Raw genomic sequence first — 72,089 nt, 5'->3', positions numbered from 1 at the left:
AATTGTGAGGATAACCATCAATTGGGGAATGACTGAATAAGTTGTGGTATATGAATGTAAGGAAATACTATTGTTTCTTATAATAATAATATTGTTTCTTATAAGAAACGATGAGCAGGTGGATTTCAGAAAAACCTGGAAAGACTTACATGAACTGATGCTGTATGAAGTGAGCAGATCAAGGAGAACATTGTAATTAGTAACAGCAACATTGAGAGATGGTACATTGTTTCTTCTTTTAGAATATGTCAATTTAACAATTATTTATTAACAATATTATTAACAATTATAAAGCTAGAAATAATCCCTGTTCCCTCAAGGCACTCCCAGTCAAATGGAGGAAACAATATGTAAATAACTGTGTACAAACAAGATATATATGAGATGAATTGGAGATAATCAACAGAGGGAAAGCATTAACACTGAGGAAAATGAAAAAAGGCTTCTTGTAGAAGATTGGGGATTTTATTGGGGACTTATGGGAGCCAAGGAGACCAGAAGGAGGGCAGAACATTTCAAGTACGGAGAACAGCCAGTGAAAATGTCTAAAGTCCAGAGATGAAGCATCTCGAGGAAGGAATAGATGAGCAGCCAGTGTCATTGGATCATAGAATATATGAAGACAAACATGGTGTAACAAAAAACTGGAAAGGTAGGAGGGGGTCAGGTAATGAAACTCTCTAAATGCCAAATAATTTTATACTTGATCCTGGAGATAAAAATCAACCACTAGAATCTATTGACTAGAGGGATAGTGTGGTCAGACCCAAGCCTTAGGAAGATGGAGGGAGGACAGAAGTGGCTGGTAATAAATTCCCTTTCAGCCTGACTCTTTAAGTGAGAGTAACCAAAACATAGGATCATAGATACTTAGAGTTTACAGAGATCTTGGACATTGTGGAGCCCAACCTATCCTTGAATGGGAATTCTCTTTCCATCCCTAATAAGGAATAATCTAGATTCTGCTTAGGTACTTCCAGTGAGGGGCAGAACCCACTGCTTCCTAAGGCAATCCTTTCCATTTTGGAACCACTACTAGTCAAGAAATTTTTCTTTAAGTCTAAATCTGTCTATTTGCAACTCCTCTCCTTTCCCAATTGTTTTCTACTCTCTGGGGACAAGCAGAAAAAACTGAATACATGACAATATTTGAAATATTTGAAGACAGAGATCATGCTTAAGTCTTAATCTTCTTCAGACTAGTCATTCCCAGTTCTTTCAACAGTTTCTCCCATGGTCTCCAGTTTTCTACCATTTTGTCCATCATTCCTTGGATGTTCTGTTGTTTATCAAAAGTCTTTCCCCAAATTCCAAGCCAAGAACTGAACTCCAATTTCCAGGTCTGACCAGGGCAGAGTCTGGTGGGTCTATCATTTCTGTCCTGGACACTGTTTCTGTAAATAAAATAGCTTGAGATTGAGTTACTTGTTTTTTGTGTTCTATTTTGCTTGTTGGGTCACACTGTGAAATCATACTGAGTTTTTAATCCATTAACTCCCTTTTTCCTCCCCCTCCTTCACAGATTCTCACCCCCCGCCCCCCATAAGGACTGCTGGAGGATCCCATGTTAGAACTGATAGATAACTAGATCTGAAGGACTTTGAACCTGTGTGAAGGTAGACCAGTTACCTTATTTCTCTGGGTCTTATTCCCTTATATATGGAAAGGGAATAGTTCTTTTCTATGGCCCCTTCTAGTTCTAAAGTCTATTTTTATCCCTTGAAGTCTTTTTTCAATGCTAAAATTCTAAGAAATCATTTAATTAGCTCTGTGCTGGCAAATATTTAACAACTAGCACTCTGGGGGGAAAACATGTCCGAGGATATACTTTTAACTTTAATCTTCTTTATTAATATTTTGTCACTTCTTTAAATATAGTCAATTTGCATAACAATATATCAAGCCCTAATTTGTAACATTTGCTGATTTTCAAGATGTAGACTTAACAGATATCTTTTATTAGCCTGTACAATATGACTCTAGTACACCCCTGAATACACTAATAGAATCTAGAAAATCAAAGGACTTTAAAGATTTTTTAATCCAACTCCTGATTTGATTGAAGTGGCCAGGTCCAGAGAAAAAAATGGCTCTTGGATTACATAGTGATTACTCATAGAGCCAATAGTAGAATATGCTTTATTACATAGTGTAATAGTTAAAAAATTGAAGTATAATGAGGTACACAGTTCTGAGTATGATCAATAGTTTACCAATAAATAGGAGCTCAGCTTCCCCAGCAAAGATAAGATAGCTTATGGAATTAATGATTATATAGTTTTGGGTAGTACAAAAAATAGGAAACTTAGCTTCATGGATAGAAGAACATCTGATTAGATGGAAATAGGGGAAGAAGGCCAGCAACAACCCTCTCCTTCCCTCCTTGAAGAGAATTGTTCATTGCTGGAGTCCAACTGCATCTGCACAGATAGAGATAGCAAACCAGACATCTTTGGATAACAAACTAGATATTCATGAAGGATAGTTTAGTGGTGTCAAGATACTAGATCAGACTCCCTGGGATTCACCTGCATCCTTCAAGTGTTACAGATTTCCTTGACACAAGAATAAAACAGTGATTGATAGGAGGGCTACATTTCTTAATTTAATACAAGCTAACTAAATTTCAGAATCAAATTCAGAGATGCAAAATCATGATTTAGGCAATTACAGGACAAAATAAATCAGTTATAAATAGGTTCAATTAAGAAAGATCTAATTAATTAGACAGATTGAATTAAAATTAATTGAAATTAATTAAAAGACAGATCTAGTTATTTCTATTTCCCCCTTTGTTTTATACTTGTTTATAGGCTAATTCAATAAAACTTTTTAACATTGTAATTTTTAACGGTACATACTGACGTCAAGTTTTGTGGTGCAACTTCAGAATAGGCTTAAATACAGCAATTAATGCAAAGTCTAAGAAGGATTATAAAACAGTAAGCAATATATTTCCATTTGCCAACAGTGGTTAATAAGCTGTTTCTCTGCAGCCAAGTGAACTGAAAGGTGGGATTCCACCAGAGGTCACCTGTGGGAGGTGCATTTCTACTATAAATTGTTGGATCTTATGTAGGCTTGTCACAATTTCTACTGACTAGTTATTGTAAGAACAACAAAACTGATTACTCATAGCACAAGTCTAAAAAATATCTAAAACCATGGACTAATTTCCAAGAGGAAATTTACATGTCACTAACATAATCAAGAAACCTCAGCATCACAGATATTGTGAAATAAAAAAACAACAACAAAGTAATATGATCATAAATATTAACTAACATCAAACTCCCTGTAGCCTGGGAACCCACTTCCAATGTCTTTTTAATCAGCTCGCTTCATCTTGGATCTTAAATGTTTCTGGAAACATCTTTTTAGGGACATTCTGGAATAGATCTCATTCTAAGATGGCTCTGAAGGGGGATCTTCTTAAATAGATTTACTTTTCTGGTTCCAAGTTACTTGCAAAGATCCCTACGTAATTCTGTTAAAATCTGTACCCAATCTCAACACAATTTAGCAGAAATTCTTAAATTCTGCTTTTTTCAATAAAATTAGTTCATGTGGTGAAAAGCAGTTCAAACCTATGGTACTAATTCCATTAACAAAAGGGCTATAAAAAAAGAAGATCAAATTAGAAACCCATAATTCGCTTGAAATTTCAGAAAATGTTTTACATATCCCTTGCTGTTTCTATCTTTATCTAAACCTTGTACTTGACATAGACACTGCCAACAACAGGCTGAAGGAAGACTTAAAAAGAATCTATAAGGATCTGAATTGTGAAACGAGTCCTTCAAATCGAAAGTTTAACATTTACCAAAGTTAAATTTAAGTTAAATTTAAGAGTGATTTTCTAAATTGGCATTGATTATATTATCATTTAACTTTTTAAGACTGGTGTTTATGTATTTCATTTCAGATTTAAACCTCACAAAGGGAAAATTTGAGTTTTGCTACTTATAACTGCTTTGTGACATAAATAAGCAAATTGTTGCGTTGATATATTTAAGAAATTCAAATAAAAAACTAAATATTAACATTCTAAAGTACCCGCTTGTATATATAACATTTAGTTTATATATATAATATAGTTTTATATGTTATCTATCAAACCTTTTTGTAAGCAGCTGACTTTTATTCCTAAATTCTTTGGCTACACAAATGGACTTGCAAAGGATGTTTATTAAATTTCAATTGGAACCAAAATTAAAAGTCTTGCTATGGTATATGTACACATACTAAGTACTTAAGCTCAAATTGTATACAGAGAGCAATGTATATCTCAAAGGAGCAGTCTACAATTGCTTACACTTCAGGACATGCACTACATAGGTTTTAGTCACAAATTAAATAATAAACCTAAGTAAAATTGTATTTCCCTTTGAGGTAACACAGGGTAGTTCATATGTTACTCTCCTTTAAAATAATAGAAGGAATAGACATTCTTTTCCTTGTGATCAAACAGAAGATATCATAGTACTTCCCTAAAGAGATATAAATAGTTAGCACTGTTTCCAATTGGAAACCAGGATCTCTTTAAAAAGAAAAGGATATTTCCCTAGATATCTTAGTCCCTAATTATGATTTCTAGGTTTACTATTATCAAATACTGTTTAACAGTCACACTTAAACACAAACAGGACTTTAAGATAAGCAATTAAAATTGTACTTTTCCTAACTGTATGAGGTACTTTTTGAAAGCTGGAACTGAGATGTGTGTATGGTGGGGCAGGGAGTAGGGAGGGAGGAATCCAATCCTAGTACTGTTCTTAGAGAAATTTCTGGGTGGAAAATCTCATCTGAGACTTCTTAAAGGGAAATTCCCTCCAAGAAGCTATGCTGGAAATCAACTTCCTTCCTCTAGGTTCCTTAGGGTTGCCAAGTTATAACAGTTAAAAATTTAAGGTAGACTGAAGCACAAAATTCTGAGGATGATCGATTTATTAGTAAAAACGAGAATTTACCAGTCAATAGGAGCTCAGCTTTCCCAGCAAAGTTATGTCCCAATTATGGAATTAACATCACTTTTTTAATTTGGGAGGGTAGGGAAAATAGGAAGATTAGCATCATGAGTGGAAGAAAATATGATTAGATGGAAATAGGGAAAAAGAACTAGCAACAACCCCCTCTTTCCTTTCTTGACTAAGAAATCTTCATTATTTGAGTCCAACTACATTTGCAAGGACAGGGATAGCAAACCACATATTTTTGGATAACAAACCATACATCCACGAATGTTAAGGACCATGCCTAGTGAAGGGGCAGGCAAATTCTCTGAGAGCCTCCACAGCTGTGAATCATAACATTTGAAGGAGTTACAAAGCAGCCTTCGCAAATGTTCCTTGTGGATTGGAAATGAAATAAATTGGAGGCGAGAGGGAAGAAGAGAGAGGTCAGAGAACAGCAACTGCCTTTCAATCTCCTTGCATTATCATCATCATCATCATCATTATCATCATCATCATCATCCTCTCACATGAAGAGATTCATTCTACAGGTCTGAGTAAGACCTACAGCAGCCACGGGCAGGTCCCATATCACAACACATGAAGGAAACATAATTGTGTAAATATTAAATCAGACTTCCTGGTGTCCACTTGTATCCTAGAAGTATAACAGATTTCCTTGACATAAGAATAGAACAGTGTTTGACAGGAGAACTTGGTTTCTAAATTTAACTCATTACAAGTCAGATGAATTTCAGAATTAAGTTCAGAGATAAAGAATCATGACTTAGGTAGTTACAGGATAAAATCAATTAATTTTAAATAGGATCAATTAAAAAAAGAAAGAATCAATTTCATTATTTCAATAGGAACTTTCTTCAACATCTAAATTCTGGCACTTTTCCTTCTAGGATTCCATGAATTCTTCACCAACACTAAGCAACAATATTAGGAAGAGTCTTCTAACCTGGAAATATAAACCTTGGAGAATTGGAGAATCATAGGGTCCCAAGAGGTTCATCTCTTTATGGGAATCTGTCTCTTGCTTGAACGCTTCTAGTGATAGGGAACTCATACCTCATAAGTAGTTTCAATTTTAGATTCTTCTTCATTCTATCAATTCAAATTCTGCCTTCTGGTAATTCTCATAGAAGAAATATATAGAGCAGTAGAAGACTACTGAATTTGAAGTCTGAAAGTATGTAGGTTCTCATCCCACCTCTGACACTCACTTGCTAGGTGACTATAGAGATGTGAATTTCTCTGAATCTCAATTTCCTTATCTGTAAAATGGAAAAAAAAATAATTTCTCTACTACAGTAATGTCAGTTCTCTGCATACCTGGAAACCTAGATGGTGTTCTTCAGTGTCTTCCTACACGGTTGTTCTGAAGATCAAATGATACAATATCTATAACATCCTTTTATAAGCCTTGAAAAGATATATAGACATCAGCTATCATTCTACTTGTAGATATTGTCTTTGAAACTACTAAGAAGAGTAGGTGTCTCTCTTCTTCAGTATTCAGCCCCTTCAAATATTTAAAAGCAGTGATCTTGTCCCTCATCCCCATTTAAAGGCTCTTTTTCTTCCATACTCCCCTCCCAAGTGCCCCTCCCCATTCCACTCCCATTTATGAGAAAGTTCCAAAACAGCCAGCTGCTCCTGTTTCCCCTTCTCTTCTGCTATAAGCAGAACTGGATTGGTAGTCCTGCCCTCAGAATCAGGTGGCCACAACTTGGAATCCTAGTGAATGGTGATGTTATTTCTCCGTTTCCATACTCTTTGCTATTTTCTGAAGTGAATTTTCAGCCCTCTTTATCCACAATTTTGTGCCTCCTGCCTATCTACTAGGCTCTAGGAATATTTACTTTAAAGATATAGCAAGAACACAACATCCTCCTTACCATTCTCCCCTATACTACTGTGATCCCTGGGAAGAATGAACTCAAATGGTGCAATTTCTCTATGGAATTCACTTCACCAAGTTCACTTCCAAATTCAGAATGCTAATGGATGATCGAGTTTCCATCTGCACTCTGTTAGTCTAAGTCCAGAAGGTCATTTTGCAGAGCCTCAATTCTGGTCTCGCTGACTGCAAAACTTAGCATAGATTCTTTTCCCAGACCTTCTAGTAGTTGTTATTCTAAACTTTCAGAGCTCATAGGGTCAGAACTATCTCAGACTTCTCTGGACAAAAGCTAGACAGAATGCATATGGCAGAAACTTTTCACTTCAAGAGGACTCTGGATGATAGGGTGTAGGGATGTTCCCCTACTGGAGAACCAAAGCAATTCATTCTCCTCCAATATTAGTTAAAATGATGCATTTTCATAATTCACACAGAACAGCAGGTCTCATTATTGTTAGTTCTATTGTGTAGTCTCGTATATCTTCGAATAGACTGCTTTATTTTTGTCTTTATCAGACTCCCAGAATTCAGTACAATGTCTAGTACATTATAAGAACATAAAAAACACAGATTGATTAATTTGATATAATAATAATTTTTTCTGGTGATTTAGAGTCACAAAGTTCTTTCCCATGTTGGATCCTCACAATTGTCCTGGGCTGATCCCACAGTAGTGCAAATATTAGCTCTATTTTACAAATAAAGAAACTGAGATCTAAAGAAATTAAATAACTTGGACAAAGTCACATGGTGAGTAGGTTGCAGAGTTGAGACTCAAATCCAGGTCTTCTTATTCTAAAGCCAGTGATCTTGATATTACAGTGATATTACAAGATTTCATGTAGTTTGAAGTTGGATTTAAACTCCCTGAAGGCAAGAACTGTTTCATTGTCTTTTTAAGGCCTGGCTCCTAACACAATTTCTTCTATTTACTAAACAATCAATAAATTCTCCTTGAATTGAAACCATTACAGAGATAATAGTTGTTAAAATTTTTAGCTGCTTTATATAAGCCATCCATTTCTACCAATTATATGAATGGTGAGAATTACAATAATCTTTTCTAACAATAAACTACAGTTCCTTGGAATGACTGTCAAAATAATTTGCAGCCAAAAGTTTCAAAGACATGATATCCTAATACTGTAGGTTGGAGTTAATCCCTTGGTTCCTCCTTCCTCCTCTCTTCCTTCTCCATCTTTTAATTTCATTAACTGGACTGGAGGGAAAATCAGTTGGTCAAAGACTAATTTCTCTTCTATCCCTCCCCCTTTCCCACTCCCACACACCAAAAATGGCAAGCAAGAAGATGATCTCTTCTCCTGGCAATGGAGGAAACGATTATACTCCCAAATCCCTCAAAAATACATGTTGGAAGGAAATATTCACCATGTAGGTTTTTTAACCTTTGCATCCTTACTGGCTATCTTAAGTCTCATAATGTCTTTGCATCTTATTTCTTCATTTGACAAATAGACATCTACATCACAAAATCATTGAACTGGAAACAACTTTTTAATAATTATTATTTTCTTAAAATTTATTACTTGTTAAATTCTGAGTTCCAAACTTTCTCCCTTCCTCCTGAACCACTCCTCACTGAGAAGCCAAATAATATGAGATCAATTATGTATGTGAACTCATGTAAAACACAATGTCATATTAGTCATATTTCAAAAAAAGCAAGAAAAATAAAGCAAGAAAATTACATTTCAATTTGTACTCAGAGTTCATCATTCTCTCGCTGGAGGTGTATGACTTTTTTTTTTTTTTCTATCATGAGTTCTTTGTTATTGTCTTGCATCATTGTATTGATGAAACTAACCAAGTCTTTCACAGCTAATCATCATTTTAACATTGCTATTACTCTGCACAGTGATGGAGAAGACCTTTAAATATTATCCTGCCTAACCAGAACCAAGAACTACCTCTACTAATAAAGCCTTCCAATGACAGGAACTCGATAGTTTCACCCAGAATATTTCAGTATTTAATTAAGTTCTAAGTTGTATCCAAATGAAACCTCCCTTTCAGTCTTTTTCGTCTTGTTCAGTCCTTATGGACCTGGAAGACAGTGGAGTATTGCCTAGCACATAGTAGAGATTTAATAAATATTTATTGCAGTTCTCTCAGGAAGACTTCATAATACTTCATACTCTTTCAAGTTTGTAATAATGCTCTACTCTTCTTTTTTTCTCAATATTATATTATTTTTCCAAATGCATGTAAAGATAGTTTTAAATATTTTAAACATTAAACATTTGTAGGATTTTTTTGTTCCAGTTTTTTTTTTCCTTGAGGCAGTTGGGGTTAAGTGACTTGCCCAGGGTCACACAACTAGTAAGTGTTAAGTGTCTGAGGTCAGATTTGAATTCAGATCCTCCTGACTTTAGGGCTGGTGCTCTATCCACTGTGCCATCTAGCTGCTCCTCAGTTTTTTTCTTCTTCCCTCTATTACTTTCCTTCTTCCCAAGGCAGCAAGAAAACTGATATAGGTTATACGTGTATAGTCTTTTAAATATATTTTCATATTTATCATGTTATGAAAAAAAAATCAGACCAAAAGGGGAAAAAAGCAAACAAAGAAACAAAAAGGTAAAAATACTATGCTTCAATCTACATTCAGTCTCCATAATTCTGTCTCTGTCTGTGGATGGCATTTTCCATCCTAAGTCTATTGGAACTATCTTGTATTGCTGAGAAGAACTAAGTCTACTATAATTGATCATCACTTAATCTTGCTGTTACTGTGTACAATATTCTGGTTCTATTCACTTCATTCAGCATCAGCTTATTATTAGTGAGAACAATGTTCTCTTGATTCTACTCCCTTCACTTAGCATCAGTTCATATAAGTGTTTCCAAGTCTTGCTAATTGTTTCTTATAGAATAATAATATTCTATAACATGTATATATCATAACTTATTTAGCAATTCTCCAACTGATGGGCATCCACTCAGTTTCCAGTTCCTTACCACTACAAAAAGGGCCGCCACAAACATTTTTGCATATGTGGGTCCTTTTTCCTTTTTTATGATCTCTTTGAGGTACAGACCCAGTAGAAATAGTGCTGGATCAAAGGGTATGCCCAGTTTGTTAGCCCTTTCAGAGAGTTCCATATTACTCTCCAGAATGGTTGGATTATATTCCACTAACAATACATTTTATGTCCTACTTTCCCCACATCCTTTCCAATATTTATCATTATATTTTTCCATCATCTTAGCCAATCTGGTAGGTCTGAAGTGGTACCTCAGAGCTGTCTTAATTTGCATTGCTCTAATCAATAGTGGTTTAGAACATTTTTTCATATGAGTATAAATGGCTTTAATTTTTTCATCTGAAAATTGTCTGTTCGTATCATATGACTTGTATTCTTGTAAATTTGACTCAGTTCTCTATATATTTTAGAAATGAAGCCTTTATCAGAAACACTAATTGTAAAAATTATTTCCCAGGTTTCTGTTTCCCTTCTAATCTTGGCTGTATTGGTTTTGTTTGTGCAAAAGCTTTTTAATTTAATATAATAAAAAAATACCCACTTTGTCTTTTATAATGTTCTCTCTTTCTTTTTTGGCCATAAATTCCTCCCCTCTCTAAAGATCTGATAGACTATCCCTTGCTCTCTTAATTTCTTTTATGTTTAAATTGTGAACCCATTTCAATCTTATCTTGATATAGGGTATGAGATGTTGGTCTATGATGTCATTCTATTTTCTAATTTTCCGAGCAATTTTTATCATCTCATTCCTCTTTTCTGCTTAATGATTTATTTCTTTAATCTTATTTCAAAGGATCTCTTTTCTCTATCTTTAATTACATTGAGAAGTGATACAGAAGAAATTAATAATAATTAATAAATAATTAAATATGTATGACCAGAAAAGCAAATGAGTAAGAAGAAGGAGGAGTAACAAATGGACAAAATCAGTGTTGTGTTAACAGTGAGGATACTGAAGTAATGAGATACTTGTAGATCATTTAACAGTTAATCAAGAATGATTTATTTAGTCACAGCAGCAGAAGGATTTTCAGCTAAGATAGGCGTTGAGGAAACCTTGAGTTTATTCAGTTGAGAGAAGCTTCTTTGACTATGTTACTCATCATGATGTACCAACCAAGCATCAGAGTGCATCTGCAGTTCTTTGGTAATGAGAAGTGACAGCAATAATTTCAGCCTTTATTCCCGGAGACAACTAATTCTTGAGGAAGGTCCCAATAATTTTTAAGGAAAAACTAAGCCAATATATGTGTGGGGATGGACTAGCTGTTGCTACTAACTGAACAACAATCTTGAGAAATGGGACATTTCTAGCCTTTGTAACTATCTTGTAAGTTCAAGGAGTCAGATCTTTTTTGAGTTGGGTGCTAATTGCCTAGGTGGTGACAACAATTATTAGGAGTAGATGGCCATCACCAAAAGGATACTAAAGTTGAAGGGACCAAGAAATTTCAAATAATTTCTCCTATGGCCAGGAAATTCAGACTGATGAATTTCACAGAGAACACAGAGTGGAGGCATCCAAGTAGTACAGTGGATAGAGCACTGAACCTCGTTAGACTAAGGAAAACATGAGTTCAAATCTAGCCTCAGACACAGTAGCTTTGTGATCTAGACAATCATTTAACCACTGCTGCCTTAGTCTCTTCATTGGTAAAATGAAGATAATAACACCTCATTGGTTGTGAGGATAAAAAGGAAACAATATTTGTAAAATACTTTGCAAATACTGTTGCCAAGTATCATATATCAAATCACTTCAGTATCTATACTAAGACAACCCCAAATGGAATCATGAAGAATTGTAGGTATGTGGCATGAAGGTGAATGAAAAATCAAAGATGCTCCTGAATCTGGTATCAAAAGAAATGAATTTGATATTATTTGTATTCTCAATGTGTAGGGGAGAAGTGAGAAGGAAGTAGAAAATTTGGAATTCAGTTTTTTAAATGTTAAAAACAAAATTTAAAAAATAATAAAAGAAATTAATTTGAATCCTAATGCTGCTGTTTACACAATCAAGTCCTTTAGTGTCTCTACCTGCTGTAAGAAATGGCAAACAAAATGAATACATAGAAATATGGACTTATTACAGCTGATGCAAAATTAAGTAATCAAAGCCACGAAGACAGTATACATGCTTCTGATCACAAAACAAAGATAAATGTAAAATTTTAAACAATAGGCTTGTCTCCAAAGAAGAAATATGAGAACACCACTCTCCTTCTTTGCAGAGGTGGCAACTTCCCAGAACATTGTGTGGAGTAGCACATGTGGTACCAGATTTTTTTTTTTTTTAATGTATTGATTGGTTTTGCTGAATCTTCTTTTTTTTCCTCCTCCTTTTCTTCATTTTCTTCCTCCTTCTTCTTTGCCTTTCCAAGAAAGATAGAATTGGCAAGGGGAAACCTAGATGAAATAAAAGCAAAAGATACTTAAAAATCTATAAAACCAATTAAAAATTCTGTTTCATCTCTTGGTACCATGTCTTTGCATAAGTTCTTTGTCTGGAATGCTCTCTCCACTTCTCTTCTTGCAATCCTTATCTCTCTTTAAGGTTCAGCTCAAGTTCTACCTACAAAAGATACTCTTAGTAGCATTTTGCTGAAATTCTTTTGGATTTCTTTGTATTTATTTTTAGTTTAGATGTTGTATTATTCCAGTAGAATGTACACTCCCTGAGGCCTGAGACTTTCACTTTTGACTTCTTTCTCTAGTGAGCAAAGAACAGATAAGCTACTAGAAAACCTGAACAAACACCTTACTTTTAGAGAACCAACAGCTGATAATGATAATAGGTGGTCTAAAAGGTATTTTTGGAATTATTTTCATAGAGGTAGTAACATGGAAGCTATGGAAGTATATTAAATGAACAAGGAAGAAAACTTGGGCAATCACAGAACTTTGGAGGGGGGAGGCAATCTGTGTTTAATAGGCCTTATCACAAAAGTTTTTCTTTCTTCTTTTTTCCTTCTTCTTTCCTTCCTTCCTTTCTTCTTTCCTTCCATTCTTTCTTAATTCTTTTCTTCCTCTCTTTTTTCTGAATTCCTTCTTTCTTTCCTTTTTTCTTTTTCTTTCTTTTGGAATTATTGGAGAGCAAGCTATTGAAGAAAATGAGGATTCTTCTCATATGTTTTTAGATATTTGAAGTATTGTCACATGGAAAGGTTAGACTTACTCCAGGTAGCCCAAGAGTGAACACATGAAACAATTAGGTGGGGCAGTAGATTGAATACTGGGTTTGAAATCAAGAAGACTTCAGTTCAAGTCTGACCTCACTTACCAGTTGTCTGAATTGGGCAAGTCATTTATCTTAAGTCTGTCATTATTTCCTCCTCTGTAAAATGGGGATAACAATTGTACCTACTTCCCTGGTTGTGAAGATAAAGTGAGAACATTTGAAAAGCACTTTGCAATCCTCAAGGAGCTATATAAATGCTAGGTACTATATTTGAGAAGGATTAGGAGTGGTGGAAGAAAGACAGATTTAGTCTCTATGGAAAAAGCTTTCTAATAATTAAAGCTGCCTTGTGGAATGTGCTACCTTGGGAATGTGGTAGATTTCCCATTGCTAGACGTCTTGAGACAGAAGCTGATTGAGCTCCTTTGTTTTTGGCAATGAAGTGATTTATGGTAAGAAATAAATTATGCTAGATGACTTCTCAGGTCTCTTATAACTATGAGATTCTGTGTTTTTGCAAAATAATCACTGATAATGATTTGAGAACAAGGAACAAAGGCAGGCTTGAAAAGGAAGAAAGGTTAAGAGTATAGGGTTGAGATAAGGGATAAGAAAGAAGGAAAGAAAGAAAAAGAAAAAAAGAAAGAAAGAAGGAATTCAGAAAAAAGAGAGGAAGGAAGGACTTAAGAAAGAATGGAAGGAAGGAAAGAAGAAGGAAAAAAAGAAAGAAAAACTTTTGTGATAAGGCCTATTAAACACAGATTACCTCCCCCCCTCCCCCTCCAAAGTTCTGCGATTGCCCCAGTTTTCTTCCTTGGTCATTTAATATACTTCCGTAGCTTCTGTGTTACTAACTCTATGAAAATAATTCCAAAATTTACATCTTCACTTCCAACTTTTCTCCAAAGCTCCAGTCTTGTATTTCCAGTTACCTTCTGTATATTTACAAATGGATGTTATATTCAATTATCATAACACCTCTGGTTTACAAAAGCCTTCCCTTTCTTCTCATTTCAATGCAGATGATATCTTCATGAGGCCCTTCTGAATACTTGTTACCCCCAGATAGGTTTGATCGTTTTCTCTCCTTCAATTTCTCATACCCATTGTCCACACTCTTCTTTGTAATTATTAAGCTCTTGATTGTATCATAGTTATTTGTAGACATTTTTCTTCTCTCTCCAAAAGATGAGTAGACTCTGTATCCCCATAGTCAAGTAAAATACTTGGTGCATGGTAAGGATCATCAGATCATAGGCCTAGAACTAGTAGAGCCTCGTCTAAAACTCTAATTTTATGAATGAGTAGACTGAAGCATAAAATGTTGAAATAACTATCCAAGATTACACAATTAATAAATAGTAGTTTAATGCATGTATTGTTTTTTTCATGATTAAAGTAGTTTTTTTTGATTATCCTACAAAATCCTAAACTAAATAATCCCCATCAAAACCAATTCCATATACACTGAAAACAAGCAGTTCCATGAAGTTCCCTTTTTTCACTTAGTAGTATTTTTTTTCCAATTACATGTAAAGATAGTTTTCCACATACATTTTTGTAAGATTTTGAGTTCTAAATTTTCCTTTCTCCCTTCTTTCTTCCCTCCTTCGAAAGACAGCCAGAAATCCAATATAGGTTATACATGTATAATCATATTAAACATATTTCCATGTTAGTTGAGTTGTGAAAGAAAATTAAGAACAAAAGGGAAAAACTATGAGAAAGATAAAAGAAAATCAGATTTTAAAAAAGGTGAAAATACTGTGTTTTGATCTGCATTCCGATTCCATAGTTATTTTTCCTGATGAATGACATTTTCCAATCCAAGTCTATTAAAGTTGTCTTGCTTCACCACATTGTTAAGATCATAACTGATCACCCTACAATGTTTCTGTTACTGTGTACAATATTCTTCTGATTCTGCTCACTTCACTCAGAATCAGTTTATAAACATTCCATAAAGTTCATTTTTTAATGAATGTTTATTAAATTGAACTGAATTGAAAAAGGGACCCCATTCTCTTTATTTATGGGAAAATGAATAATTTTCTCTTCCTCAGACAAATTTCCTTTTACATCCTGATCATCTTCTCAAATCTGCCTTCTGTACTGCTGCTGTGGTAGAAAGGAAGTCCTTTCTACTTTTGGAAAGTTCTAACTTGTTATATTTTTTCCTTTGCTGTGCTGAAATCTGCCTCTCTACCCATGGGTCCTTGTTCTTTTTCCAGAGTATAATGCTTCTTTGCAGGGATCAGCAAACTCATAGCTTGTGGTTCAAATTCAATCATCTGCCTATTTTGTGTGCAGCCTGAACCAAGAATGATTTTTGTATTGTACAATACAAGAAAACTTTATTGACTAATGTAAAGACCATTCTTATTTTATGGGCCTATACCAAAGTAGCTAGCTTAGCCCCTGTATAGTCTTTCAGATATTCAGGGATAGTATTCATAGGAGTAATGTTTAGGAGAGGTCATATCCCTGATTAAAAATTTCTCTTAATTCCTTCAGTTGATACTCAAAAGGCAAGATGGATCCTCCCCATCAGCCTTTGGATATGCTCCAGCTTCTTTGTATTCTTCAAACATGGTATCTTGAATTAGATAAACTATTTAAGTTATGTGATTAAGGGAGAATTCAAGAGCACTATATCACTTCCATTCTTCTGGACAGTATGCTCCTGTTAATATAACCCAAGTATATCTTAATCTTTTAAATTTTCTTCTTGGTTGCTATGTGATACTTTAGACTCATGCTGAGCTTGAAATCCATATCCAAGTCATTTTTCTCCTCTTCAGCTGGGATTTTAATGACAAGAAATCATATCTAATAGCAGCTTTGGGGAAAGATCCCTATCATCTTCTCATCTGAACTTTTATCAACCTATGGAATGATTCTTTGTTTGATCTAATATTTATTATAAATTTAATAATACATATCAGCATTAATGATAACTTGTTTTGAAACTATTCACAATTAAATAAATGAATATCAATGCACAAAATGTTGCAACATTTTAGCACCTCCTAAGTTTCCATTAAGATTTTTTGTTTATTCATTCCCATTTGCTTCTTCTCTCATGGGATGTAATTAGTGTGTACAATGTTAATCTGGTTCTGCTTCCTCCCCCTTTTTTACATTATTACTTAAAGATCATTTCAGATGTTTAAAAATATTTTTCATACTTGTCAATCTTATTTTTATGTACTTATCCCATTACTAATGTGCCACACTTATTTAACCTTCTCTGGTTATTGGAAATTTAGGTTTTCTCAACAGGGGTTGCAGAAGTAGCAGCACACATTTTGGCTCCAGATGTTCTGGGTTTGCCACTCCATATCTGTGTGACTTTGAACAAGGCAGGTTGTTTTTCCAGGGCTCAGGTTTTTCATCTGTAAAAATAAAGTATTTGAATTAGATGATCTTAAAGGTCTCTTCTAGCTCTAATAATACTTCTCTGAGAAATCTTTGAGCAGATAGCTCTTAAAATTTTTTTTTTTAAATAACATTTCCAGGTTATAAAGGGTAATAGATGATCATGAATTGTGAAAAAGAGTGTCAATTATTATAACAGGCAATACTGTGTGTTTGTTACTAATCTTACTTAACCACTACCTGAGTTCTTTTATGTGTGGCCAAATTTTTTTCTAGGCGTCGAGTGAATGGGTGCCATGTTAATTATTCATGGTTGATTGAAATCCAAATAATAATCTCTCTTGGAATGTTTATAGTGTGCTCCACAGGGGTCCAACTTTATCTTACCCTCTATCGCTCTACCCTCTCCCTTGGATTAAATTCAACTCACAAACATTTAAAGAGAGTTTACCATACAATAATAATAATAATAATGAATAATAATAAGGAACTGGCATTTATATAACATCTTAAGGTTGCATAGTGCTTCACATATCCTATTCCAATTTGATTCTCACATCAACTTTGAAATAAGTGCTATTATTATCCCTATTATACAAATGAGGAAACGAGGAAGACTGTGTTTAAGTGATTTATGAAGGATCATATAGTTAGTAAGCATCTGAACCAAGATTCTAATTCGGGTTCTCCTCACTACTATGTGAAAGACATTTTCCTGGACACAAGGTGAGGGGGGGAACAAAGATGAGTAAGATACATCCCAGGCAGAGCAATGGTTAGTGACTTCGGATAACTGTTTTAAGGCTTTTCCTCACCCCCACCCCCTCCTCCTGCTTCCCAGCTCCATTAAATTGGCTCCCAAGTTGGGTAAGCACATGGGATTCATCAGGTTATGTAAGCTACCCTGTAACCTTGGAAGGGTGACTCAGCACCTTGGCACACTATACTTTCCCAGTCATAAACAACCCTAGCACCAGGTCAGACTCAGTGGGAAGAAGAGCAGCAAATTGGGATGATAAAACGTGGGTTGCAAATTAGGTGCAGCTGAAGAGTATTAATATCAAGTCCCCATACATTGGGGATTGCGGCTCTCCACCCAGGGACGGGAGATAGCTGCTCTGAGGTCTCAGGCGGAATTCTCTCTTTCATTGTCAGTCTTGTTAGAGCTTTGACTGCACCCCCACAGAAAATTCATATTCAACTCCCCCTTTGACTTTGGTTCTCTACCTTCATTATCCTACAGAATAAAAGTCCTCATGTCCCCGCTCTGGCCCCTGTAATGTAATGTATACTGAGGAGCGAGGGTTTCTCACGAACTGACACCTGCTCAGCTTTCATGGTAGCAAGGTCATCATGTCATTGAACAGGATTCCATACAGCTGCCAAATTGCCGATAAGTAGCTCCCAAATCACCTAAGGAGAAATCAAGTGGAAGGGATACTTTTTCCCACTTTTTAAAAATATTATTATAGTTTTTATTTACAAGATATATGCATGGGTAATTTTTCAGCATTGACAGTTGCAAAACCTTTTGTTCCAATTTTTCCTCTCGTTCCCCACACCACCTCCCCCAGATGTCAGGTTGACCAATACATGTTAAATATGTTAAAGTATATGTTAAATACAATATATGTATACATGTCCATACAGTTATTTTGCTGTACAAAAAGAGTCGGACTTTGAAATAGTGTACAATTAGCCTGTGAAGGAAATCAGAAATGCAGGTGGACAAAAATAGAGGGATTGGGAATTCTATGTAGCGGTTCATAGTCATCTCCCAGAGTTCTTTCACTGGGTGTAGCTGGTTCAATTCATTACTGCTCTATTGGAACTGATTTAGTTCATCTCATTGTTGAAGAGGGCCATGTCCATCAGAATTGATCATCCTATAGTATTGTTGTTGAAGTATTAAATGATCTCCTGGTCCTGCTCATTTCACTCAGCATCAGTTCGTGTAAGTCTCTCCAGGCCTTTCTGAAATCATCCTGCTGGTCAGGGATACTTGTTTTAAGGGTTAGAGGGTCCAAACCTGAACTAATTCTTTTTTTTTTTTTGCTGAGATAATCGAGATTAAGTGACTTGGCCCAGGGTCCCACAGCTAGGAAATATTAAGTGTCTGAGGCCAGATTTGAACTCAGGAACTCCTGACTTCAGGGCCAGCACTCTATCCACTGCACCATCTAGCTGTCCCAGAACTAATTCTTAACTGTACGATCTGGCTCTTCCTCAAAAGTGAAGGATTGTGACTCATTGTTCCTCTCACACCTCTAGAAGTTATCTCCAGAATACTGTCTTTCTACTAGACCAGGGATAGCATTCTGGTTATCTTGAGATAATAGAGTACTGAGTTTTTGGAAGACATATATGAACTGATGCAGAGTGAAGTGAGCAGAACTGGGACCATTTATAATGTAGCAAAACTGAAAGGATTACTTAGAAAGGCTTAAGAATTCTGAGCAATGCAATGACCGACCATAACTCCAGAATACTAAAGATGTAGTACATGGCTTACTCCTAACAGAGAGGTGATGGATTAAGGGTACAGACTGAAATGTTATTTTTAGAACATAGCCAACGCCAGAATTCATTTTGCTTTACCATGCAAATTTGTTACCATAGTTTTCTTTTCAATTGGGAAGGATGGGGATGGAAAGAAAAGAAAATACATTTTTATTAATTGAAAAAATTAATTTTTTTAAAAAAAGTACTGGGCTCAGGGTCAGGAACTCTGAACTCTAGACGTGTTTCTGCTACAGATTCACTTAGTGGCCTTAGGCAAGATAATTGATCTTCCTGAATCTTAGTTTCTTTATCTCCATGACACATTTCACCAAAATTGTCATGAAGATCACAAAAGATAACATGATAAAATGCTTCAAAAACTAGAAGTGTTTTGTGAATGTAATGTTTCAAAATCACCTATGATGTTTATATTCCCTGTGCCTTTGTCCTATTTTCCTCTAGGAGAGCAGAATGCTGGCCCTTTAGAACAAAATGGCAGTTAATTTGGGACTGTCAGCTTAATTAGCTTTTAAACTAGCCAATTCCATTTCTGGGTACTTCTAATTTTAGGAAGTTCCCTTCACATTACAACTTCTACCCATTTGTGTTAGTTGCTGGCTCAAAAGACCAAGCAATGTCAAAAGTCCTAGTCTTTTCTCACACGACAATCCTTCAAATACCCACAATTAGCTAGCATATCATTGCCATCCTCAAATCTTTTTTTTCTTTTAAATAGGTAAAACACCTCAGTTTTTTTCCCCCATAGATCTTTATATGGCATGATTTTGAGGGCCTTCACCATCTTCTAGTCATTTATAAGTTTGCCAATATCCTTCCGAACCAACAGAAGACTTGTCTACTAAAATGTCCCCAGACATTACCTTTCCTTGAATTCTCATGTCTAGGAAGCTGATGTGTTCCCCTTTGAGAGTGATACCCCAGATTCTACTGGAGAGCATTATATGTTTTTCTGTTTTATCTCCTCAAGTGCTCACTGGGGACTGGCACTGGACAAAATGTACTGCTTTCTTGTCTTCCCAAATCAGCAAGTAGGGAAGAAAACCTTTTGTGCTTCCTCTGAACAATACCCCAGCCCACAGTGTTGGTCAGTCTTCGGCGTTAGCATTTTTCGTTTGTTGTTTTGCTCTCAGGCTAAATCAGATTGGAGGCTGAGCAGGAAGCCAAGTACATTGTATTTGCAAATTGAAGCCATATGTGGCATAGAGCCAGACCCAAGGCCATGGGGACTAGTCCCACTATGGGACTGGAAAATTTTAAGTGTACATATTCTGTCTTTAGGGTGGTTTGTGGAATGGTCATGCAGGGCATTTCCCCCTAACTACTCACAACAACAATAGTTCACTGAATAAACAACCCTTGGACTCTGATTGTGTACTTGGGGTTGAGGATGGGGGGACATACTCTCTGGACACATTCCCTTAGGATCCTTTTTATCACTGTAGGAAATTGTGTGGACTCTTGGACACCAAACTACTTAGCAAATTCCTTTCTCACTAGGCTAACAACCCCTCAGTGGACTTGAAAAAAAGATTAGGCAAACTTCTTCCAAAGAGCCAGGGAAGTTATAGGAATAACAGACCATCAGGTAGATTTTGAGGATGGATGGGTATTTATTTCCCATATTGTGTTATTGCTGCACTTCAAAGCATCCATCAAATCCCTAGAGATAGGTGGGAGGATCTGGTATGGAAGCTGAATGAGCATGGAAGGGTACAACTCCCTACCCCTTCCCCCTACTGAATGTCAGGTCCTAACTGGTTTCTTGGTGTTAAGTAATTCATATGTGAAAATACCATTTCATCAGAGAGCAGATAGAGGATTAAGAATATGCAGCTGAAGATAAAGGTCCTAGGATTTGGAGAGAGACCTCAGAGATGATCAAGAACAATGTGCTTCCTTAATAGAAAAGGAAACTGAATCCCAGGGAAATGAGAAGATTTGTCCAGAATCATTCAGATAGTAAATGGAAGATAGCAAAGTTAGAATTCACACTCAAGCCTTTTGGCTCCAAATCTTTCCACTAACAGAAGCCACTTCCCTTTACCTAGCACAGGGTGGCTTTCATGACTTTCAGTGTCCTAAGCATAGAACAAGAGGCTTTATGGGATTTTCTCAGATTAATGGCTATCTTGTCAAGTACATATGGTGCTGAGGCAAGGGTTACCCCACTTACAAAGAAACTTGTGAGCAGCCAATTAGAGAGTTCCCCATAGCTCTAGGTATGAGAGAGGTTAAGACATTGAAGGCCACCCTAATCTTGGCACTAGAAACCAGACAGTTCTAGCTTGAGCTTTGTGCCTACACAATAAATTCCACTGCATCAGTCATTTGGCTTGATGTAAGTAAACTTAATGAGATGAAATCATGGACTTTGAAGTTAATGCAATGTGACACAGAGATTTGTGGGAAGGTGACAGGTTTCCATTCAACCACAAATATTAATAATAATAACAGTTAGCATTTATATGTAACTTTCTGGCTTGTAAAATTCTCCATAAACATGTCGTTATGTCTTTTCACTAACCCTGGGAGATAGATGCTATTATTAAATTTTACAGTTGGGGAAACTAAGGAAGATTGAAGTTAAATGACTTTCTAGGATCACAAAACTACTGTGTATTAGGCTAGAATTAAACTTAGTAATATGAATTTTCCTGACTCCAGCCCAGCACTTTATGCATATTTTACCTAGTTGCCCAATTTCCTTTATTAAGAATCAAGCATTTCGGTTGGCTAAGAACCATTGACCTCTATTTACATTTTACATTTATACCTCACAATGGAATGAAGACCACTCTGTCTTCTTAAAGGTTATGCTGGTAGAATAAAGGTTGGGCATTTGGGATGGGAATGAGGATGAGAATGTCCCCTGTTTTTAATGACATTTTATTTTCTCTTACTCCTTTTTATTTTTTTATTTTATTTTATTTTTTTTGCTGAGGCAATTGGGGTTAAGTGATTCACCCAGGGTCACAAAGCTAGGAAGTATTAAGTGTCTGAGGCTGGATTTGAACTCAGGTCTTTCTGACTTCAGGGCCGGCACTCTATCCACTATATCATCTGGCTGCCCTCCCCTTTGTACTTTTTAAACAAAACAAAACAAAATAATTTTTTTTTTTTGTGAAAAATTATACATTCAAGCAAAACAAATTCCCACATTGCCATGTCACCACATATATGTTGGTTGAATTCCACATCCTGAGTCTATATTTCTCTGTCAAGAGATGGGTCACATAGCTCATCTTTGTTCCCCTGGAATCATTTTTTTTCTTAGTTTTAGAGTAAGAAGGTCCCACAAGTCTGAGTAGCATAAGACAAAGGAAAAACCGGGAGGAGAAAATGAAGAAAGGAAGGAAAGAGGGAAAAAGTAGGAAGGAAGGGAAGAAGGAAAAGGAAGAAAGGAAGGAGGAGAGTAAGGAAGGAAGGATGGAAAGAAGACAGGAAAAGGAAGGGAGAGAGGGAAGAAAGAAGAAAGGAAAGGAGAAGGGAGGAAGAGGGAGAAGGAAGATGAAAAGAAGGAAGAAAGCATAATCCACTATGATTTCCACTCTGATCCAAAGTTTGGGTTGCCTTGACAATTGGTTAAATGAACTTTCACCTTCATCATCTTATTCCCATATCATCAGAGGCAACAGCCTCTGCACCATATGTAGGACAAGACTCTGTGACCTCCATCCTTCTAGATTCTCCCTGATTCTACCTGATAGCAAATTAATCTTCCTTAAACACTTGTATCATTGTTAACAAAATACTTACCAATTATGACAATATAAAACCCAAGCTCCTTTATCTGGCACCTGACAACTAGAGAGGCAGTGTAAGTATAGTCTGGTGAATAGAATAGTGAACAGGAAGTTAACAATACTTGTTTTTGAATCCCTCTTCAAACTCTTCTCAATGGTATGACTTTGGGCAAATGATTTAGTCTCTTAGCCTTAGGTCCTTCCTCTAGAACAAGAAGATAGGACCAGAACCTACCTCTCAGAGGTACTGTGAAAATCAAAGGATAATACTATTCAAAGTACTTTACAGACTTTGGTAATACATAAATGTTAGCTATTGTTACATGACCCACTTGATGGTTATTGTTCAGTCACTTCAGTCAAATCTGACTTTTCATATTCAATTGGGGTTTCTTTGGCAGAGATAATGGAGAGCTTTTCCATTTCCTTCTCCAGTTCATTTTATAGATGAGGAAACTGAGGCAAACAGGGGTAAGTAACTAGGTCAGGGTTTCACAGTTTCTTCCTACCTCCATATCTGGCACTCTATCTACTGTACCAGTTAACAGGCACCCTGTAGGATCCTCTGCTCTCAGCTACTGTCCACTCTGATCTAGCTGGTCTTCTTATTATTTGCTAGGTATATTTCATCTTCACTCCAGACTTTTGCTTATGTTCACTTTCTTATCATGACCTCCTTGTCTTGTTCCATTTATAGAAATCATAACCATTTCAAGGACCACATCTATGAAATCTTTCATCACCTTCCTACTCCTTAAGGCTCTGTCCCTTATCTGAACTTGTCCTAAATTTATAGTTTTCTGCACATATTCAACCTTTATGTATTGCCCTGGTCTTACTGTGTGTGTATGTGTGTGTGTGTGTGTGTGTGTGTGTGTGTGTGTATGTGTGTTTGTGTGTGTGTGTGTCTTGTTTCCTCAACAAATTGAATTCTCTATGGTAAGACTTGACCCCTTTCTCAGAGAGAGACTTGTTTACTCCCTCATTGATCAGATTTCTGACCTTTCCCTTTACCAGGCAAAAAAAAGCCCCCCAAAACAAAGACATTTGGGTCTCAAAGTCAATTCTCTATTCTCTCTGTCTGTAGTTAGTTAACAGTAGCATAGAGAAATTGAATCAAAGAATAATCCCCCAAATCCTATACTTGACTTTGGAATAATAATGGCAATTATAAACTATTCTCAGAGCTTTACAATTATTACCTTATTTGTTTCTCACAATGACCCTAGAAGATAGATGATCTTGTTATTCCCATTTATAGATGAGGAAACAAAACAAAACAAAACAAAACAAAAAAACAGAAGTTAAGTGATGGTTTTTTTACTCCAAATCCAGCTGTTTATCCATGGAGACATCTTGCAGTCTGAATTCACGTTAGTTTTTGTTTTATTTTCCCTAAAGATGGGTTATCTGAATTATTGATTCACCTGATTTTCCTTAGTTTAAGCAGTGACACCAGTGCTACATAAAATAGCAGTGAGAACCTGATTTCATTAGTGAAAGTGCTTCTTTCACTTCCTACCATTTAGCAGACAGTTTTCTCAGGTTGCTATGGCTAGAAATGCAGCCCTTGGTGGTAATATTCTAGTGAAGAGCGCCTGCTCTCTGCATTTAATTGGATTGTTTTTAGACAAGAAACACAAAGCCACTATTTGAATCCTTTCCAGCTTAGCTGGACCTGCTGGAGCTTGTACCTCTCTGGTCATGATCTTGAAGAAGTTAGGGTCACCTCTGGTTCATGAGGAGGCACCAGAGTAGTAGAATGATATTAATATTTCTGCCTTTCTTAAGCTCTTGTCAACACAAGGTGAAGGGACAAAAAAGAGACATGCTGAATGGTTGAGGGAAAGTTAGCCTTCAATTAAATTTGTGTGGGTGTTTGCTTGTTTTGTGAATAATACAAATGCAAATAACTGAAAGCTGGACATGTGTTAAATGATTTTCCTGCAGGGGAGATTAATTATTACAAAACCTTAGTTGTGATAATAAGAATTTATTTGATGCCATTATGTGCCAGGGATTGTGCAAAGCTCCAGGGACACAGAAAAAGAGAGGGGTCCCTGCCCCAAAGGAGATGACATTATAATGAAAGATATGATCTATATCGTATAGATAAATACGTATGAAATATAAAAATACGTGTATATGCAGACACACACACATATATATGTATATCATTGACACACAACATTCAGCTTTTCACATACCAGGGGGAAGCCCCAAAACGTCCCCTAAAGATGTGCTTAATCAAAACAATTTCTCATAATTCACCAAAGATCAAGCCAAAGAGGAAATTTATGGCATATGGAAGACTGGGGAATCTATTGGGCTTTGAGAAAAGCTTCATCTGCCAATAAGAAGCACTAATAACTGAGCAACAATCCTTTCCTCTCTTGGTGTGCCAGCTTTTAAATAATCTTGTGCCTCTCCAAATAGCATTGACAATTAAGAAATCTCCTCCCTTCTCCCCTTCCCCCAATTTCAAATGGATCATAAAGAGATTTATCAAATATAGTGATCTAAAATGTGTGAGTCAGGCACAGGCTATCTAATTTTCTTGTGAAGAGGAGATAACCAGCCCTCTCTGGATTCCAATACCAAATGATGCAATTGAGGAAAAAGAATTTCTGCTCTTTCCCCTTGATTAGAAGATGAAGCCATCTGCTGTTTTCCCTTGAATCAAGGGTGGAAATTAGCATTTGTGTATAGCCCTGAAGTGACAGACATGCAGGCATCCAAACACGTGTATATGCCATATGTGTACACATACACACACAGACACACAGAGTCCTCCAGCAATAAAGACCTTAATCCCCAGATGAGCAGGAAGGGAAGCAACCAGTTTGCTTGTTTCCCAACTCTTTCCTTCCAGATGTGGAGCTGCCCTAAGGCCTGGGAGCAGCTGCTGGCTGGTCAGGGAACCTGGTCGGCTCCTGAACAAGACAGTTGAGGGATTGGAGAGGAGAGGAAGGGAAGGAGGAAGTTCTGGGGGTAAGGGATAGGCAGCCAGGAAAGAGGCTGTCTGTCGGACACACTGAATGGAATTTTCCTCTGGAAAATCCTTTTGAACTGAGATGGATTTGAACCTCTCACTGCAGGATGTCCAGTCCTCCCTACATTCCCTCCTGTTGAGTTATTGGGCTTCCTTCCCTGTCATAATTAACTCCAACGTTTCCAATATTTTTGATGATAGTTTGTCCCAGCTTTTGGTGATGGGAAAAAACATGAAGCCTAATCCTTTACCAATCCCTCATCAAAAACTTAAAAAAACCCCTAATACTAAAACCAAGCTGCTCTCTGTATAAAGCGTTTGTACAAAGTATATATAAAGTAGTCCTAGACTGATTTCTGAGAGGCCTGCAGAGGCCTCTGATGAACTGATACTAAGTGACGTGAGTAGAACCAACAGAACATTGTATACAGCAACAAGATTATGTGATGATCAACTGTGATAGACTTGGCTCTTTCCAAAATGAGGTGATTTGGGCCAACTCTAATAGATTTGTGATGGAAAGAGCCATCTGTAACCAGAGAAAGGACGATAGGGATTGAATGTGGATTACAACATAGTATTTTCACCTTTTTGTTGTTGTTTTCTTTGCTTGAGTTTTTCTTTCTTATTTTCCCCCTTTTAATTTGGAGAAAATTTTTCTCATGCAGTATGATAAATGTGTAAATATGTTTAGAAGAATTGCACGTGTTTAATCTATATTGGATTATTTGCTGTCTAGGAGAAGGGGGTAGTGAAGAGGGAGGGAGAGCAATTTGAAACACAAGATTTTGCAAGGGTAAATGTTGAAAATATTTTGAAAAAATTAAAAGCTATTATTATAAAAAATAAAGAAAAGCAATCAGCAGATGGTTGGTTGGGGGGTTGATGAAAGTATTGATTGGACTCAGTGACCTCAAAAGTTCTGTCCAACTCTAACACTGTAAATTGGGCTTTAAAAACAGATAATAGAGCCTTAAAAATTGGATTCAGGAGAAATTCTACCCAAGCAGGGCTGGTGTTATAGGAGAGATGAGGAAAGGTGATTTGATATTATTATTTATTTTGAAAGTCACAAAAAACACTGTGGGGAGGTGTATGGGATGTGTGTGTGTGAGGGGTTCCCTCAAGATTTTCTTTTAATTTCTGAGGTCTCACAGTTTGGATGGTTTAGAATTTTTCCTTTATGAAGAAAGAGGTAAAGATGGCCTTTCAACAGCCAGTATTTCCAAAGATTTAAGAAAAGAATCCTATTGTATGAGACAAAAATGGACTTATAATTTGAATTTTTTCCCCTAAATTTCCCAAAATTTGGAAAACATTTCCAAATTTTTTCAGATTTCATCAATGTAGGGAATTCTCCTTTCATGGAACTTTCTTCCATGGATGTATAGCCATATTTCCCCCCTTGTAATTTAATCTTCAAGAACTGCTTGAAACACTGAGGTAACTGGTGGTGAATAAAATACTGGGCATAGAACAAGGAAGATCTAAGTTGAAATGTGACCTCAGACACTGTTACCCTGGGGCAAGTGACTTAACCTTTGCCTGCCTCAGCTTTCTCATCTGTAAAATGGGGATAATCATAGCACCTAATTCCTTCTCCTCCAGATTGTTGTGAGAATCAAATGAGATAATATTTGCAAACTGCTTAGCATAGTATTTGGCACATAGTACGTGGTAAAGAAATGTTTGTTCCCTTTTATTTCCCTTTTCCTCATGGTCACAAAGCTAATATGTATCAATGGCAGTACTTTATTATTATTATTATTTTTATTTAATAGCCTTTTATTTACAGGATATATACATGGGTAACTTTACAGCATTAACAATTGCCATACCTCTTGTTCCAATTTTTCACCTCTTACCCCCCCCCCCTCCCCCTCCCCTAGATGGCAGGAAAAAATAATGATGATTGTTGGAGGGATGCGGGAAAACTGGGACATTGATGCATTGTTGGTGGAGTTGTGAACGAATCCAACCATTTTGGAGAGTAGTTTGGAACTATGCTCAAAAAGTTATCAAACTGTGCATACCCTTTGATCCAGCAGTGTTACTACTGGGATTATATCCCAAAGAGATTATAAAGAAGGGAAAGGGACCTGTATGTGCACGAATGTTTGTGGCAGCCCTTTTTGTAGTGGCTAAAAACTGGAAACTGAATGGATGTCCATCAGGTGGAGAATGGCTGAATAAATTGTGGTATATGAAAATTATGGAATATTACTGTTCTGTAAGAAATGACCAACAGGATGATTTCAGAAAGGCCTGGAGAGACTTACACGAACTGATGCTGAGTGAAATGAGCAGGACCAGGAGATCATTATATACTTCAACAACAATACTATATGATGACCAGTTCTGATGGACCAGGCCATCCTCAGCAACGAGATCAACCAAATCATTTCTAATGGAGTAGTAATGAACTGAACTAGCTATGCCCAGAAAAAGAACTCTGGGAGATGACTAAAAACCATTACATTGAATTCCCAATCCCTATATTTATGCACACCTGCATTTTTGATTTCCTTCACAAGCTAATTGTACAATATTTCAGAGTTTTGGTCAGGTATACTTATTGTGTATCTAATTTATATTTTAATGGCAGTACTTTAATCAAAGCATTCTTGACTCCAATTCTGGCCCCCTAACCATTGAGCAAATTGCTTCTCATTTCCTTTCTTTGGCAAAATAAATAGAATCCTAGAACTAAAAAAGAGTAAATGACCTTTAGGGACCATTTCAGTTTTGCCATCCTATGATCAATACGAAGTGCATGCTTCTAATTCACAAGATCATATATTTGAGGATGAAAAGGACTTCATTCATCTAGTCCAGCTGCCTCATTTTACATATGAGTTAACTGAGACCTAGAAAAATGAAGAGGCATGACCAAAGTTAATGAAGGCAAAACAGGTGGTAGGTACTTGGGTGTTAGTAGGAACCAAGTTTTAAACCCAGGTTTTTGATTCCCAGCCCAACATTCTCTTCACCATACTGTGCTCTTTCTCAACATTTTATGGCTAAGAGAAATGAGGCGCAAATCGATTAAATAACTTGCTCAAAGCTCTTTGCCTGCTTAGTAATAGGACTCAGACTAGAGTCAGACTAGAAATTCTTCAATCCCATTCAGGGTTGTTTCCAGTATATCATCATGCTTCACTATTGTAACAATCACTATGAAGTCTGAAGAGGGAAAAGGGAAGTATTGTCTCCTCACACTCATGAAATCCAAAGTATATTTTGGGATTTAACTGTATCATCTATGTCTAATCCATGGAATTTTAGCTACTGAAGCCATTTAAATTATTTATCATCCAAGATTATGTGTAAATGTGAAAAGAGAGTCCGTAATTGTGGTCTAAATAAAAAGGTTACAGAGCCATGGACACTGTGTTTTTTCACAGCCCTCAATTAAAATCAGTTAAAAACCCACATGACCAGGTTAAGGAAGGGGACAAGAAATGTTAAGTAACAAAGTCCAAGGAATTTAAGAATATAGTCTTGTCAAAAGCTCAAGAAAACCAAGATGCCCTTGACATCAAGGGGCCCATAAAAAACTCAAAGGGACCTTTGGAATCACCTGCTGCAACCCTATATTTTACACATGATAAGCATGGCCTTGAGAGGTTAAATAATAGGACTATAGGATTGGAAGAGGGAACTGCAAAAATCATCTAGTTTAGTCTCCCTCAATTTATAGTTGAGGTAGTGGAGACCCAAGTGAATTAACTGACTTATTTAAGATTATGCAGCTAGTTAATAACTTTGATTCCTTTTTCAGTATTCTTTATACTCTACCATGCTGAAGAATTCCTCCATGTCCCAGGATGAGTAATTCTATTTCTCAATCATTCTTTTTCTCTAGCAAGAAAATAAATAGACCTGTGGTCTGTGTTCCAAATTCTGGGTCTCTAAGAAAAGCTGTTCATCTTCCCTGCCTGGCTTCCGAAGGAATACCCTTTCATGTACTGTAGAGGTAGCTCAGGGACATGGCTAGATCAATGTTCAGGAACCTTGTTTTATTATACAGATGAGGAAAATCCAAACATTACTGGTTTCGGGAACACCAATGATTTTTGAGACCACTGGTTAGAAATTTGGATGGAGGATCTTTGTGAATATATCTTTATTACCCAAACTAGAGACTTTCTACTGTTATGGAAATTTTTCTTTGACTGGCAATGTGTTATTAAGTGGCTGGCTAAATGTTAACCACATTCTTAAAGATAATATGTGTTGACAGGAGCTGGCTTTTAATTGGACCTGTGCCTGTTTGAACAAGACTGCTCTTTATTATAGAATATAGGAGGAGGCAAAGAGAGGAAGGGGAGGATAGGGCAGATAGGAAAAACAACAGATAAAAGAAAAAGATTAACCAAGGATTGGATGGAAACAGGAATTTAAAGAAATATCATAACAGTTCTCAGAAATCTAGATTGCTATAGTGGAGCAAACTTAAGCTGAAATCTGGGCTCTGACAAAATTTTAAATGCCCCATTATTACATCTGTGATTCTTTCTTATGGCTATAAAAACATGTCTCTAATAGGTGAACATTTAAACAAAGATATTTTCAGAATATGTTATTGAATCAAATGTTAAATCCTTCTAAAAACCCTACATCTCAGAGGAAGGAAGGAGCGTATGATATGTGTTTGAGTGTATTTACAGCCTTTAAGTGGATCTCAAATGATTGTCCCTTACCTTGACAAGGCTAAAACTTTACTGTTTTCCTAGGTTTTATAAGCCACAAAGAGAGACCTGTATGAAACCTCTCTGCCAGGAATTCTGCATCTATCATCAAGACTTAAATATTAAATGAAAGTAAAAGGCCATTAAAATTGTAGCACCAGGAGGGACTTTTCTACTCATGTATGCCAGATAGAGAATGTAGCCTGAAGGCAGCTGAGCCTGGGGTTAATTCTTGCCTTCCAAGGACAATCTTAAATAATTGAGGTAGGAAGATACTCTATCTTTTTTTAAAGAGACCTAGGGAGTTAGAAATTCCATGACTTCTCTGAGCTACCAATTCTACTTAGTAATGCTGTCCACCAGGAAGCTTTAACAGACCCTTTTAACATTCTTATTAGATGCCCATTGAATAGCCAGCCAAAGCTCATTATAACATGAAAGGCAACATGTACATGGCTACTTGTGTCACCTTGGGCAATTATCACATTCTATGACCCTGGGACTCAAGTTCCTCATCTATAAAATAGAAGGAGGATGGGGTCTATTTGCAAAGATCGCAATTATGGAAATAAGAACTCATAATTCAACAAAAACTACTAGGAAAATTGAAAAGTAGTCATGAAGAAACAAAATATAGACCAACATTTCATCTCCAATTTTCAATGTGACTTAAGCATAAAGTATGTGATCATAAATACATTTGAAGAATAAGGGAAAAATTACCTTGTAGATCTAAGAAGACTTCATGTCTAACTAATACGTAGAGAGAATCACAAGACAAAATGATTAACTTTGACTACATAAAATATACATTTTTTTGCACAAACAAAAAAAGAACACAGATAAAATTAGAAAGGAAACAGATAGCAGGGGGAAATTTTTGTCGCAAGTCCCCTATACACATTTATATACATATACGCATACATGTAAAGAAATGATTCAAATTAATAAAAATAAGAATCATTCTCCAATTAATAAATAATTAAATAATGTGAATAAGTAGTTTGTTTTGCTGAGGCAATTGGGGTTGAGTGACTTGCCCAGAGTCACACAGCTAGGAAATGTTAAATGTCTGAGATGAGATTTGAACTCAGGTCCTCCTGACTTCAGGGTTGGTGCTCTATCAACTATACCAACTAGCTGCCCTAAATAAGTAGTTTTCAAAGGAAAAAAAGTTCAAGCTATGTAGTCATATGAAAAATATTCTAAAATAATAATTAGAGAAATGTGAATTAAAGCAGCTTTGAGATTATATTTCAAAACTATCAGACTAACCAAGTTGGAAAAAAAGGAAAAAAAGATATGGAAGGTTTGAGAGAAAATAGGCACATTAATACATAAATGGTAGAACTGTAATGTGGTCCATTTGTTCTAGAAGGTCATTGGAACTAGGATCCCCAAAGTTACTAAATTGTGCATACTCTTTTACCCAGTGATAGCATTATTAGGCCTGTATTCCAAAGAGATAAAATAAAGAAGAAAAAGACTGATCTACATAGAAATATTTTTAGGTAGATCTTTTTTTTTTTTTAATTTTTTTTTTTTGAGGTAGATACTATCATTATCCCTATTATACAGACAAGGAATTAAGGACAAGACAGTATTAAAAGTTTCAGGCCACTTTTGACCTCAAGTCTTCCTGACTCTAAGACCTATGTTCTATTTATTTCACACCTAGATGAAGAGATTGTTAGGTGACAGGAATACCAAGAGCAAAATGAAAGTCCTTTAAGTTGCCATCATTCTACTTCAGAACTCATTGATGAGGATTTTGGTGATTGCTTACTCCTCTGAACTCCCATATTACTCACATGGCATTTAATGCATCGTGCTTTCTGGTCTAGTTGACTGTGTTGTTTTTGTTGGTCTTATGTTTTCAAAGAGGATCTATGACATCACTAGATGGAATCTTGACTTGTGGGTGAATTTTGTTTAAGTGAGACACAATTGTTTAATGTCATCAGTCTTATTCTCTCTTCCAGAGTCACCAAAATCCAGTAGGGCAAGAAAAAAGTCAAGATGACTGAAGATGTTCTAGGATATATCTGATCGACTTTGGTGTCTTCCTGATATCTGACCAAACTCTAATGTTCCACAGCTTGCTTTTATAGTCACTGGAACAAATTGTTCTAATTTGCCTATTCTTCTGGGAAGATCTTCACCTGCTTGGAATAGACATCCCAGTAATTTACCTGTGGGTTTAAGGCCTGTTAGTTAGCATTTACATGGTTTAGCCAGCGTCCTGAGGTGATTTTACCAGATTGTGGCCATCGCATATGTTACAGCTTCTTGGAATCATTGATGAGAATTGAGCGGTTAGTGGACCCCAGAGATGGATTAGCAGCTCTGAAAAGGGCTCAGAAAATCTTCATACCAGAGGTACTAGTCCTCCCTGAACATTCCATATTTCCCAGTTACCTGTGTATACTTGTCATCAAATAAAATATATATGTAAAGTGCTTTACAAACATTAAAATACTTTATAAATGTGATTTATCATCATCATCATCATTCCCTTACTAAATCATATATTGCTTAAGAGCAGAGATCCTATTTTGCCCATTTTTGAATACCAACACAACTCATAATATGGTCTTGTGTACATAGTGGGTGCTCAAGAAATGCTTTTTGGGTTTAGCTGAATGATAATGTCTTATCAATTCCCAAAGCCAGCTCTTTCTTTACAAGTGGGACATGCGAAGGACTTACTCATTGCCCTGTTTCAATAACTATATTCATAGAATGACTTTACATTTTGGTTCTATGTACTTGGTTCTGTGCTCCACATTTGGATATTCATTCAAAAATTGAAGACATTTATTCCCAAGGAGGAGGTATCATGATGTAGTGGATAGATAGTTGATCTCACATCAAGGAAGGCCTGTGTGCAGATTCTACTTTGACATATGCTACCTGTGTGATCCTAGCAAATCACATAACCTTATGGTAGGTAGGTAATATGTTGGGTAGAGTATTGGGCCTAAAGTTAGGAAGATCTGAATTTAAACCTGGCCTCAAATATTTACTAGATTTTTAGCTTTTAGCTAATCACTTACCCTTTGTCTTTCTTAAGATTTTCAGTTATAAAGTGGGGATTATAATTACACCAGTTTTCCAGGGTTATTGTAAAGAGAAAGTGCGATGTTTGTATAGCCTAGCATATAGTAGGCACTATCACTATGTAAATGCGATCTTAGTATCCTCCTCCTCCTCCTTCTCCTCATCCTCATCATCATTATTACTTAACCTCTCAGTGCTCTAGCAATTAAGATTTATAAGTTCCAGAGAATGTGCCAACGTACATTGGTAGGAGGTGTTTTCTCACCTCGGAATTTTGTATACCAAGGTGATCACAAGTCAAGTCTGATTCCTTATACTTAAGGAAAGGGATAAAGTAAAAAAACAAAAAAACAAAAAACAAAACAAAACATCATTTAGCACACAGCAGAAATTTAATGGATGTTTATTAAATAGAACATACAGTACCTCTAGTATACACAAACATGGAGGTAATCTCACATGTAAACAGCTGTCTATGTGCATATCAGCCTGAGGTCTGGAAAACTTATGTGCTAGATTCATTCATCAATGTGTGCTACTTGGGACACATAGTCGTAGTGAAGGGTTGCTCAGGAAAAAAAATATATATTATCAGAAAGCTGACATTATTTTTCAAAGTACTGAACTATGATTTAGAGAGACCTTTTGCACTTGAAAACTACTCTGGGAGGAGGCTGGTTCAAAAACTAAATACTTTGTACATTGTCCTTTGGTATTTTCAGTGGCAGACATGATCTGGAGATTTTCATAGAATCAGTTCTAGGGATTGGAAGTGACTTAGGAAGAAACCTGATTCATTCCTCTTCCCTCAGGCAATCAATCACTTACCACAGGTATGTCACTATGCTGGGTCTTGGGAGAAGCAGAGATGAATTAGAGGCATTTTTTATGCAGTATACAGTGTGTTTGGGAACAAGACCCATAGAAACAAATATATTATAGCCATTAGGTGGCACAGAGGATAGAGTGCTGGGCCTGAGTTCAAATCCTGCTTCAGATACCAGCTATGTGAGCCTGAATAAGTCATTTACTTCTGTTTGCCTCAATTTCCTCATCTGTCAAATGAGCTGGAGAAGGAAATGACAAATCATTCCATTATCTTTGCTAAGAAAAGCCCAAATGGGGTCACAAAGAATTGGACATGACTGAAATGACTGAACAACAACAGCAACAGTAAAGATAAAAGAGACAAGTATATAAATCTAGGTGACATGGTGGGTATAATGTGAAACCTATAGTCAAGAAAACCTGAGTTCAAATCCAGTCTCAGACACTTATCAGCTGAATGATCCTGGGCAAGTCACTTAATATTTATTTCAATTTCTTCATCTGTCAAATGGGGATAATAATAGCACCTGCCTTTCAGGGCTGTTGTGAGGATCACATAAAATAATGTGCATAAAGCCCCTGGCACATAGAAGATGCTATATAAATGCTTATTCCTTTCTCCTCCCTAAAGCACTATACAATTACTAGCTGTTGCCATTATTGTTGCTGTATGAATTGAGAGAAAGGGAGATCATGTGTTTGAGACAAAAAAAGGAGAACAAGCATTTATCAAGTTCCTACTACATGTGAGGTATTGTGCCAAGCATTTCGCAAATATTATCTTATTTAGTCTTCACAAAGCTTTGACATAGACATTCTTATTATCTATTTCTAATTACCAGTGGAGCCATATGGCTCTGAAGGGGGAAATGAGGTAGGTGACCTTGCACAGCCTTCCCTCACTTAAATCCAATTCACTTGCATATCATGGCATCACCTCCCTGATGTTATGGGTCCTCTTTTAGAATGAAGGACAAACAATAGCAATTACTATTAATAATAACTACTATTATTATTATTTCCATTTTACAGATAAGAAAACTGAGGCAAACAAAGGTTAAGAAAGGTAGCCAGGGTTCCATAGCCAGTGTGTGAGACTGGATTTGAACTCAAATTTTCCTGACTCTAGGCTCAGTACTCTATCCAGCGCCATCTAGGTTTTTCAAATGAACAATAGTAACTTTAAATAATAACAGTCATAACTCACAGTTAATTTGAGTCTTAGAAGATATAATTAGATAAAGTTAGGAGAGTGGAAATGAGCAATTTGCTGTTAGGGAATGAAATATGCAAAGGGACAGAGTTGAGAAAGGAGCAATGGTTTTAGAAAATGAATAATTCAATTTGGTTGAGTATGGAATATATAAGGAAATGAGGTGAAATAATGTAGGAAAAGTAACTAAAATGCTAGGATAAGGATATTATTTGCTTAAATAATAGGGAGCCATTGAAAATTTCTGAATAGAAGTGATCTTGTAACCTTTTTTAAAATAATAAATTGTTGTTTAGCAATCCTTATATGACTGAGATATTTTTTGTTTGGTTTGGGTTTTTTTTTTTTTTTTTTTTTTTTGCATAAAGGTTGACCTAAAATATGTATTGCAGTATGAACCCATTCTCTTGACCTCCTTGACAATAATAGACAGCATTCAACTAATCTATGTATGATGTTCAAATCCCTGTTTCAACAACCCAACATTCCTCTAAACTCTCTCATTGCTTTAACCTCAACACAGACTGTTGTTGAGTTGTTTTAATTGTATCTGACTGTGTAATCCCATTTGGATTTTCTTGGTGAGGATACTGGAGTAGCTTGCCATTTCCTTCTCCAGCTCATTTGACAGATGAGGAAACTGAGGCAAACGTGGGTGACTTATACAGTCACATGGCTAAGTTAAGTGTCTAAAGTCAGATCTGAATTTATGAAGCTGTCTTCCTGATTCTGGATTCCAAGCCCAGCCCTCTACTCACACTGCACTAGCTAGCTGCCCTGATTACATGATAGTGGGTTACAATGTTAAGTATATTAACATTATATCATGTTAGTGATATAAAGCAGAGATGTGAAACACCCAGCACATGGGCTACATTGTGGCCTATAGCACTCCCAAGTGATACTCGACCAGATTACAATATAATTGGGAAATGGTTACAAAATAAATAAAAACACAATAGAGCTTATGCTATATATATATATATATATATAGATATAGATATATAGATATAGATGTGTTCTAAGTCAGTCGAGACCTGGCTTAGTGACTGCACTTCTCTCTGAGTTTGTTACCACTTATATAAAGTGGTACCTTTAGTTACTTAGTCCAACCCTCTCTCAGTAAGCGGGAAGACTCGGCTTGTCCAAGATCATATGACTAATTTGTGGCAAGTGTTTAAATTAAGTCATTGTCCCATGATGTCATTAGTTCTTTCTAAAATGAAGAATGAACAACATTTTTCTTTTTTGCTTTTCTTTCAATGGACATCATTGGAAGAGTTGACCCAATTCAAAGTGGGCAGGCAATCCCTTTTGAAAGAAATACAGGAAGGATGGCATCCAGATGTTGTAGTATGGACATCAAAGGCTTGATTATATTCCAATGCTCACAGTAAGTCACAGTGATTCAATATCTAACTGCAATGCAGCAAGAAGAGCAGAGCAAATGGCATTTTTAAAGGGGTTCTGTTCAATGGTTGAAGTTATTAATTAGAATTTCATATATCACTATGAACATTATATTATGTATAGGACCCAGAAGATGACTTTCAAGCCCATCATGCAATGCATGTTCTTACTCAGCCCAGGCAATATAGATATCACTAACCTTCTCACATATATAACTTGTAATGTTCTTCTCTAAAGTTTAATATTCTCTGGGAGCAGGTTTCTTGGGGAGCTTCTGGAGATAGCCTTCCTTTTAGTTCAGTGTAATCACCCCAAATGCAGCCAGGAGTTAAAGTCCAAATCCTTTATTTTCTCCTTTAAAGTCTTGTCTCTTTTACTGGGCCCCGGTTAGCTTTAATAGAGGCCTATCTCTCTCCTTGGTCCCGAGAGCTTAAGCTGACTTCTCCTTGACTGCCTGAATCTCCTCGACTGAATCCTGGCTGAGGCTCCAAGCTTCTAGTGGGCTTCTGTGTCTGGCCCTGAGAGCTTCTTGCTTATATGCTGTACACTGAGTACACACCAATCATTATATCGCTAGGAAATCATTATTTGTTGTAGGATTAAATCAATGCTAAACTAGATTTAATCACTGTCTCTTCAATTTTACTTACTTAGCACCTTGTAAGAATCCTATCAATAACTGTCCTTAGACTCTAGACTCTAGCAAACTGATTATTTATAATCCATTCTCTCAATTTACAGAGTGGGATGGAATAAAATTTCCCCTTTTACTACATCTTATTCTGCTAGTTATAAACTAGAAACCTTACTTGGGGTTTGGATGTAGAACTCTGACTGAAATAATACATCAGGCAAGTGTTAAGGGAATAAGCAAGTGTATTAAGAGCCTACTAAGTTCCGGGGACCAAGCTAGGTCCTGAAGACACAGACAAAAATTAAACATTCCCTGCCCTCAAAGAGTTTATATTCTGTCCAAGGAGGTAGACTTACTTAGGAAGATGATCTTAATTTTTAAAATCTTCCTTGAGAGATCAACAATATTTGATTAATCTTCAAGTTCTCCTAGTGAAATTAGAACTATAACTGTGAGTAGCATCTTCCCTCTTTCCTTTAGGTTGGTTGGTTTTAGTTGGATTCATCTCATCATACAATTGGGACTTAAAGTTGAGATCAGAACTGGATGTGCTAAATGGATTTACCTTTGCTACATCTCAATCCCACCCCACCCCATAACAAAATTCTTGGGTTCTGTGGGGAGCCGGCACTAATCTACAGCCACATAAGGCCAACCTTGAATAGGCTGAATCACATTATACCAAAGACTTCCTGAATAGGAATCTCCTAATCACATCTTAACTTTGAATAGGCAGATATCTAGGCATCCCCTAATCACAGCATCATAGAGCTTCCTGCCACCAGAAACATCTGAGCAGCTCATCCTTGGGCGGGATACCAACCCTTTGTCATGGACCCCCACCCTGTACTGTGTTTGTACAACCCTGCCTTCTTTTCTACTGCTATATATATCTGTACTATTGCACCTATTAAAATGAGGTTGATCAGATGGATTTGCTTTACCTCCATTTTTGCGTGTCCCTCTCTCTTGCCCTTATCTCTTTCTTCCAGGGTCCACACACTCTGCCTCATGGGGTGAGGCAAATGGCCTTCATACGTGGAGGCCCGGAAGATTTTGGAGAAAGGAGTAGTCATTGCTAGATCGAACCTCTCAATAAGAAGACTGCGCAGTCCCCGAGAATTTGGAGAATAAGGTCGCCACGGGCCCACCTGCCCCAAGGAACAGAGACCTGGTTGTGGTAAGAGGTTTCGATACCAAGAGAGAGAAGAAATTAGTGTATATGATAGATTTGTTGAGGATTTCAAGGATTTATTAAGGACGCGTAGAGTAAAGGTTAAGAAAAAATGAATTTGTAAAATTTTTAAGCTCTTAGAAGATGTCTGCCCATGGTTCTCGCAGGAAGGAACCATTGATGAGAAAAGGTGAAAAAGAGTTGGAGATTGCTTTAATGATTTTTATGTTATTCAGGACAATGCCTCTTTCTTAAAAGGTGCCCTTAAGCACACCAATTCTAGGCTCAAATTAGGCTCCCAAAAACAATGAAAAGGATTCTGTATGACCCTCCTCCCAAAGCTTCAATGGCTTTTCCTCAGCTTCCCCAAGTGAGAACCTTTAGCTCCGCTGACTTGAAGGAAGTGGTTCTTCAGCTTCAATCAGGCCTACAGTGATATTGATTGGGCATTTGGGAGAGTAAGTCTGTCTGAGTGCCTTTTGGCGTACCCATCTGGTTCTGGTTCTGGTTCTGGTTATTCTGGTTCTGTTCTGGGTAAAGTTCTGAAACGGGTATTTTCTGGGACGCTGGAAAATATCCTTTGGGTATGTGTTATATGTTTAATGTTGTAACTGTGTTCTATGTTCTGTGTGATTTGTCTTGTTTTGTTGGTTGAAGTACACTGTTGCAACTGTGCTTAGTAAAATGGAGCTCCATGTGTGTCTGTGTGTGTCTGTGTTAAAAGTTAGCAAGTTTGTAAAAGATAAGAATTCAGCCCCTGTGTTGCAGGCTTAGAAAATATCAAGAGGTTTGAAAAATCTCTTTCTCTCTCTCTCTCTCTCTCTCTCTCTCTCTCGGAAGTTCATAGAAGACTCTTTGAATTCTGGAAGGGAAAAAGGGAATTCAAGGTGAAACACTTCTCCCCCAGGGCGGAGGTCTTGGAAACAGCTCCTAGTCTGTTTGCCCATGTAAAAGCTTTAAGTTTTTAAGAACAATGATTAAGGGATTTGGGAATTGGTTATTTGAAAATCTGCTTGTGATTTTAAAACTTTTAACCTGATGTACTAATTTTGTAAGTAAATGGAATTTAGATGTTTTAAACAAGACAGGAAAGTTTTTTTCCCTTGAAATTCGTGCCCAGGCCAAAGGAACATCTGAGTGTTCAGGTATATAGCTAGGGAGAAAGAAAACTGGAAATGGGTAGATTTGGGAAGAAAGTAAATAAAACTGATGGGCTAAATCTTGAAAAGGATCCCTATGTAGGACACTGAGCGGAGAACCTGAGAAGTTTTTTCCTAGGGGACAGGAGTGTGGGGTAAGAGTCCTCTCCTCTCTCCCCACAGTGCAGCAAACTGATTTAAAGGAACATGCTTACTTTTAGGTTACTTGATTGAATATTTGTTTCTTGATACATAAGTTTTCTTGGTTGAGGAATATGGTCATAAATGTGATCCATTCTTTGGTAAGAATATTTCTGAAAGTTAATTGCTATTTTTAAGAAACTTCTTGAATTCTTATAATGGAATTGGATATTCTGTATAAGTTTAAATTGAATGTATTGGGTCATCCTGAGGTTATTTAAAGGGCCTCTGAAAATTTTTTCTTTGTCCTTTTGGGAAATGTTTCTGTAATGGACAATATGCGATTTGGGATATTTTTCTATGTATTGGGCATTTTAAAAGCAAAATGATTTGTATGTATAACGTTCACTTATGTAACATCTACCTAGATATGATAATTGTTTTTAAGTTGTGAACTTAGACAAAATTTCTTCCTGTTATTACTATAAGGTTATGATAAGTCTTTTAAGATTTATCAGAAATTTGATTAATGGAATTTGTTATTGCAGGTAAAATTTCTTGGAATTATAATTAGTTAATGCTATTTGGGAGTTTTAAAGCTCCACCCTCTTGACAGTTACTGGGACAATTGATTGGAATAAAACTGGGTTAAGGCTATTTTATCCTATATGTGCTAAAGGTTGAGTTTTAACTGCTTATGTTATGTTATACTTTTTCCTCCTGTAACTGATCTCTATGATCAGAGCAATGGTCAATAGAAACTGTTAATTCACTTATGTCATACCTTGCTATTTTCAGTCTGGTTATATGTAATCATTGTATCCTAAATGCTTGGGCAACTAAGTATTTTGCCTGGTCATCTCTCTGTTACTGGATATTGGTGTTTTGTTTCTTCTTTTAAGATTTCTACATGATGAGAGGACAATTAACAGGGGACTATAAGACAGCAGCCGTTTGCCTGGTCTGTAAAGCAAACTCATTTCTTCACATAGGAAACAATTTATTTTGGCCTCATTTTGGAGCAATCTGGTGAACTGAGTCTTTCCATCTGAGACTGATCTAAATTGGCCAAATTACAGATATTGGCTTGCTTTTGGAACCTTGATCAGCTTTGATTGTCAGCATGGCACACTCAGTCTGCATGGAATGAGAGCCTCCTATCACTTCACAGCCTGAAGCAGTAGTTTTTAAAATGAGACCATGGACTGGACCCTGCAGCTACTGTACTTTGGACTGATATGAGGGACTTTGGGAATGGTTGACTGTTGAACCTTGCCTGGATCATCTATCACTCTGTGTTTTAAGATTTGGGATGGGATTTGTTAAAACTGTGTAAATTGCTGTTATGTTTGAGGGATTTTTAGGAAATGCCACTGTACTAGTCTGTTATGTATAGGGATTTTAATTCACTCTTGGGATTTATATGGGGAATAGTCATTTGATGATTCCTTTCCGTGTGGGGAAAAAAAAAAAAGGGAGGAAGGGATAGAATATTTGGAAAATTGGTAGATTTTTTCAAAATACCTGAAATAATGGGAACCCCTATTCACTTTGCCTTAGTTCAGATTGAATTTGAATGCTTTAGCTTTAGAATCCCTTATTTTGTTAAAATTGCCCTGGCAGACTCAGTTTTGGGGATTATTTTTTAAGCTTTAGAATTCATTAATTAGTACTTCAGAAGTTCAAAGGGCCTTTAATTGGCCTTCTTTGCTTTTTGTCCCAAGTAGATAGTGCGCTGGCCAAACCCATTCATGTACACTATCTCCGCCTTGAGACTGTTGATGACCCCCTTGATGCTCATATGAGCAATAGAAATTTTTGACAAACATCGAGACCTGGTTAGCCAATAACAGGTAAGATTCCTCAAGGACTAGCTGACCTAAGCCAGGAAGAGACGTTTCTGTACATCCTTCCTATGACGGGTAAGGCTTTTCCCCATAGGAACAACCTAAGCCAGGCACAGGTCGAGAAATGAAAAATTCTACATTTGATTCTTTTAATATAAATGAAAAAAGGGGGACCTGTGGGGAGCCGGCCACATAAGGCCAACCTTGAATAGGCTGAATCACATTATACCAAAGACTTCCTGAATAGGAATCTCCTAATCACATCTTAACTTTGAATAGGCAGATATCTAGGCATCCCCTAATCACAGCATCATAGAGCTTCCTGCCACCAGAAACATCTGAGCAGCTCATCCTTGGGCGGGATACCAACCCTTTGTCATGGACCCCCACCCTGTACTGTGTTTGTACAACCCTGCCTTCTTTTCTACTGCTATATATATCTGTACTATTGCACCCATTAAAATGAGGCTTGATCAGATGGATTTGCCTTACCTCCATTTTGCGTGTCCCCTCTCTCTTGCCCTTATCTCTTTTCTTCCAGGGTCCACACACTCTCCCTCGCGGGCCGAGGCAGGGTTCTGTCTGGGAGAGAATAGAAATATGAGGGTTTTTATGAGATGAAGTTGGTTGGATCTAAGGTAAGGCTTATATCTTTGTGTTTCAGAATGTCCCTGCAACTTTCTCTATCCAATAAGACAGGTTGAACTTTTATGATATCAAACTTTTCAAAATATGTTTTATTATTTGTGGCTATTATTCAGAAATCATACCAATATTATATTCTGCATACCAATATTATTTGTGGAAGGATATGCATGAATGTACATCTACATGAATTATTTGAAAATGTAATATATTAAAACATTTTTGTTATTATTTGAAGCCATTTCACAGGACTGGATATGTGCCCTGGCTTTTTGCTGAATGATATACACTTTGCTAAGATGACAGAACAAATACTGACTAGTTTCTGTGACTTGCTACAATTGGGGCTAGAAGAGAGAGAATTTGTTCAAGATGATTAGACACCGAGATGTACTCTAGTTGGACTCTAAAGCTGTGGCCCCTCTCTTTTTTATGTGTCCTTTTCTTTAGGATTCTTCCTGTTTTACTCCTCATCAAACTACCCTACCCTTTCCAAGGAGACAAAAAGACAATTCAAGCACTTAGTTTGAAATTGGGTATCTCTGAAAATTTCAAAAACTGTATAAGTAGAGCTAAATTTGCAATACAAATGAGTGAAAAAGTCCTTAAAAATACTTGTTAGATGTCAAATAGTGTGCTAAGCACTAGAGATACAATTAGAAAAGTATAAAAAATCCTCACCTTCAAGAACCTTATATTCTAATAGAAGATAATACATATAGGTGAACAGTAGCCAGAACACTTTGATTTATACATTTTCTGGGATAATGAAATCAAAGGGGAATAGACTGATGTGATTTTCGGGAACAATGGCAAAGCTGATTTGATTGTGGTTTCCAAACTGGAGAATGTAGGATTGAGCAGCAGTTGAGAACCTAGAGAGTAAAATAAGTAATAATAATAATAATAATGCTGATAGTTATACTACTAATTAAGAAGTTGATAAAATGTATTACAAATGTTATCTCATTTGATCCTCACAATGACATGAGGTAGGTGCTATTATTTTATCCCCATTTTATAGACTAGATTATGAAATGATCTGAGTTTAGTGAAAAACCGAAGTTAAGTGACTTTCTTGGGGTCATAAAACTAATACTTGAGGTATAATTCAAATTCAAGTCTTCCTGACTCCATATTAAACATGCTATGCATTACCCTACCTACCTGCCTTTGACTTAGTCACAAATATACTTATTCCTTCTCCAAATAGTTATCTTTTTGTTTAAAATTTTTTTTGTTTTAATTTTTAGGTTAAAATTCATTTTTTACATATTTTCATATGAGTCATGTTGGGAGTAAAAATCAGGACAAAAGAAAAAAAAAAACACCAGAAAGAAAAAAAAGAACCAAAAAAAGGTGAAAATATTGATCTACATTCAGTCTTCATAGTTCTCTCTCTAGATTCATCCAAAGTTTATTGGGATTCCTTGATTCACTGAATTACTGAAAAGAACTAAGTCTATCATAGTTAATCATCACACAATCTTCTTGTTGCTGTGTACAATGTTTTTCTGGTTCTGCTTGTTTTATTCAGCATCAGTTTATGTAAATCTTTCCAGGGTTTTCTGAAATCAACTTGATCATCTTTTTTTATTAAACAATAATATTGCATTACTCTCATCATAATTTATTCAGCCATTCTCCAACTGATGGGCATCTACTCATCAAATGGTTGTCTTAAATATTGGATTGAATTATTTGCTGACTATTTAACTACTTTGATAGAATCACATGCAATCTCATTAATGGAGGTACTTCTCATTCTCCATTAAGTCCACGTTCTCTTATTGTATTCTATGTTGTTGTCATTCAGTTATTTCAGTTATACAACTAGCAAATGTCAAAGGCTGGATTTGAATTCAGGTTTTCCTGTCTAAGGCTGGATTTGAATTCAGGTTTTCCTGACTCCGAATATAGCACTCAATCCATTGAACTATCTACCTCCCCACATCTTCAGTTTATATATTCAGCAACAGTGACACAGAGACATTAAGTGGCCTGTTGAAAGTTACACAACTGAGACTTAAAGCTGAGATCAGAACTGGTTCCTTGGCCTTTTTCCATTAAATTAGACCAGACTGCTTGGTTTAATTGCATATGTCATCAGCATGCAATATCATCTGAATGAAGAGGTTTGGGGTTTGGTTTGGCTGATTTAACTCTCTAGGCTTTGTAATTCTTCTAAAAACTGATGGCGAAAGTCCAGTGTTAATTTAGAGAAGTCATGCAGACACCATCAATTAAATATGAGCTCATGGCTGATGTAGTTATAAAATAATAATGTTTATTTAAAAAGCTGATTCTGTAATAGGACATGAACTTGGGTATCAATGCAAGACCATGAAAATAGCTATTGATGAGGTAAGCTCAAGACGGCTGAGCTATCTGAGCTATCTGAGTTATCTGTAATAACACACTGGTGGTCTAAGAATCAAGGACAATTAGATCTTGAAAGGATCTTAGAAGTCATCTCATGCAATTCCTTCAATTCACAGATGAGAAAAATGAGACCTGGAATTCAAATCCAGGTTATTTTTTTTTTTGTTTTGTTTTGTTTTTCTCTAAATCTAAGGCTCTTTATTCTATATCACATTGTTGAATTGTAGGATCTGAGCTCTAAATGAAAAAGTGATTTTTTTACAAAATTTTTTTCTCCTTTTTCCTATTTTCCTATTCATCTGAACCATTGCTATAGCCTCCCAATTGTTTTCCCTATAACCAGTCCCTCTTCCCTTTCTCCAATCCTTCCTCCACTTAAACTTCCAAATTAACATCCTAAAGCACATATATCTAAGGCCATCTCTGGGAATTCTAAAAACTGTACTTTCTGCTTCTGGTCAACCACAGGTGTGAGACTTGGTGCTGAAAGGATTTGGTATTTTGAGATTGCAGGGTCATTCCCTTACTGGCTAAGAACAGAAAGCATTGATGACTCTGTGGACCACCTATAGCACTCTCTTTCCAGCCATGAATGATATCAGGACTACTACAGGATCTGCCTCTTGTGATGGGGAGAAAAGTGGCTCAGTCTTGGCAGACAAAGCAACATGCCCTTCCTTAAAGAGCATGAGTGTGGATCTAGGGTTATCACTCTTGTGTTATTTCTTGATCACAGATGAACAAGTATTATTCCAAGATGAATATGTCCAGGTAACTTTCAAGTTAGGGAGATCCAGTAGTCCTGGAAATTTCTGATGGGAGCTGATTGGATGGGAGGAGTCTCTGGAAACTACTCTGTCATTCTTAGAAAAGATTACCATCAAGAAGATGGGTTCTAGTCTGGCCCATATTTTACCCCAGAAGTCATTGATTGGGAATAGTTTGGGTAATGGAAAACTGAGGTGACTTGTAACAGTTCCTATTCAGTTATCCTGAAAATTGCTATATATTCTGACAAGGTTTAAGTATCAACCTCCTGAGTTGAATCCTCATTGACCTAGGATAGGCTTCTTATATTATTGTCCAAACTGCAGGAGACAGGAAAGGAAACAGCATTACGTGGGATACCTTTTGGATCTACTTGCCAAGTTTTTACCCTCTACACATTAAACTATTCCCCCCCCCAAAAAAAAAATTAACTTAAGGCATGGTGCATTAAAACTAATTAATAATGAAAAATTATTTTTTCTTTAATAAATGATAAAAAGGGATAATTTAAGGGAAAACTGGGAGGACTTTTATGGGTTGATATAGAGTGAAATGAGTGGAAACAGGAGAACAATTTTTACAACAGTAACAACTTTGTAGAAATAAACAACTTTGAAAGCCTGAAGAACTCTAATCAATGCTGTGATCATACATGATTTCTAATGATGAAGAGTGCTACCTACAACATGATAAAGAAATGATGTACTTAATATGTAGAATGAAACAAACAATTTTGGACATGCTCGATGTGAGAATTTGTTTTGCTTGACTATGAATGTTCATTCTTGTTACAAGAGGGTTTTTTTTTTTCTCAATGGGGTAAGTATGAGTGAAATAGAAAACAATCATTTAGTTGGAAAACATAAATTTTAAAAATTACCTCTCCCCTTTTAATTTTTTAAAAAAGTTTTTATTGATATTTTCTGTTTCTTACATCAGCATAATATTCCATGTTACCTCTCTCCCTTCTCTCAGAGAGCAATACAACATGACAAATAATACTTTTGGAGAGGAAAAAAAAGTTAACATAACTAATCAATATCCTGAAAAGGCCTAAAAACATGTACAATGTCAAAGCTTGTGGACCTTCCACCTTCACAAAGGGGTGCTTAGAGGTACATATCTCATCATTCGAGTCCCACTTGGTATTTATAATTTTGTTAATTTACTTTTGCTGTATTCTACTTTGTTGTAGCTACTATACTTATTGTTTTCTTGACTTTGCTTATACTTCACTCTACATCAATTCATATAGATCTTTCTATGTTTCTCTGTAATTCATTACATACATAATTTCTTATAATGAAGGAATATTTCATTACATCCACAATTTGTTTAGCCACTTCCCAATTGAAGGAAATCTGTTTTGTTTCCAATTCTTAACTACCACAAAAAAGTGATGCTATAAATATTTTGGAGGAGATGAGAATGTTTTCTTATTGATGATTTTCCTTGTGGCATAAACCAGTAATGAAGTCTTTGGTTGAAATGGTATGAACATATTGTTACTTTATTTGCATGATTTCAAATTATTTTTCAAAATACTTCTATCATTTAATAAGCTCCATCAACAATATATTAATGTATCTATTTATCCACAACCCATTCAACATTAACCACTGCCATTTTTTGGTCATTTTTGTTGATTTGCAGGATGTGAGGTAAAACTCCTCTAATTTTTACGAATGAATCCAAATGGACAATTTGGAACATTCCATCCACTTTCATTTAGTTTTACATGAAAATCATACTTAGAACTTCTATTGTTCCCAAACCTCATTCCTTCCCTAACTATGAATTTGTTTTTATCTCCCTGAGATCCCTTTATTCTTTGACCATTTGTACCCCACTTGAAATATTGCTTTCAACCTCTAATTTCTCCCACTTCTAGTAGCTGAACTTCTTGTCTCATTTTTTGGCAAACCAGAATTCTATGTCTCTTCCTGTCTTAATAGCACCTCATTCTCTAGCCCCTCTCTCTTCCACCTCTTTTTTTCCAAGTCCTTTTTATCTATTTTTTCCCATTAGAAAATAAGATCCTTAAGGGCAGGGCTATCTTGATTATCATGGCTTTCACAGTCTGAGGTCTAAGTTTGAGATCTATTCTCCACTGCCATTGGCTCAAATTCAATACCAGTACCAATGCAGAAGGTGTAAGCATGGGCCAATATTAATGTATTCTAGAATTGGGTTCCTCCACATCTTTCAAGTGGGTTTCATCATTTTAGGTGGTCCAAACATAACTCCTATGACATTTGCTTGCTAGTTGTACATTTACTAATTGTGTTATGACAAGCACAACAGTTCTATTTAATTACTTAGCATTAGATTAACTTTTAGAAAGGGATTATTTACTTGGAAGATGTAGCAAAAACAAACATAAAAAATCTTTTCCAAAACTTTATGGGCATAATCCCCTTATATCATAGGGAGGATGATTAAGCTCACAGTTTCGCATGGGTCCTATATAGTATTAATCCCGCCAGATCAAGTCCAAAGTCCCCTTGATCTGATAATATACTTGGGCCCTTACTCCATAGAGCATAGTTGCTGAGCTGGCTGCAACATCCACCTTGAATTCCTGTGTTTCATTTTTGGTTGTTTCCTTTACTCCATAGAGCATAGTTGCTGAGCTGGCTGCAACATCCACCTTGAATTCCTGTGTTTCATTTTTGGTTGTTTCCTTTTCTACATCTATAATGAAAAAGCAAAAATAAAAAGGCCCAAACCCAGACCCATCCTCAGTGCCATGTGACCTAAGGACTGTGTGTATGTAGGTAGAAATGGGGAACCTCGGGCCCTATTCTCTTATTGCATGGTGTCACTGGCTGAGTGGAGTCCTTCAAATGAAAAAAAGGCCACACTGTGTCCAGTAATCAGGTAATCTTAATAATGCAGGTCTGGCTATGCAACCAATGGAAAAAGGGTACTTCCAACCATGTGATAGGCCAATGCAGAATGCCCAAGGTTGGGCCAGTACTCACTGCATGCTGGAATCAGATCCTTCAGTATCTTCCAAGTAAGTGATATCATTTCAGTTGGTCTAGGCATGGGCCAAATTCCTATTACATTTGCTTATTTGTATTTGGATTCTCAGTACTTAGTAAATGCTTGTTTGATTTATCTCATATCTAGCTATCTATTATCTCCCTTCCTCATTCCCTCCCTCCTTTTTCTTTCTCCTTTTCTTCCTCCTCCTTCTCCTCCTCCCTTTCTTCCTTTTCTTCTTCCCCTTCTTCCTTCTCCTCTTCCCCTTCCTCCTCTTCTTCTTCCTCCTCCTCCTCTTCCTCCTCCTTTTTCTCTTCCTCCTCCCTTTTCTCCTCCTCCTTTTTCTCTTCCTCCTCCTCTTCCTCCTCCTCTTCCTCCTCCCCTTCCTCTTCCTCCTCCTCCTCCTTCTTCCCCTTTTCCTTCTCCCTTCTTCTTCTTCTTCTTTCTTCCTCCTTTTCTTCTTTTTCTTCTCTCTCTCTCCATCTCTATCTGGCTTCTAGCTTCGTTTTAATTTTGTTCACATCCTATAAGAACATTTTGTGAATAAGATGGCAATATTTTGTTTCCTAGGAAAGTTTTGCTTAACTACTGTTTCAACACTGTAAGGCCCTTCTCTCATCATTCTGTGTCTTTGTGTTGTTAGACTGAAAGCTTTTATGAAGCAGATACTATATTTGCACAAGGCTGGAGACAAGGACAAAGGTTGCGAGCTTTCCATGATTCATGCTGAGACTTCTTGAGAAAAGGGACAAGAAATGGTTAGAATTTTCTAGAGCATGGAGGAGCTAACGATCCAGAGAGAGGAAGTAGAATTTGGACCAGAAGTATTGGTCCTGAGATTAGTGAAGTTCAAAGACAAAACAGAGTTATGGTCTGGGGCCCAAAGAGAATTCATCAATACTTGTAGCAACAGAACTTGTAGTGTACACTCACTCTCTTGTGGGTATGAGTTCATTGTTATGTTTGGGTAGGTGAGGCTGGCCCTACCTTCAAGCTTTTCCCAAATGAGTTCTAGCTGGGTAGTTCCTTGCCACTGTTGGAAGCTCAGTCAAGGAAAACAGCCATCTCTAAGCATTGGCAAATACATGCATAGATCTGCATAATTCATTTTGCATGGTACAAAGTACACACAAATGTGTAAATAACACTTTAAAATGGTTTCTATCATTGAAGAGTTGATGACCTCATAGATATGGATATTTCCTCCACTGATGCATATGGCAAACTATTTACTATTTCTTATCCTGTATGATTTTATGTCAAGTTTATCCACAAATCCTATTATCCTAGATAACATACCCAATATCCTAGGATTTTCTCTAGTTCTTTAAATTCTTTTTGCTTGTTTCTATTTCAAGGCATCTCTAAATTTTATTATATGACTAATCCTGTTAGGAGATGGGGAGCTTTAGAAATTATTAATCCTCTGGAATTATGGTTGATCATTGCATTAATTAGAGTTTTGAAGTTTTATTTGGGACTTTGTAGAATGTCAGTTATTTTTTTCTTCTGATTTTGTGTCTTGGACAATTTTAGCATCATAATTTTTGATTTATTCATCTTTTTTTTGTTTACTCATTCTTTCATTAATTTGCTCTGAGTAACTCACTATTGCTAGCCTAGCTCAAAGCTCTAAGGGGTGAGTCTGTGAACTTGGCCCTGTTGAGAGACCTTCAAGATGTTTTCCTAGGGATGAAAGAAAAGGGGAATTTGTCCAATCTTCTCTATGCAACCTTGTGCTCAGGGTTCAGAGTATTGATTCATGGATCCTCTGAGAAACCATATACTTTGACCTTGAGAACAGTACTGGGTCCCAGATTATATCTGAGCATCCCTGTACTACTGCCTTCTCTTGGACACTGACTTTGTGTTCTCATCCTTTTTGGGAGACCCTGAATTGCTTCCCTGGGTTGGGGATTGAGTCCATGTTCAGCTCTGGATATTCTCATTCTTCTGGCCTAACTCTGGGCATTGATTCTATGATCCAGGTTGATCCTTGATCCATATTTCCTAATCTGGTCACTTGGCTGGAGGTTAGATTTATGATGTTGGGCTGAGAAGATGATCTGCTATAGTTTCTCATTTGGTTTACAGATATTTACTTGGTACAGCATTCTTAAAATGTCAGTGGTATAATTTCAGGTTTCAGGACTATACTGATTTCTTCTAGTAAGTCATTTTAGCTAATCTCAGAGTTGTTTTAAATAAATTTTTTGCTATCTTTTGTGCTTGTCAATTGACTTTGTTGGTTAAATAAGGAGATTAGTAAATATTTTTGATTAATTGAAAACTTAGGTAATTGCTATTTTCAAAAATAAGTAATTTTTTTCTCCTAATGCTAATAGTAAGTATTATATCCAGTTTCCCTTTTCAGTATTACTTTTGCTGAAAATGCATAAGAATGAGCCTCCAAATCCTCCTTCCTCACCTTCTAGAAATGCACTGATGATCATGGAAATAGGTTTACAAAGCTTTTCAGTCTTTGTGGGAAAGACATGAGATTATTAATGATTAATATGGTAATAATTCACAGAGAGACTGAGGGTCTGTGACGTTAATGGTAAATTCCAGTCTTGGACTTTCCTTCTAGCTGAAGCCCTAAAAAAATTAGGTCCTATGGTAGGTGGGTGGGAATATTATTGAAATTGAGAAGGAATCAGGAATGGCAATTTTTTGCTTTCTGCTCCTTTTTGAGAGACACCCAAAGATTAGTGGCTTTGAGAGTTGTTAACTGTACTTCATTCTTTAGGCCACCTGTTTTGAATTAAGAGTAAGACAAAGCAATATCTAGTAAAAACAATGACAGCAAAATAAATCCCCAAAGCTACCCAAACCCTTCAAGTAAAGCCAAAGAAGGGACCCTGGCTCAGAGCAGGGAGCCTTGGGAGATTGTCTCTAGACGGGTGAATGATTTCAGCAGCAGGTCACATATCATAGATCTCTTACTAGTCTGGGAAGGTGACACAAGCTATTTTTCCCAGAACCATCTTGACAAAAGCAGTAAATCCACTAAACGGCAGGCAGCTTCTAGGAATATAATCACCTCCCAATTCCAGCTAGTCACTCTGCTTTTTATCGTGGGCACCAAGAGATCTGGACGGTAAAAGTCAATATGAATCATTTCAACAATCATTCAAGAAACATTTATTCAGAGTACATTTCATGGGGAATCTCATACTGAGTACATATAAAGATATACATGTTAAAAGTATGCTTTGCTCTCATGAAGCTTTTACTCTTATAGGAGACTGACACCAAACATAGGTAGCCACTAATATATAGTCTCATTTTGTAGGGTTTACAGAACAAAGCTTTGTGTAAAGCTGGAGAGTTTTTGAAACCAGAATTGATTTCAAGGACTATCCATGTCCAACATTCCTTATTTTATGTAAATTTGCATTTCACAGAAGTCCAATGGCTTGACCTATAGATGGACAGTTAGCAACAAACTTAGGATTCCACCTTGGGCCATTTGATTTAAGTCCCAATATTCTTTCTGCTGCACCAATATTGTCTTTATTATTGATTGGAGGAAGAAGATAGGAATCTGTGAAGGCTTCCTGAAGGAGGAGCTACTTGATTTGGGTTTTTGAAGATGAGCAGGAATTCACAGTAAAGATTCAGCAAATGAAAATAATGGTATCTTAGGCATAAAATCAAATGTGAGCAGTCACATAGTTTAGAAACACAGGGCATGCTTGGATGTAGATAACAGTGTAATTTGGCTGGAGCAAAGAGGGCACAGAGGGGAGTAATAAAAAAAAAAAAAGCTTGAAAGGTAGACTGATACTGTGTTGGAGAGAGCTAGGAGGTCAGTGAAAGTTTTTGAGCAAAGCACTGTTATGACCAGCCAGTGGTAGAGTGGATAGAGCACCAGCATATCTGGAATCAGGAAGATCTGAGTTCAAATCTGTCCTCAGATACTTCCTACCTGTATGAATCTGGACAATTCACTTCACATCTGTTTGCCTCAGTTTCCTTCTTTGCATAATAGAGATAATAATAATACATTACCTTTCAGGGATCAAATGAAATGCTAAATGTAAAGCACTTAGTATTATTGTTATTGTTATTATTGTTACATATACATAAGAAAGAAGGATTGGAGGAGGAAGAAAAGGAGGGAGATGCCAGAGGCAGGAGATGAATTAGAAGACTATCAATTAATCAAGTATTTATTAAGATCTTGTGTACTAAGTTCAATTCTAAACATGAGGGATACAAAGACTTAGAAAAATCATATAAGGGGATATGTGTGGATGTATAAATGTGTATATGTATATGTATATATGTGTATATGTATATGCATATACACACACATATATGTATCTATTATATCTTTATCTTTGTATTATATCTTTGTATATCTTTATCTATGTATCTAATTATAGATACACATATAGACACAAACATTATACAGTTACTCTTTAGCCTAGAAGTCTCTCAGCCAATCAGGAGTTACATCCCCTTGCCCATAAGTAACATGGAATATCCCAGGGAAAGGTCCAGGATGTCACTGGATAGAGGTGCTTACAAATATATGCAAAAGAAGCAAAATAATTTTTAGAGGAGGCACTGGGATTCTGAGGAATCTTAAGGATTCTGAGGCAGCAGTGAGGAGAGACCACATTCTAGGTAGAGGCGGGAAATAGTCATGTGTGAAGAACAAGATAGAGGAATGAATAAGGTGGGTCTGGCTAATCACCCTAAAAAGATAGGTTTGAGTTAGATTTGAAGGACTTTCAATGTCAAGCAGAGGATTTTATATTTGATTTCAGGAGTATTGGGAGCCACCGGAACTTTTTCAAGAGACTGATGCGGGTAGAACTGTGCTTTTGGCAGATAGATGGGTGAAAGGAGATACCTATGGCATTTTAGATACAGACAGGTATCTAAAGGTTTAGGTGACTAACCTCAACCTTCGATTAATTTATCATTTATTCTTATGATCTTGCTATTTATTATTGAAATGAGGATTAATGGAAAGGAAAGGAACAAATACTCTCTATGGTGAGTCTCTTTACATTTGTTCAAAAGGACAAATGGTCCTCTCATCAAGATCTGGCTTTCGGAGCTCAGCCCCAACCTACCCTGTCAGTCTCTCTGGAGGAAGATGGGTGTTGTCAATTATGTAGCTAGGAAAGTTTTGACCTTTGTCCTGTTCTCCTGGGGCTGAGCTGCCTCCCTTATCCCCTGCAGAGATCCCATCCTGCTTGTATTTCCTCCTTAAGTGGACTAAAACAAAAACAGAAGGTTGAGGTTCTGAAGTTTGAGGAAAACTGTTCTTAATAAATCCCCAGAGAAATAGATAGGGCACGATGATAAATTGGAGTATTATATAGTTAGTACAATGAAATTTGGATACTTTATCTGGACAAGATTTTCCCGTCAGGCTTCATAATGTGTCTGTAGGAACAAGGTAGGTATCATGATTTTTAGTATACAGCCCATTAGATCATAGAATCATAGATTTAGGGCTAAAAGGATCTTAGAGGCTGACCCCTTCATTTTATATATGGAGAAACTGAGGCACAGAGAAATTTTAAAATGCTTTGTCTAGGATAACATGACTAGTAAGTGTCTCAAGTAAAAATTGAATGGAGGTCTTCTTTACTGCAAGCCCAATGCTATCAGAACTACTTTAGGTGCCTCTGTTGGCAGATCCCAAATCCAAACAACTTTGACTTACATAAGATAACTCTCCTTTGAATACAAAAATAATACTTTAGTATGGAATGGATTTTGAGTTTACCTAATAATGGGGTATAGTGAATAGAATATTAAACCCAGGAGTCAGGAACCCAGGAGTCATGTGCAGTCTCAGATATTTACTAGCTGTGTGACCTTGATCAAGTCAATTAACTTCTGTCTGCTTCAGTTTCCTTGTCTATAAATTGGGGACAAAAATAGCATCTAATTCCCAGAGTTATCATGAAGATCAGATGAAATAATTGCAAATTATTTAGCACAGCACCTGGCTTATAATAGGTGCTATATAAATGCTAATTTTTAATATTCATATTCATGCTCGTTCTCAGAAAATAATAAAAATATCTTGCATTTAGATGGTCTCATACTTTCCCAAACATTTTATGTCTCATGTTAAGTGATACTTACAATTCTATAAGGTATTGTAACCTTACCAGAAATGACCCAGAACTCTAAGTCTATATTTTATAAAGAGCTGATTAAATCCTAGAATGTGTACTATGTTATGTTCTTGTTTTTGTTTTTTTGTTATTTTAGTCTTATACTCCCACTAAGAGTTTCTTTGGGAATATTTGAATTTAACTAATGTCAGGCTTCTATAGAAAAGTGTCTACATAGTTCCCAATGTACACATAAGGGCTAAATGAATTATACATACATACATACATATATATATATACATTACATTTATACATATATGTGTATGTGTATACACACACACATATATTTGTTATATGCAAACAGAATAAACCTATTCTTGTTTCCCCATGATAGTCTTAATCATGAGTGATTACTTGTAAACAGGCTACCTAATAGTTTTTCTAGGTTAAACCAATCTAAAACAACTCATGTCTTAAGGAGAAGGAATAAAATCTAATCCTCCTTGTGAGCATAAAATGAAATAACCTATGTAAAGTACTTTGCAAACCTTAAATCACTGTGTATACACACACACACACACACACACACACACAGCAGCAGCAGCAGCAGCAGCAGCAGGATTATATGAGTTTGGGCCAGGGAAGCATAGGGTGAGAGGGACATTTTAATATTAAATGATATGCAAAAATAGAATGTATTCTACTGGGTGACATCTTTGCTTTGGGAGTAAAGAGCTTCAGTCCTTAAAAAAAAAACCCTAATATTTTATGTTTCCCAATTACATGAAAATAAAAATTTTAATATTCATTTAAAATAAATTTTTGAGTTCCAAATTTTCTTCCTTTCTGCCTCTCTCACTTCCTCCTTTTCTAAGATAGTAAGCAATTTGACATAGGTTATATATGTGCAATCACATAAAACATACTTCCAAATGAGCCTAGTCATGAAAGATGAAATAAACCAAAAGAAAACACATATACATATACATGTGTGCACACACACACACATATACACACACGCAAATAAAATGAAAAGAGTATCGTTTGATCCTCATCCAGTTGCCATCAGTTTTTTCTCTGAATGTGGACAGCATTTTCTATTATGAATCCTTTGGAATTGCCTTGTATCATTGTATTGCCAAGAAGAACTAAGTCATTCATATATGAACATCATGCAGCGTTGCTATTGCTGTATACAATGCTTTGTTCAGGTATGTTTAAAGAACTAAAGAATAGAATTTAGTCCCTTATTTAAAAGGACTTCAGTGAGCAGGAAGACTGAAGGACAAGGCTGGTCTTCACTAGGACACTGATCCTTATGCTGGTTACCAAGCTGAACCAGGCTCTAAGTTTCTCTAAGGACTAAGGGAATTTCTTTTTTTAGCCTGAGGCAATTGGGGTGAAGTGACTTTCCCAGAGTCACACAGCTAAAAAGTGTTAAGTGTCTGAAATCAGATTTGAACTCAGGTCCTCCTGACTTCCGACCTGATGCTCTACCTACTGTGCCATCTAGCTGTCCTGGGAGTTTCTTTTAACATGTGACTTTTCATTTTCCCTAGGTGTGTACCCTCATACCTCCCTAAGAACTTAGATACTTCCCTTAGACAAACATTCATTACATATTTCATGAATTCTTTGATACAAGTTGACACTCTAGGTATTTCAATATCTCATCTATGGGAAAAATTTGTCTTTTTTTCTATTCTTTCTATCTGACATCAATTTTATAATGTAACATCTTGTCCATAAAACAGGATACAGAGGAAGAAAAATAAAGAAAGAACAAAAATACTTTTTATTTATGATTTATCACAAAGATGAGGGAAAGCACCAGAAGGAAAAATAAAAATAAAAAGATAATATTCTATTTGATAATGCTGAGAATTCTTCCAGGAAATTAGAATGACAAAAAAACAATCTCATTATGAATTTGCCATATGTCCCAGTTCCCTTTGGTCTCTGCATCTGCCCCCACCCATGAGTGCTTTCCATAGAAATGCTGTCCATTCTGAAGACAACAGCCGAGGACGGCTCAAGTGTCCTGTCAGTCCTGATGATGTTACAAGGGGGAGGGGGATGCTTTTCCAGTCTAGTGCTTCAGTCTGCTTGTTCTGCCCTGCCCCACCCTCCCATCCTCTCCTTCCCCCTCTATGACCTCACAGACTAACCACCATGTCCAAGAACAGAGGAGGGAACATCTCCCAGGCAACAGCAGCTGCTAGCCTCTGTGAGAAACAAGCTTAGTTTGTTCATGGTGATGGAATTAAGCTGGTGGGGTGGGGGTGTGGAAAGGGAACAAGACAAGCAGTAGGAGGGAGGGAGGAAAGGAAAAGAAAAAGACAAAATATGACCATATTGGTTAATAAATGGAATCGGTGTATATTGGCTGGAAGAGGGAAACTGCAGTTCCCAGGGCTAACTGGTTTTCCTCTTCCCCTCCCCTATCCTTTTGTGTGTGTGTGTGTGTGTGTGTGTGTATGTGTGTTTTACAGTTCTGTCCTCATTCTCTGAAGTTCCTTGGAAAACTTCCAGTTCTCAATGAAGTTTCAATTCTTATTAGAAATCCCCTTTTTGGCTCTTTTGCCTAGTTTCCCTTTTACTTCAAACATTGTGTTCCCCCATCCTCATTAAGTTTAATTTTGCAAAGAATGTGGTGGAGAGAGAAGAAAAGTGAGCCAGGGTTTCTTTTCTAATCCCTGATCTCTGGGTCAGTGTCCAACAGAAGTGCCCAACATAATTCTAATAGTTGCAACTTAAAAATTCTTTTTGCACACAGATCTAAGTAGCCCAATGCATGACTGCAAAAGAAAAGAGGATGACAATGGCAAGAAATGACTAACTAAACTGGTTTAGATTTGAAGCCCTTAAGCCATTTGATAAATAGCTCTAATCTGGTCTTTCTAATCAAGTAATAGGGCATTCTTATATTCTGTGGGTTTGAAAACATATCCTTAAATTAAAGAGTTAATTTGTCATTCACTGCTTTTATATCCTCCCTATGGCATGTTTTGCATTTGGGTTTTGTTTTGTTTTTTTTGGTAAGAAAAATGCTTTTTTCATGGAGCACATAAGATTATGAACTCAAGATAGCTCCTAGACAAAAACAGACAAACAAACTAACAAAACAAAAAAAAAAAAACAACTAACTTCCTTTATCATCCATTTCTTCAAAAAAAAAAAACTTGTGTGAAACACTCATTCAATGAAAACCAACATGTTCTCTCCCTTCAAGTCTAATCTAGATTTTTTTCAAGAAGACTTCTGGACTACATGTTGCCTTGGAATGTCCTCAGAAAGCTCTGTTAATGATTAGATGACAGACTAAAACCTTTAGGATCCTTTCACATAGTAGGGGCAAAGAGAATAGAGTGAGGCCATTCCAACACATGTTTTCTTTCCCTGTGTTTTGTGGTCTTTTCTTCTGCCTCCTAGGAAATCACTAAAATTCCTTGGCCTCTTCTTCCAAAGTCCCCATGACCCCACAGTTTCTTCTGCCACTAAATCTTTCTTCATCATCCTTCAAACCCTCCTTCCAATTTAGACTTGGTCTAGTCTAGAATGCCTTTTTTTTTTCTATCAATGTCTTCATCTTCCATGACTTCCTTGGCTTTTGCATCTTACTCTGTATTGAAGTCCATAAAACCAAAGCCTTAAGATGCCCTATTTTCCTATTTTTGACTATCCTTGCAGCAACAGTCATAAAACAAATCCTTCAATATTTCTTTTGTGGCATTTTCAATCAGTTTTGACAAACAAAATTGTGTATGACTGGCTCTACACATTAGTTTTTGTTTTTCTCTATCTTTTAGGCTCCAAACTGATTGTTCTACTCTTGATTTCCATTTTGTTAAAAGAATCAAATTTTGCATCTTTAGCAGAGGAAATTTTTTTCCCTGAGGCAATTGGGGTTATTTGCAAATTTGCTATAGATAAAAATTTAATGAATGTATAACCTTTAAAGAAGGTAGTCGTTTACTGGGCTTATACCCCAAAGAGATACTAAAGAAGCGAAAGGGACCTGTATGTGCCAAAATGTTTGTGGCAGCCCTCTTTGTAGTGGCCAGAAACTGGAAAATGAATGGATGCCCATCAATTGGAGAACGGTTGGGTAAATTGTGGTATATGAATGTTATGGAATATTATTGTTCTGTAAGAAATGACCAGCAGGATGATTTCAGAGGCTTGGAGAGAATTACATGAACTGATGCTGAGTGAAATGAACAGAACCAAGAGATCATTATATACTTCAACAACGATACTGTATGAGGATGCATTCTGATGGAAGTGGATTTCTTTGACAAAGAGATATAACTCAGTTTCATCAATGATGGACAGAAGCAGCTACCACCCAAAGAAAGAACACTAGGAAATGAATGTAAACTGTTGGCGTTTTTGTTTTTCTTCCCAGGTTATTTTTACCTTCTGAATCCAATTCTCCCTGTGCAACAAGAAAACTGTTCAGTTCTGCACACATATATTGTATCTAGGATATACTGTAACATATTTAATATGTATAGGACTGCTTGCCATCTGGGGGAGGGGTGGAGGGAGGGAGGGGAAAAATCGGAACAGAAGTGAGTGCAAGGGATAATGTTGTAAAAAAAATTACCCTGGCATGGGTTCTGTCAAAAAAAAGATTAAAAAAAAAAAAAAAAGAATGTAGTAGTTGTTTTGGAGGATGCCGATAGCTCTCCCCTTCTCAACAAGTTCTGTAGACTTTTTTTTTCTGAGGCAATTTGGGTTAATTGACAGGGTAGTACAGCTAGGATGTGTTAAGTGTCTGGGGGCAAATTTGAACTCAGGTCCTCCTGACTTCAGGGGTGCTGCTCTATCCACTGTGCCACCTAGCTGCCCCTTCTGTAGACTTTAGTCATACTGTAGGTATGATTATAATACTTCTGATATCTTCCAACATCTTGGTCTAGTTGTAGAAGATTTTTGTGCTTTTACCCTGGGGGCAATGTTACAGACAGTCTGGATCTGTCAGATAAGGAACCAGCAAACATCATAAAGGCTGAGACCACTAGTAGTACCCATCTATGCATGCCCTTTGGATGCTAGAGATGCTTCCTCTTTTTAACAGTCTCAACATTGAGAGTAGGGAATAAATGAAAACAACAACCCTTTTCTCTGAAAGATGGACCACTCTATCATTTAGAGGGGTTAATATAAGAAAGGAATGAAGAATTTGGAGTTATATTATAGGTTGTTTTACAGTAGGGGTTATCCCTTCTAATACATTGGTTCCATCGAGAGAGAGAGAGAGAGAGAGAGAGAGAGAGAGAGAGAGAGAGAGAGTGCAAATCTTCTAGAACATTAGCCTAAGCTGACACCTGGAGCTAGAATTGCTAGTTGAATAGGTAGATATTTAAAGCTTTAAAAAGGCAGTGATACTGTATTAGAAATGTTAGTTTTGGCAATAAGAGAAGAAAAAGAGATTAAAGGAATTAGAGTAGATAATGAGGAAACCAAATTATCATTCTTTGCAGATGATATGATAGTATCCTTGGAGAATCCAAGAGAATCAACTAAAAATCTGCTAGAAACAATTCAAAATTTTAGCAAAGTTGCAGGATATAAAATAAATCCACATAAATCATCAGCATTTTTATATATTACTAACCAAGTCCAGCAGTAAGAGAAATTCTATTTAAAATATAAAATTATATATAAAATATGGCTTAAATATTTAAAGTAATTGTAGATAACATAAAATATTTAGGAGTCTACCTGCCAAGATAAAGTCAAGAACTATATGAATACAATAACAAAACACTTTCCACACATATAAAGTCTAATCTAATCTCTTGGAAAAATATCAAGTGTGCATAGGTAGGCCGAGCTAATATAATAAAAATGACAATACTAACTAAATTAATCTACTTATTCAGTTCCATACCAATCAAACTCCCAAGAAATTATTTTACAGAGCTAAAAAAATAATAACAAAGTTCATGTGGAAGAACAAAAGGTCAAGAATTTCAAAGAAATTAATGAAACAAAATGCAAATAAAGGTAGTAGCCCAGCTGTACCAGACCTTAAACTATATTATAAAGCAGCAGTCATCAAAATCATTTGGTACTGGCTAAGAAATAGAATTGTCAATCAGCAGAATAGGTTAGGTTTGGGACAAAATAGTCAATGACTATAGTAATCTAGTGTTTGACAAACCCAAAGACCCTAGCTTTTGGGATAAGAATTAACTATTTGACAAAAACTGCTGGGAAAATTGGAAACTAGGATGGCATAAACTAGGCATTGACCCATACCTAACATCATATACCAAGATAAAGTTGTAATGGGTTCATGATTTAGACATAAAGAGTGATCTTATAAGCAAATTAGAAGAACAAAGGATAGTTTACCTCTCAGATCTATGGAGAAGGAAGGAATTTGTGGCCAAAGAGGAACATGAGTACATTATTGAATGCAAAATGGATAATTTTGATTATATTAAGTTAAAAAGTTTTTGTACAAACAAGACCAATGTAGACAAAATTAGAAGGGAAGCAATAAACTGGGGGTGGGAATTTACATTCAAGGGTTCTGATAAAGGCCTTATTTCTAAAATATATAAAGAATTGATTCAAATTTATAAGAATTTAAGCCATTCTCCAATTGATAAATGGTCAAAGAATATGAACAGGCAATTTTCAAATGAAGAAATTAAAACCATTTCTAGTCATAAAAAGGTGCTCTAACTCATTATTGATCAAAGAAATACAAATTAAGACAACTATTACATACCTCTCAGATTGGGTAAGATGATAGGAAAAGATTATGAAGAATGTTGGAGGAGATGTGGGGAAACTGGGACACTAATACATTGTTGATGGAGTTGTGAATTGATCCAACCATTCTGGAGAGCAATTTGGAATTATACCCAAAGAGCTATCAAAATGTGCATACCCTTTCATCCAGCAGTGTTTCTACTGGACTTGTATCCTTAAGAGATCATAAAGGAGGGAAAGGGACCTGTATGTACACGAATGTTTGTGGCAGCCCTCTTTGTAGTGGCAAGAAACTGGAAACTGAGTAGATGCCCATCAATTGGAGAATGGCTGAATAAATTGTGGTATATGAACGTTATGGAATATTATTGTTCTGTAAGAAATGATCAGCAGGATGATTTCAGAAAGGCCTGAAGAGACTTACGTGAACTGATGCTGAGTGAAATGAACAGAACTAGGAGATTGTTGTACACTGCAACAGCAAGATTATATGATGATCAATTCTGATGAACATGGCTCTTGTCAACAATGAGGTGATTCAGGCTAGTTCTAAAGATCTTGAGATGAAGAAAGCCATCTGTACCCAGAAAGGACAGTGGGAATTGAATTTTCACTCTTTTTGTTGTTGTTTATATTTTGTTTTCTTTCTCATTTTTTCCCCTTTTTGATCTTTCTGGTGCAGCATGATATTTGTGGAAATATGTATAGAGGAAGTACACATTTAACCTATATTGGATCACTTGCTGACTGGGGGAAGGGGTAGAGGGAAAGGAGAGAAAAATTAGAACACAGGGTTTTGTAGGGGTGAATGTTGAAAATTATTTATGTATATATTTTGAAAATAAAAAGCTTTAATTAAAAAAAAAGGCAAAGTGAAATACAGCTGTCCTACTAATTGACTCAACAAAAGGAAAAAAAGATTGGGGGTGGAATTCCTTGTTTGACTTCAACTAGAGGCTAACTACAGGACAGATTAACAGTTAAAGTATAGTTTTCTGTCTACAAGGTCACCTTCCCTTACTCCTTATCTCTCAAAAATTTATTATGATATTTGAGATCCTATATGTGAATAAGAGAATTATAAGCAGGGATCTCTTGGAGTAATCAGAAGCCACTCATGAGGACCAATTGCTAAATTTTCCAAGTGTGCATTCACATCTTTTTATTGGCAATTGGTATGTAATTGGTATGTATGTTTGTTATTTGTTGATTTTCTAAACTTAAGAAAGTGATGAAGGAAACATTATTAATGTAGATTCAACTTAAAACACATTATATATACACAAATACATATTTTGGAGAGGCTGTTAAACATTTACTACCTCATCACTGGTTATAATCATTTTACCTGGTACAACAATTATTACTCTTAATTATTCAATTCAATAATCACATGAAGATTCACTGTATAATAGATGGCATACTTGAATTTCTTGAGGTGAGGACAGATTCTGTATAGCTTTAGGGAGAAAATTTAGTTTGATATAAGGGGAAAGAAGAGAATATGAGAAATATATGAGAATATGCATTTATAGATAACTTACTATGTATCAGGTACTATGCTAAATACTTTATAATATTTTTTCATTTGATACTAACAACAACTCTTGGAAGTATTATCCCCTTTTTAAAATTGAGGATATTGAGGGAAACAGTGGGGAAGTGACTTCCTCAGAATAACACAGCTAGTAAATATCTGGGTCTGTATTTGAACTCAGGGCTTCCTGAGCCCAGGCCAAATATTCTATCTACTGCCCCACCTGGGTATGAAGTGAAAATTTTAGTTAGAGCTTCCAAACCTCCCTTGTAATAGATTGTCTTTAGCTGCAGAGTTCTTTAAATAAAGTTTGAATGAATGAGCAATTGTCAAGAATACAGTTGAAGATTGTTAGACCAGGTGACTTCTGACACCTTTTCCAGGTTAGAAGATTCTGTGACCTTGACTTTGTGATACTTGACCCATTGGTTCATTCTCTGGATTCCATGCAAAGCCATACCTTCTAAGTGAAAGAGTGCTGGAGAGCATTATAAACTTCTGGCTTCCCATCTAAGGTCAATTACTTAATGTGCCATTGAACAATGACACCCTCTTTGTGCACATCCATACAAATACCTGGAAGATTCATTCCATCATATTTTGATTCCATGATATAGCCAAATAATAAACTATTTGATAATTGCCAAATCCAACTAAGATTCAAAAACAGGCAGACCCAGGTCTGGCCCTGAAACAGGAGTTTGCTGAACTCTAATCTACCCCAGTTCCCCCAACTGAACCATTTTATTAGTCCTGAGGTCCAGTCACCTGTGGAGTATGGTTAAGAAAAAGGATGAAAAGAAAAAGAAAAAGAAAAACAGAAGTGAAAAGATCTGTTCTGAGGTTATACAGATAGTTATCAACAGAGTTTATAAGTGAACCCAGCACTCCCTTTTACTATATCTGGTACATGTACTATCAGGTTGGGTGTGGTGTAATTTCTCTCAAATGTCTTCACATTTCAGCTCCATCCTTCAGATCTTGAGTTGGAGGAGGACTGTCAGAGGCTAAGGGCAATTAAGAGGCTAAGGGCAATTAAGAGGCTAAATAAGCCATTGGAAGTAACCCATTAAAGGGAGGTCAATGATGACCTGCATTACTTCTTAACCTCTCTGAGCCAGTTTCCATATAGATTAAATGGGAATAATAATAATAATAAAACCTGCCCTATCCACCAAACATGGCTATTGTGAATATTTAATAAGAAATAATATATATGGAACTATGGTGAACAGTCATACATTTAAAAGAAATGTAGGTTGTTATAATAATATGGATAGGAGATAAAGATTAGTCTGGTGAGTGGAAGGGGTCTCTCTATCCATGCAGATCAGCAGTTTGTCTTCAAGTTAAAGCCTTAGAGAGTTGTGAAAAGCAATGAAAAGTTAAATGATTTGTCCAGGGTCACCCAATCCGTATGTGTCAGAAATGAAACTTGAACCTCGGTCTCCCTGGCTTTGGGGTCAGACATTTATGCCACGTTGTCTCTCTAATCTAATTTAAATGTTATTTTCAAATAATACCCATTTCTAGACCATCAAAGCTCAGTACCCAACATTTACTTTATTGGATGACTCAACTAACATAGACCTTTTGACTGACCCTTACACAATAACTGGATCTCCATCTTTAAATTTAAATGACTGGGACTTTTTATTTTTATTTTTTTATTCTTAAATTTATCTATCTATCTATCTATCTATTTATTTATTTTATTATAGTAACTTTTTATTGACAGAATCCATGCCAGTGTAATTTTTTTTTTACAACATTATCCCTTGCACTCACTTCTGTTCCGATTTTTTCCCTCCTACCCTCCACCCCCTCCCCTAGACGGCAAGCAGTCCTATATATGTTGAATATGTCCTAGTATATCCTAGATACAATGTATGTGTGCAGATCCAAACAGTTTTCTTGTTGCACATGGAGAATTGGATTCAGAAGGTAGAAATAACCCAGGAAGAAAAACAAAAATGCAAACAGTTTACATTCATTTCCCAGTGTTTTTTTCTTTGGGTGTAGCTGCTTCTGTCCATCATTGATCAATTGAAACTGAATTAGGTCTCTTTGTCAAAGAAATCCACTTCCATCAGATTACATCTTCATACAGTATCGTTGTTGACGTATATAATGATCTCTTGGTTCTGCTCATTTCACTTAGTATCAGTTCATGTAATTCTCTCCAAGCTTCTCTGTATTCATCTTGCTGGTCATTTCTTACAGAACAATAATATTCCATAACATTCATATACCACAATTTACCCAACCATTCTCCAATTGATGGGCAGCCACTCAGTTTCCAGCTTCTAGCCACTACAAACGGGGCTGCCACAAACATTTTGGCACATACTGGTCTCTTTCCCTTCTTTAGTATCTCCTTGGGGTATAAGCCCAGTAGAAACACTGCTGGATCAAAGGGTATAAATGACTGGGACTTTTATGAGGCACCATCATTTTGCAAAAAACAAATTAAAGAAGATTCTATATAAAACAGAAGCAGCTAAATTGTCATCACTTTGAAATTTCAGAACTGGAGTTTGTATTTTGTTATCTTGGAACCATTAAAAAGAAAGTATTATTTTTAAAGGGAAAAAAAATTTATTTGTACAAAAATATTTATAGCAGTTCTTTTTGTGATGGTGAAGAATTGGAAATTGATGGATGTCCATCAATTGGGGAATGGTTATATAAGCTGTGGCATATGAATGTAATGGGATATTATTATTCTATAAGAAATGACAAGCAAGATGATTTCAGATAACATGGAAAGACTTACATGAACTGATGCAAAGTGAAGTGAACAGAATCAGATTACACACAGTAACAGCAATATTGTATGATTTAGAACCATGAATGAATGCTATTCTCAGCAATACAATGATCCAAACCAATCCCAAAGGATTCATAATGAAGCATACTGCTCACCTCCAAAGAAAGAACTATCATTTGAATACATAATGAAGTAGGCTATTTTTCGCTTTCTTTCTTCCATCTTTTTTTCTTTTATTCAAATCTTCTTGTACAAAATAACCAATATGAGAATGTTTTAAGTGGTTGCACATGTATAATTGATATCTGATTGCCTAATGTCTTCAGTAAGGCGAAGGGGAGGAAAGAGAGATAAAATTTGGAACTAAAAAAAAAAAAAACCAAACCTCAAAAGTTAAAAAAAATTGTTTTAACATAAAATTGGGGGGAAATTTCACACACACATAATTAAATGTTTATTATGTCTCTGGTTCAGGACACCTTGGGGAAAAAAGTGCAATGGGTTGTACTCTGGGTGTGTTTGACACTCTGCTTTTGACAACTTTTTTAAGGCTATATATGAGTTGTAGAGGCAGTGGAGACTTAAAATGATAGAGGGAGTTTTCTCATCTGGGAATTCCTTATATTAGTGAAATCACAAGTCTGTCCCATATGTCTAGCTCTGTGACAATAGAATACAGCTGTGAAGCAACAACCTGTCTCTGGTGATTAGGCATTGTAAAAACTGACACTGAGTTCTGTTAGTCACTGAAATAGGTTCAGAAGGAAAGAACAAACACTTTCTGTAGCTATTGGAATTATTTCAGATGAAATTACATCTAACATGTTGACAAGGAAGTAACTCTGGGTCAGTTGGTATGTATAAAATAGGTCTACTTGGAGGATTCTCTTTCTTGTGCAAGTCTCCCCACAATTATTGCTGTTGGGAGCCCACCACTATAGTAGATGCTTTATTCTGAATGTAGTGATTTGGGGAAGAATCTTTTCAGAGTGAAAAATTAGCAAGATTCTAGACAGGAAAACATTCAAGAAATACTATACAACTTTAAAAGGGTCTTAAAAGAATGGGATGTGTTCACCTGTGCATCAAAGGAGCTTCCACAAAAGCCAAAAGAGGGTCATTCATTCAGCTAATATTTGAGGGTTTTCCATGGGCAAAGCATTTTGAAGGCTTCTCAGGGAAGGAGAAATTGGGTCAATGACTGTTCACAAATAGATAGAGAACATTCAAGGTGGAGGAAATGGAGGGAATAAAGACTTCTGCAAACATGCAAAGCAGTTTGGGAGCCTATGAATAGAATTACTTCGTTGGAAAGATGGGTTCCTATAATAAAGTGATGGAATTTAGAACTTTATTGGTACCTAGAATGTAAAGAAATTTGCATGACAGGCTGGGTTATATAATTGACTTTCATTGGCTATTCCAGGCCACAATGATCTTTCTGAATTCTTGATGACTGTTTTTTTCTCATTTTGTCATATAAGTTTAGAATTAGATTTTATATTTCTTCATATTTTTTCCTGATGTATGTCATTAATGATATAGAATAAGTTAAAAGCTTCTTGAAAGCAATGATTATGTCATATTTCTCCCTTTTCCTCTACATTGCTTAGCACCATGCTAGACACATTGCAAGTATTCAAAAAGGACTTCTTAGTTTCACATGGTTTGATATAATATGAAAGGAATTGATGCCATGATGTAGTAGATAAAGAGTCAGCCTTGAATTCAAGAAGGTCTGGGTTCAGTCCCCATCTCTGTGGTAGAATGGCTTTGGGAGTCCAGGCAAGTCACAACTTCTGAGTATCCTAGGCAATTCTTCAAAATTATAAATTTCAGAGTGGGTGCTGACCCATGAATGTATAAGGAATTTCCTCACCTAGTAATTTCCCATATCAATAGGATAACAGGCCCTATCCTTAGCCCTTTTCTTGTCTTTTTTTTTTTTTAATTTAATTTGTGGAATAAAACAAGCATTTCCATAAGATAGTATAATAACAAAAAGATGACTGCACACAAAACTGCAAATGTGCAACTTGCAATTCTTTTAAAATATGTAACAAAGGCATTATGTAAAATTTCCCCCTTTTTTCTACTCCTTTCCCCTAGAGTTGGCTATTATTAGTATAGAGACACACACTTACATGCATATATATGTATTCATGTAAAATTATTCTATAAATATCTTTATCAGTTCTTTTTCTGGATGCTATCATTTTTCTTCATAAGTCCTTTATTTTTAACTTGTGTATTTATAATAGTCAAAATGACTTATTCATTTAAAGTTGTTCTTAAAACAATATTTTTGTTGTTCAATATTCTCTTGGTTTTGCTTATTTTGCTTTTCACCAGCTCTTTTTTTGTATATCAGTATATCTAGGAAGCTGGGAAGGAGATAACATATGAAGAAAGTCCAAGAAGTGAGGAAAATAGCTTTATCCCATCCATATGACTAATGGTTAGTGATGACCACCACCCCACTAAACTATTTAGAACTTTACAAATTTTGTTCACCATAATTCCCTTGTAACAACCTCTAGGAGTCTTGCCCCTATTTTGAGGAACATTGATATTAGTTATGTTTCACATACTACATCTTGCTTCTACTTAAAACAGTGTCTCTTCAAGTGATGGCTAGATCAAGAAATGGATTTTTTTTCCTACTGATGATTCTTAAGAATATCCAGATTTTTATGAATTTCAAGTAAAACCAACCTTTCTGGCTTCCCTGAGGGGATCTGGCTGCAAACCTTATCAAGTTCTCAGCATTTATTGAGAAATCGGTTTCCCAGCATTTTAAGAGTCTCCTGGCTCACCCTGCTTATCGGAATTCCCCACTGTCTACCTAATCCCTAGTAGGAAACTGACCAGGAACTTTGGAAGGTAGGTGTCCCAAAGTTAGAACACCACAAAATCAACATTGTTGATCCTCTTGTTTGCTTTGGTTTAAAGAGTTACTGGGATAATATAATAATCTTTTGTTTTGCTGGGCTTTTCTTTCCTGGTAAATAGCTGTTTTTAACTAAATATTTCACCATGTGACAGGTCCAGCAGAAGCTTAAAATAGAATTGGCTTCCAATTTTTTGGATCAGCTGGAGTAGAAGTAAAGGCATAAGTGTCATAGACCTAAATTCCATGTTAGAAAAACAGCCATCTGATAATATTCAGATTGCTTAACTATCTTCTGTCCAGGTCTCTTATCTCAGTGGCTCCTAAGGCACTTTTTTCTTATACTGTTTGTTGGGCCTAACTCCTCTGTCCTACTTATGCCTCCAAATGTAAGCTCCATTTGAGTCAACAATGAAACATAGAAGCCAAAAAAGCTAATGGATTCTTGGACTGCATTGAAAGGCATAGGACTTAGGATTCAGGAGGTGACAGCAGGAACCCTATCCTGGTCAGACAATATCTGAAAATTTATGTGGTTCTGGATTGTAAATTTTTAAAAGGAAATTGACAAAGTGGAGCATGATTAGAGGGGTATGAAAAGGAGGGTTTGAAGGCTGAAGAACATCCCCAAGGATTCAAATGAACATTGGTTAGCCAAGGAGAAATAAAAACTTAGGGCGAAGAGGACATCATACTTCTATCTTAAAGTATTTGAAGGGTTAGTGCAGGAAAGCAAGATTAGGGGAGAGATATTGTTAAAAAAAAAAAAAAAAGGAAGGATATTAGGAAAGGAATATTACAGAAAAGAGAGACAAAAGGAAGAATTAGGAGTACTGAATGAAAGTTAAAAAGAGAAAGGATTAGGCTACTTGTATGGAAAAATTTTGTAAACATAAAAGCTATTCAAAGTGGAGTGGGCTACTTTAAGAGATAGAGGATGGCCATTGTCAGGTATGCTGTAAAAAACAGGTTTGTTTTTTTTTGTTTTTTTTCCAGAGGGAGTGGGTATAGAAGTTGGACTACAAGATTTCTTAAAATTCCTTCCTTTGTTACATTCACATATTGCTCTTCTCTGTAGCTGACCCTATCTCCATACTCAGATAGATCCATGCTCTCACCAAATTGGATTTTCCTTTTAATAATCCAATTACAACCTAATTTGTGTGTGACTCTTGTCCCTGTTCTCCTAAAAGTCTGCAAAAGAATGTCTATTCAAATTGTTGGAGACCTTCTAACTTTCTGCTGACATCACAGAGATATAGTAGTGGAAACCTCCGTTATCCACTTATCCTAAACCTTAAATTCCTTAGCTAAACCTTCCTAATCTGTTATTACAGATTAAGTTTGCATAGTGCTTTATGGTTTACGAAAGCGCTTTTATAGACACTGTCTTATTTGAACCCATACTAAGTCTATGAGGGAGGTGGGGCAATTGCCTCTATTTTACAGACCTAGAACTAAACTTAGAAAAATTGTGATTTTTTTTTTTTTTCAATTTCACACAGCTAGAAAATAACCAAGCAAGCACTCAAATCTAAATGTTTGATTCCTGGTCCAGTGGACTTTCCATTATCTCATGCCACCTCTTATGACCCACAGTCAATATGGCATGCATGTGAGCTATTTTGCAGCTGCAATAGATTTGTGCTGACCCATCAACACTCTCTTGCCCAGTGTCCCACTATAACCCAGGACAGCTGGCTGGGGTTAGTAGTTTAGTCTGTGGCCAAGGAACGAAACAAAACTTGTGCAGGAAAAAGGAGAGAAGGAATCAAATCCATGACCATGACTCTGTGTGCATGACACTCTGATCCATGCAACCAGCCAGCTCACTCCAGCAAAACTAAGTTCAGAAATCTCCCTTTTATCATAAAAGTGCCTATTACGTTAACCAACAACTATCTCATTTTTTACTTTTAACATGTTTCCCAGATTTTTTTCCTCTGTCTTCATTCTCCAAGGCTACCATCCTAGGCCAGACCCTCATCTTGTCATGTCTGAAGGATTGCACTCATCTTGCTGCATTCTTACCCCACTTCAATTGATCCTACAGATTTCTATTAACTAATCTATCTCTCTTCCTTCCTTCCTTCCTTCCTTCCTTCCTTCCTTCCTTCCTTCCTTCCTTTTCCCAGAAATTCACAGTTAATTCATCTCTCTCTCTCATCTACTTCTTAGTCATCACTCTCTCCATCTATTTATATATCTGTTATCTATCTTTAGCATCTCCAAACAGTACTGAGACATATAGTAAGTACTCATTGATTAAACTTTAGCTTTTGTTCAGTAAGGGGAAAAGGATTTAAAAAATACTAAATGACTGCATGAGATCTATTATGAGTGTTTAATAGTATATGAAAGTTGTCAATCGGAGCCGATGCTTTAATGGTTTTTACCCTCTCTTCCTAGATCAAGAAATACCTTATCCTGGATTGCTTAAACTCCACAGAGCAGACCAGGAAACTCCATTTCAGTTAGCCTATGTTTATCAGGGGCTTATTACGATCAAGACATTGTGCCACATGCTGGACATACCAAGTTAAAAATGAAAAATAATCCCTGCCCTCTAGAAGTTTCTATTCAAAGTTCTGCTGGAAAATGTTTAATAATGTAGTCTCCAAAAAAAAGTATGACATGCTTTTAAGTTGATTCTATATTATTTAAATTTTCTTCATCATATACTTAAGTATGTACAATAAAAAAAAAAACAATAAATCAAGCCCTGATTTGCATTTGCAAATTTCTGAAAATATGTACACAGGAAATTTAACAACTGACTCCACAGACTTGGTTAGAGCAGGCCCCAGCATACTCCTGTTTATATGCTACTAGAGGAGACAACATGTTCCCAGATAAGCAAATATGAGGTAATTTGAGGAGTGAAAGCACTAACAACCAAGCTGATCAGCAAAGGCTTGACAGAGGAAATATCATCTCAGTTGAGTCCTAATATAGGGTAAATATAAAGAAGCTACAATAAAGCAGTAACTACAGAATGTCAGGTATGAGGGGGAGATGGGAAAGGAGGCCTGCCTGCCCAGGAGACCTTAAGGTGATGGATTTCTGCACCCAGAAACAGAGAAGATAACCCAAGCATTGAATGGATTTCAAAAATAGAATACATGACCTGACTTGACCCTGAATTGCCAATTGTGCAAGCAGCAGGAAGTACAGAACAGCCATCAAAAAGGCCAAATGAGACCTCCAAGGAAGAGGAGCCAACCCCCAGCTCTTCCTGGGGAGCAGCCAAACCATAAGCAGCCATGGAATAGTCAGAGAAAGTCCCTGAAAAGAAGCTAAATTTATCTGGTTGTCTGTGACCTGAAGGGCATGAACTTGAGAAGAAATGTACAGAAGGGGAACCAAATGGGTACAGCTCACTTAGCAGGGGAAACTGGATAGGGTTAAGTCCAAGACCAAGACTGGTAAGGAATTACTAACTCCAGGTTAGCTTGATATTGATAAGAC

Source organism: Sarcophilus harrisii, chromosome 4, assembly GCF_902635505.1.
Source record: "Sarcophilus harrisii chromosome 4, mSarHar1.11, whole genome shotgun sequence".
NCBI lineage: Eukaryota > Metazoa > Chordata > Mammalia > Dasyuromorphia > Dasyuridae > Sarcophilus > Sarcophilus harrisii.
Note: the sequence above shows the minus strand (reverse complement) of the source record.